A 69,728-nucleotide genomic window follows, 5' to 3' on the forward strand; every position below is an offset into this window, starting at 1 on the left:
CTCCCTCAGGTCCAAGTAAATCCCTGCTGGCCCCAGCCCCTCCGTCATTTCCCCGAACTCTGATGGCCCCCAGTTCATTTTTCGGGTCCCTTTTCACACCTGCTGCACACCAGCTCCTCCCTCAGATCCCTGTGCACCCCTGCTGACCCCAGCCCTTCCCTCAGCTCCCCGTTCACCCCTGCTGGCCCCAGACCATCCTTCAGGTCCCTGTTCATGCCTGCTGGCCCCAGCTCCTCCCTCAGGTCCCTGTTCACCCCTGCTGGACCCAGCCCCTCCCTCAGCTCTCTGTTCACCCCTGCTGGCCCCCAGCTCCTCCCTCAGGACCCTGTTCACCTGAGCTGGAACCCAGCCCTACTCAGCTCCCAGTACTCTGATGGCCCCAAGCTAATTCCTCGGGTCCCTTTTCACCCCTGCTGGCCCCAGCCACTCCCTCAGGACCCTGTTCACCCCTGCTGGCCCCAGCCCCTCCCTGAGGTCCCTGTTGAACTCTGCTGGACCCCAACCCCTCCCTCAGGTCCCCATACTCTGCTGTCCCCCAGCCCCTCCCTCAGGTCCTTGATCACCCTTACTGGCCCAGCCCCTCCCTCATGTCCCCATGTACTGCTGCCCCAGCCCCTCCCTCAGGTCCTTGTTCACTCCTGCTGTCTCCAGCCCCTCCCTAAGGTACCCGATCACCCCTGCTGGACCCAACCCCTCCGTCAGGTCCCTGTTCACCCCTGCTGGACCCAACCCCTCCGTCAGGTCCCTGTTCACCCCTGCTGGCCCCAGCCCCTCCCTCAGGTCCCCGTACACTGCTGGACCACAGCACCTCCCTCAGGACCCTGTTCACACTTGCTGGACCCCAGCCCCTCCCTCAGGTCCCTGTTCACCCCCTGCTGGCCCCAGCCCCTCCCTCAGGTCCCTGTTCACCCTTACTGGCCCAGCCCCTCCCTCAGGTCCCCGTACACTGCTGCCCCAGCCCCTCCCTCAGTTCCTTGTTCACCCCTGCTGTCCCCCAGGCCCTCCCTCATGTCCCTGCTGGCCCCAGCACCTCCCTCAGGACCCTGTTCACCCCTGCTGGCCTAGGCCATCCCTCAGGTCCCTGTTCACCTCTGCTGGACCCCAACACCTCTCTCAGGTCCCCGTACGCTGCGGGCCCCCAGTCCCTCCCTCAGGTCCAAGTAAATCCCTGCTGGCCCCAGCCCCTCCGTCATTTCCCCGAACTCTGATGGCCCCCAGTTCATTTTTCGGGTCCCTTTTCACACCTGCTGCACACCAGCTCCTCCCTCAGATCCCTGTGCACCCCTGCTGACCCCAGCCCTTCCCTCAGCTCCCCGTTCACCCCTGCTGGCCCCAGCCCCTCCCTCAGGTCCCTGTTCACCCCTGCTGGACCCAGCCCCTCCCTCAGCTCTCTGTTCACCCCTGCTGGCCCCCAGCTCCTCCCTCAGGACCCTGTTCACCTGAGCTGGAACCCAGCCCTACTCAGTTCCCAGTACTCTGATGGCCCCAAGCTAATTCCTCGGGTCCCTTTTCACCCCTGCTGGCCCCAGCCACTCCCTCAGGACCCTGTTCACCCCTGCTGGCCCCAGCCCCTCCCTGAGGTCCCTGTTGAACTCTGCTGGACCCCAACCCCTCCCTCAGGTCCCCATACTCTGCTGTCCCCCAGCCCCTCCCTCAGGTCCCTGTTCATGCCTGCTCACCCCAGCCCCTCCCTCAGGTCCCTGTTCACCCCTGCTGGATCAGCCCCTCACTCAGGTCCACATAAACTGCTGGCCCTCAGACCTTCCCTCAGGTCCCTACACCTTGCTGGCCCCCAGCTCCTCCCTCAGGTCCCTGACCCCCAGCTGGCCCCAGCCCCTCCCTTAGGATCCTTTCATCCCTGCTGGCCTCTGCCCCTCGCTCAGGTCCCAATACTCTGCTGCACCCCAGCCCCTCCTCAAGTCCCTATACCAAGCAGCCCCCGACCCTCCTCAGGTCCCTCTTCACCCCTGCTGGCCCCAGATCATCCTTCAGGTCCCTGTTCACCCCCTGCAGGCTCCAGCCCCTCCCTCAGGTCCCCATACCCTGCTGGCCCCCAGCCCCTCCCTCTGGTCCCTATACCTAGCTGGCCCCCAGCCCCTCCCTCATGTCCCTGTTCACACCTGCTGGCCCCAGCCCCTCCCTCAGGACCCTGTTCATCCCTGCTGGCCCCAGGCCCTTTCTTAGGTCCCCATACCCTCTGGCCCCAGCACTCCAACAGGTCCCTGTTCACCCCAGCTGGCCCCACCCCCTCCCTCAGGTCCCTGTTCACCCCTGCTGGCCCCAGACCCACCCTCAGGTCCCTGTTCACCATGCTGGCCCCAGCCCCTCCCTCAAGTCCTCATACACTGCTGCCCCAGCCCCTCCCTCAGGTCCTTGTTCCGTCCTGCTGTCTCCAGCCCCTCCCTAAGGTACCCGATCACCCCTGCTGGACCCAACCTCTCCATCAGGTCCCTGTTCACCCCTGCTGGCCCCAGATCCTCCCTCAGGTCCCTGTTCATCCCTGCTGGCCCCAGCCCATCCCTCAGTTCCTGGTTCATGCCTGCTGGCCCCAGCCCCTCCCTCAGGTACCTGTTCACCCCTGCTGGGCCCAGCCCATTCCTCAGGTTCCTGTTCATCCCTGCTGGCACCAGCCCCTCCCTCAGGTCCCTGTTCATCCCTGCTGGCCCCAGCCCCACCCTCAGGTCCCCATACACTGCTGCCCCAGCCTCTCCCTGAGGTCCTTGTTCACCCCTGCTTGCTCCAGCCCCTCCCTCAGGTCCCTGTTCACCCCTGCTGGATCAGCCCCTCACTCAGGTCCACATACACTGCTGGCCCTCAGATCCTCCCTCAGGTCCCTACACCTTGCTGGCCCCCAGCTCCTCCCTCAGGTCCCTGACCCCCAGCTGGCCCCAGCCCCTCCCTTAGGATCCTGTTCATCCCTGCTGGACTCAGCCCCTCGCTCAGGTCCCCATACTCTGCTGGCCCTCAGCCCCTCCCTCAGGTCCCTATAGCAAGCTGGCCCCCAACCCCTCCGTCAGGTCCCTGTTCACCCCTGCTGGACCCAACCCCTCCGTCAGGTCCCTGTTCACCCCTGCTGGCCCCAGCCCCTCCCTCAGGTCCCCGTACACTGCTGGACCACAGCACCTCCCTCAGGACCCTGTTCACACTTGCTGGACCCCAGCCCCTCCCTCAGGTCCCTGTTCACCCCCTGCTGGCCCCAGCCCCTCCCTCAGGTCCCTGTTCACCCTTACTGGCCCAGCCCCTCCCTCAGGTCCCCGTACACTGCTGCCCCAGCCCCTCCCTCAGTTCCTTGTTCACCCCCTGCTGTCCCCCAGGCCCTCCCTCATGTCCCTGCTGGCCCCAGCACCTCCCTCAGGACCCTGTTCACCCCTGCTGGCCTAGGCCATCCCTCAGGTCCCTGTTCACCTCTGCTGGACCCCAACACCTCTCTCAGGTCCCCGTACGCTGCGGGCCCCCAGTCCCTCCCTCAGGTCCAAGTAAATCCCTGCTGGCCCCAGCCCCTCCGTCATTTCCCCGAACTCTGATGGCCCCCAGTTCATTTTTCGGGTCCCTTTTCACACCTGCTGCACACCAGCTCCTCCCTCAGATCCCTGTGCACCCCTGCTGACCCCAGCCCTTCCCTCAGCTCCCCGTTCACCCCTGCTGGCCCCAGACCATCCTTCAGGTCCCTGTTCATGCCTGCTGGCCCCAGCTCCTCCCTCAGGTCCCTGTTCACCCCTGCTGGACCCAGCCCCTCCCTCAGCTCTCTGTTCACCCCTGCTGGCCCCCAGCTCCTCCCTCAGGACCCTGTTCACCTGAGCTGGAACCCAGCCCTACTCAGCTCCCAGTACTCTGATGGCCCCAAGCTAATTCCTCGGGTCCCTTTTCACCCCTGCTGGCCCCAGCCACTCCCTCAGGACCCTGTTCACCCCTGCTGGCCCCAGCCCCTCCCTGAGGTCCCCTGTTGAACTCTGCTGGACCCCAACCCCTCCCTCAGGTCCCCATACTCTGCTGTCCCCCAGCCCCTCCCTCAGGTCCTTGATCACCCTTACTGGCCCAGCCCCTCCCTCATGTCCCCATGTACTGCTGCCCCAGCCCCTCCCTCAGGTCCTTGTTCACTCCTGCTGTCTCCAGCCCCTCCCTAAGGTACCCGATCACCCCTGCTGGACCCAACCCCTCCGTCAGGTCCCTGTTCACCCCTGCTGGACCCAACCCCTCCGTCAGGTCCCTGTTCACCCCTGCTGGCCCCAGCCCCTCCCTCAGGTCCCCGTACACTGCTGGACCACAGCACCTCCCTCAGGACCCTGTTCACACTTGCTGGACCCCAGCCCCTCCCTCAGGTCCCTGTTCACCCCCTGCTGGCCCCAGCCCCTCCCTCAGGTCCCTGTTCACCCTTACTGGCCCAGCCCCTCCCTCAGGTCCCCGTACACTGCTGCCCCAGCCCCTCCCTCAGTTCCTTGTTCACCCCTGCTGTCCCCCAGGCCCTCCCTCATGTCCCTGCTGGCCCCAGCACCTCCCTCAGGACCCTGTTCACCCCTGCTGGCCTAGGCCATCCCTCAGGTCCCCTGTTCACCTCTGCTGGACCCCAACACCTCTCTCAGGTCCCCGTACGCTGCGGGCCCCCAGTCCCTCCCTCAGGTCCAAGTAAATCCCTGCTGGCCCCAGCCCCTCCGTCATTTCCCCGAACTCTGATGGCCCCCAGTTCATTTTTCGGGTCCCTTTTCACACCTGCTGCACACCAGCTCCTCCCTCAGATCCCTGTGCACCCCTGCTGACCCCAGCCCTTCCCTCAGCTCCCCGTTCACCCCTGCTGGCCCCAGACCATCCCTCAGGTCCCTGTTCATGCCTGCTGGCCCCAGCCCCTCCCTCAGGTCCCTGTTCACCCCTGCTGGACCCAGCCCCTCCCTCAGCTCTCTGTTCACCCCTGCTGGCCCCCAGCTCCTCCCTCAGGACCCTGTTCACCTGAGCTGGAACCCAGCCCTACTCAGTTCCCAGTACTCTGATGGCCCCAAGCTAATTCCTCGGGTCCCTTTTCACCCCTGCTGGCCCCAGCCACTCCCTCAGGACCCTGTTCACCCCTGCTGGCCCCAGCCCCTCCCTGAGGTCCCTGTTGAACTCTGCTGGACCCCAACCCCTCCCTCAGGTCCCCATACTCTGCTGTCCCCCAGCCCCTCCCTCAGGTCCCTGTTCATGCCTGCTCACCCCAGCCCCTCCCTCAGGTCCCTGTTCACCACTGCTGGCTCCAGCCTCTCCCTCTGGTCCCTGTTCACCCCTGCAGGCTCCAGCCTCTCCCTCTGGTCCCTGTTCACCTCTGCTGGCCCCAGCCCCTCCCTCAGGTCTCCGTACTCTGCTTGACCCCAGCCCCTCCCTTGGGTCCCCATACCCTGATGGCCCCCTGCCCCTCCCTCAGGTCCCTATTCACTCCTGATGGTCCCCGTTCCATCCTTCAGGTCCCTGTTCACCACTGCTGTCCCACAGCCCCTGCCTCAGGTCCTCGAACCCTGCTGCCTAGACCCTCCCTCAGGTCCCTGTTTATCCCTGCTGGCCCTAGCTTCTCCCTCATATCCCTGTTAATCCCTGCTGGCCCCAGCCCCTCCCTCAGGTCCCCGTACACTGCTGGCCCACAGCACCTCCCTCAGGTCCCTGTTCACCCCTGCTGGCCGCAGCCCCTCCTTCAAGTCCCTGTTCATCCCTGCTGGCCCCAGCCTATCCCTCAGGTCCGCGTTCACCACTGCTGGGCCCCAAGCCCTCCCTCAGGTCCCTGTTCAACCCTGCTGGCCCCAGCCCATCCCCCACGTCCCGGTACCCTGCTGGCCCCTAGCCCCTCCAACAGGTCACTATTCAGCCCTGATGGGCCCCAGCCACTCTCACAGGTCCCTGGTACCTACTGGCCCCAGCCCCTCCCTCAGGACCCTGTTCACCCCAGCTGGCCCCAGCACCTCCCTCAGGTCCCTGTTCACCATGCTGGCACCAGCCCCTCCCTCATGTCCCCATACACTGCTGCCCCAGCCCCTCCCTCAGTTCCTTGTTCACTCCTGCTGTCTCCAGCCCCTCCCTAAGGTACCCGATCACCCCTGCTGGACCCAACCCCTCCGTCAGGTCCCTGTTCACCCCTGCTGGACCCAACCCCTCCGTCAGTTCCCTGTTCACCCCTGCTGGCCCCAGCCCCTCCCTCAGGTCCCCGTACACTGCTGGCCCACAGCACCTCCCTCAGGTCCCTGTTCACTCCTGCTGGCCCCAGCCCCTCCCTCAGGTCGCCATACCCTGCTGCCCCCCAGCACCTCCCTCAAGTCCCTGTTCACACTTGCTGGACCCCAGCCCCTCCCTCAGGTCCCTGTTCACCCCCTGCTGGCCCCAGCCCCTCCCTCAGGTCCCTGTTCACCCTTACTGGCCCAGCCCCTCCCTCAGGTCCCCGTACACTGCTGCCCCAGCCCCTCCCTCAGTTCCTTGTTCACCCCTGCTGTCCCCCAGGCCCTCCCTCATGTCCCTGCTGGCCCCAGCACCTCCCTCAGGACCCTGTTCACCCCTGCTGGCCTAGGCCATCCCTCAGGTCCCTGTTCACCTCTGCTGGACCCCAACACCTCTCTCAGGTCCCCGTACGCTGCGGGCCCCCAGTCCCCTCCCTCAGGTCCAAGTAAATCCCTGCTGGCCCCAGCCCCTCCGTCATTTCCCCGAACTCTGATGGCCCCCAGTTCATTTTTCGGGTCCCTTTTCACACCTGCTGCACACCAGCTCCTCCCTCAGATCCCTGTGCACCCCTGCTGACCCCAGCCCTTCCCTCAGCTCCCCGTTCACCCCTGCTGGCCCCAGACCATCCTTCAGGTCCCTGTTCATGCCTGCTGGCCCCAGCCCCTCCCTCATGTCCCCATACCCTCTGGCCCCAGCCCCTCCCTCAGGTCCTTGTTCCCTCCTGTTGTCTCCAGCCCCTCCCTCAGGTACCCGATCACCCCTGCTGGACCCAACCCCTCCGTCAGGTCCCTGTTCACCCCTGCTGGCCCCCAGCTCATCCCTCAGGTCCCTGTTCACCCCTGCTGGCTCCAGCCCCTCCCTCAGTTCCCTGGTACACCTGCTGGCCCCAGCCCATCCCTCAGTTCCCGGTTCATGCCTGCTGGCCCCAGCCCCTCCCTCAGGTCCCTGTTCATCCTTGCTGGCCCCAGCCCCTCTCTCAGTTCCCAGTACCCTGCTGGCCCCAGCCCCTCCCTCAGGTACCTGTTCACCCCTGCTGGCCCCAGCCCATTCCTCAGGTTCCTGTTCATCCCTGCTGGCACAAGCCCCACACTCAGGTCCCCGTTCACCCCTGCTGGCCCCAGCCCCACCCTCAGGTCCCCATACACTGCTGCCCCAGCCTCTCCCTCAGGTCCTTGTTCACCCCTGCTTCCTCCAGCCCCTCCCTCAGGTCCCTGTTCACCCCTGCTGGATCAGCCCCTCACTCAGGTCCACATAAACTGCTGGCCCTCAGACCCTCCCTCAGGTCCCTACACCTTGCTGGCCCCCAGCTCCTCCCTCAGGTCCCTGACCCCCAGCTGGCCCCAGCCCCTCCCTTAGGATCCTTTCATCCCTGCTGGCCTCTGCCCCTCGCTCAGGTCCCAATACTCTGCTGCACCCCAGCCCCTCCTCAAGTCCCTATACCAAGCAGCCCCCGACCCTCCTCAGGTCCCTCTTCACCCCTGCTGGCCCCAGATCATCCTTCAGGTCCCTGTTCACCCCTGCAGGCTCCAGCCCCTCCCTCAGGTCCCCATACCCTGCTGGCCCCCAGCCCCTCCCTCTGGTCCCTATACCTAGCTGGCCCCCAGCCCCTCCCTCATGTCCCTGTTCACACCTGCTGGCCCCAGCCCCTCCCTCAGGACCCTGTTCATCCCTGCTGGCCCCAGGCCCTTTCTTAGGTCCCCATACCCTCTGGCCCCAGCACTCCAACAGGTCCCTGTTCACCCCAGCTGGCCCCACCCCCTCCCTCAGGTCCCTGTTCACCCCTGCTGGCCCCAGACCCACCCTCAGGTCCCTGTTCACCATGCTGGCCCCAGCCCCTCCCTCAAGTCCTCATACACTGCTGCCCCAGCCCCTCCCTCAGGTCCTTGTTCCGTCCTGCTGTCTCCAGCCCCTCCCTAAGGTACCCGATCACCCCTGCTGGACCCAACCTCTCCATCAGGTCCCTGTTCACCCCTGCTGGCCCCAGATCCTCCCTCAGGTCCCTGTTCATCCCTGCTGGCCCCAGCCCATCCCTCAGTTCCTGGTTCATGCCTGCTGGCCCCAGCCCCTCCCTCAGGTACCTGTTCACCCCTGCTGGGCCCAGCCCATTCCTCAGGTTCCTGTTCATCCCTGCTGGCACCAGCCCCTCCCTCAGGTCCCTGTTCATCCCTGCTGGCCCCAGCCCCACCCTCAGGTCCCCATACACTGCTGCCCCAGCCTCTCCCTGAGGTCCTTGTTCACCCCTGCTTGCTCCAGCCCCTCCCTCAGGTCCCTGTTCACCCCTGCTGGATCAGCCCCTCACTCAGGTCCACATACACTGCTGGCCCTCAGATCCTCCCTCAGGTCCCTACACCTTGCTGGCCCCCAGCTCCTCCCTCAGGTCCCTGACCCCCAGCTGGCCCCAGCCCCTCCCTTAGGATCCTGTTCATCCCTGCTGGACTCAGCCCCTCGCTCAGGTCCCCATACTCTGCTGGCCCTCAGCCCCTCCCTCAGGTCCCTATAGCAAGCTGGCCCCCAACCCCTCCCTCAGGTCCCTGTTCACCCCTGCTGGACCCAACCCCTCCGTCAGGTCCCTGTTCACCCCTGCTGGCCCCAGCCCCTCCCTCAGGTCCCCGTACACTGCTGGACCACAGCACCTCCCTCAGGACCCTGTTCACACTTGCTGGACCCCAGCCCCTCCCTCAGGTCCCTGTTCACCCCCTGCTGGCCCCAGCCCCTCCCTCAGGTCCCTGTTCACCCTTACTGGCCCAGCCCCTCCCTCAGGTCCCCGTACACTGCTGCCCCAGCCCCTCCCTCAGTTCCTTGTTCACCCCTGCTGTCCCCCAGGCCCTCCCTCATGTCCCTGCTGGCCCCAGCACCTCCCTCAGGACCCTGTTCACCCCTGCTGGCCTAGGCCATCCCTCAGGTCCCTGTTCACCTCTGCTGGACCCCAACACCTCTCTCAGGTCCCCGTACGCTGCGGGCCCCCAGTCCCTCCCTCAGGTCCAAGTAAATCCCTGCTGGCCCCAAGCCCCTCCGTCATTTCTCCGAACTCTGATGGCCCCCAGTTCATTTTTCGGGTCCCTTTTCACACCTGCTGCACACCAGCTCCTCCCTCAGATCCCTGTGCACCCCTGCTGACCCCAGCCCTTCCCTCAGCTCCCCGTTCACCCCTGCTGGCCCCAGACCATCCTTCAGGTCCCTGTTCATGCCTGCTGGCCCCAGCCCCTCCCTCAGGTCCCTGTTCACCCCTGCTGGACCCAGCCCCTCCCTCAGCTCTCTGTTCACCCCTGCTGGCCCCCAGCTCCTCCCTCAGGACCCTGTTCACCTGAGCTGGAACCCAGCCCTACTCAGTTCCCAGTACTCTGATGGCCCCAAGCTAATTCCTCGGGTCCCTTTTCACCCCTGCTGGCCCCAGCCACTCCCTCAGGACCCTGTTCACCCCTGCTGGCCCCAGCCCCTCCCTGAGGTCCCTGTTGAACTCTGCTGGACCCCAACCCCTCCCTCAGGTCCCCATACTCTGCTGTCCCCCAGCCCCTCCCTCAGGTCCTTGATCACCCTTACTGGCCCAGCCCCTCCCTCATGTCCCCATATACTGCTGCCCCAGCCCCTCCCTCAGGTCCTTGTTCACTCCTGCTGTCTCCAGCCCCTCCCTAAGGTACCCGATCACCCCTGCTGGACCCAACCCCTCCGTCAGGTCCCTGTTCACCCCTGCTGGACCCAACCCCTCCGTCAGGTCCCTGTTCACCCCTGCTGGCCCCAGCCCCTCCCTCAGGTCCCCGTACACTGCTGGACCACAGCACCTCCCTCAGGACCCTGTTCACACTTGCTGGACCCCAGCCCCTCCCTCAGGTCCCTGTTCACCCCCTGCTGGCCCCAGCCCCTCCCTCAGGTCCCTGTTCACCCTTACTGGCCCAGCCCCTCCCTCAGGTCCCCGTACACTGCTGCCCCAGCCCCTCCCTCAGTTCCTTGTTCACCCCTGCTGTCCCCCAGGCCCTCCCTCATGTCCCTGCTGGCCCCAGCACCTCCCTCAGGACCCTGTTCACCCCTGCTGGCCTAGGCCATCCCTCAGGTCCCTGTTCACCTCTGCTGGACCCCAACACCTCTCTCAGGTCCCCGTACGCTGCGGGCCCCCAGTCCCTCCCTCAGGTCCAAGTAAATCCCTGCTGGCCCCAGCCCCTCCGTCATTTCCCCGAACTCTGATGGCCCCCAGTTCATTTTTCGGGTCCCTTTTCACACCTGCTGCACACCAGCTCCTCCCTCAGATCCCTGTGCACCCCTGCTGACCCCAGCCCTTCCCTCAGCTCCCCGTTCACCCCTGCTGGCCCCAGACCATCCCTCAGGTCCCTGTTCATGCCTGCTGGCCCCAGCCCCTCCCTCAGGTCCCTGTTCACCCCTGCTGGACCCAGCCCCTCCCTCAGCTCTCTGTTCACCCCTGCTGGCCCCCAGCTCCTCCCTCAGGACCCTGTTCACCTGAGCTGGAACCCAGCCCTACTCAGTTCCCAGTACTCTGATGGCCCCAAGCTAATTCCTCGGGTCCCTTTTCACCCCTGCTGGCCCCAGCCACTCCCTCAGGACCCTGTTCACCCCTGCTGGCCCCAGCCCCTCCCTGAGGTCCCTGTTGAACTCTGCTGGACCCCAACCCCTCCCTCAGGTCCCCATACTCTGCTGTCCCCCAGCCCCTCCCTCAGGTCCCTGTTCATGCCTGCTCACCCCAGCCCCTCCCTCAGGTCCCTGTTCACCACTGCTGGCTCCAGCCTCTCCCTCTGGTCCCTGTTCACCCCTGCAGGCTCCAGCCTCTCCCTCTGGTCCCTGTTCACCTCTGCTGGCCCCAGCCCCTCCCTCAGGTCTCCGTACTCTGCTTGACCCCAGCCCCTCCCTTGGGTCCCCATACCCTGATGGCCCCCTGCCCCTCCCTCAGGTCCCTATTCACTCCTGATGGTCCCCGTTCCATCCTTCAGGTCCCTGTTCACCACTGCTGTCCCACAGCCCCTGCCTCAGGTCCTCGAACCCTGCTGCCTAGACCCTCCCTCAGGTCCCTGTTTATCCCTGCTGGCCCTAGCTTCTCCCTCATATCCCTGTTAATCCCTGCTGGCCCCAGCCCCTCCCTCAGGTCCCCGTACACTGCTGGCCCACAGCACCTCCCTCAGGTCCCTGTTCACCCCTGCTGGCCGCAGCCCCTCCTTCAAGTCCCTGTTCATCCCTGCTGGCCCCAGCCTATCCCTCAGGTCCGCGTTCACCACTGCTGGGCCCCAAGCCCTCCCTCAGGTCCCTGTTCAACCCTGCTGGCCCCAGCCCATCCCCCACGTCCCGGTACCCTGCTGGCCCCTAGCCCCTCCAACAGGTCACTATTCAGCCCTGATGGGCCCCAGCCACTCTCACAGGTCCCTGGTACCTACTGGCCCCAGCCCCTCCCTCAGGACCCTGTTCACCCCAGCTGGCCCCAGCACCTCCCTCAGGTCCCTGTTCACCATGCTGGCACCAGCCCCTCCCTCATGTCCCCATACACTGCTGCCCCAGCCCCTCCCTCAGTTCCTTGTTCACTCCTGCTGTCTCCAGCCCCTCCCTAAGGTACCCGATCACCCCTGCTGGACCCAACCCCTCCGTCAGGTCCCTGTTCACCCCTGCTGGACCCAACCCCTCCGTCAGTTCCCTGTTCACCCCTGCTGGCCCCAGCCCCTCCCTCAGGTCCCCGTACACTGCTGGCCCACAGCACCTCCCTCAGGTCCCTGTTCACTCCTGCTGGCCCCAGCCCCTCCCTCAGGTCGCCATACCCTGCTGCCCCCCAGCACCTCCCTCAAGTCCCTGTTCACACTTGCTGGACCCCAGCCCCTCCCTCAGGTCCCTGTTCACCCCCTGCTGGCCCCAGCCCCTCCCTCAGGTCCCTGTTCACCCTTACTGGCCCAGCCCCTCCCTCAGGTCCCCGTACACTGCTGCCCCAGCCCCTCCCTCAGTTCCTTGTTCACCCCTGCTGTCCCCCAGGCCCTCCCTCATGTCCCTGCTGGCCCCAGCACCTCCCTCAGGACCCTGTTCACCCCTGCTGGCCTAGGCCATCCCTCAGGTCCCTGTTCACCTCTGCTGGACCCCAACACCTCTCTCAGGTCCCCGTACGCTGCGGGCCCCCAGTCCCTCCCTCAGGTCCAAGTAAATCCCTGCTGGCCCCAGCCCCTCCGTCATTTCCCCGAACTCTGATGGCCCCCAGTTCATTTTTCGGGTCCCTTTTCACACCTGCTGCACACCAGCTCCTCCCTCAGATCCCTGTGCACCCCTGCTGACCCCAGCCCTTCCCTCAGCTCCCCGTTCACCCCTGCTGGCCCCAGACCATCCTTCAGGTCCCTGTTCATGCCTGCTGGCCCCAGCCCCTCCCTCATGTCCCCATACCCTCTGGCCCCAGCCCCTCCCTCAGGTCCTTGTTCCCTCCTGTTGTCTCCAGCCCCTCCCTCAGGTACCCGATCACCCCTGCTGGACCCAACCCCTCCGTCAGGTCCCTGTTCACCCCTGCTGGCCCCCAGCTCATCCCTCAGGTCCCTGTTCACCCCTGCTGGCTCCAGCCCCTCCCTCAGTTCCCTGGTACACCTGCTGGCCCCAGCCCATCCCTCAGTTCCCGGTTCATGCCTGCTGGCCCCAGCCCCTCCCTCAGGTCCCTGTTCATCCTTGCTGGCCCCAGCCCCTCTCTCAGTTCCCAGTACCCTGCTGGCCCCAGCCCCTCCCTCAGGTACCTGTTCACCCCTGCTGGCCCCAGCCCATTCCTCAGGTTCCTGTTCATCCCTGCTGGCACAAGCCCCACACTCAGGTCCCCGTTCACCCCTGCTGGCCCCAGCCCCACCCTCAGGTCCCCATACACTGCTGCCCCAGCCTCTCCCTCAGGTCCTTGTTCACCCCTGCTTCCTCCAGCCCCTCCCTCAGGTCCCTGTTCACCCCTGCTGGATCAGCCCCTCACTCAGGTCCACATAAACTGCTGGCCCTCAGACCCTCCCTCAGGTCCCTACACCTTGCTGGCCCCCAGCTCCTCCCTCAGGTCCCTGACCCCCAGCTGGCCCCAGCCCCTCCCTTAGGATCCTTTCATCCCTGCTGGCCTCTGCCCCTCGCTCAGGTCCCAATACTCTGCTGCACCCCAGCCCCTCCTCAAGTCCCTATACCAAGCAGCCCCCGACCCTCCTCAGGTCCCTCTTCACCCCTGCTGGCCCCAGATCATCCTTCAGGTCCCTGTTCACCCCTGCAGGCTCCAGCCCCTCCCTCAGGTCCCCATACCCTGCTGGCCCCCAGCCCCTCCCTCTGGTCCCTATACCTAGCTGGCCCCCAGCCCCTCCCTCATGTCCCTGTTCACACCTGCTGGCCCCAGCCCCTCCCTCAGGACCCTGTTCATCCCTGCTGGCCCCAGGCCCTTTCTTAGGTCCCCATACCCTCTGGCCCCAGCACTCCAACAGGTCCCTGTTCACCCCAGCTGGCCCCACCCCCTCCCTCAGGTCCCTGTTCACCCCTGCTGGCCCCAGACCCACCCTCAGGTCCCTGTTCACCATGCTGGCCCCAGCCCCTCCCTCAAGTCCTCATACACTGCTGCCCCAGCCCCTCCCTCAGGTCCTTGTTCCGTCCTGCTGTCTCCAGCCCCTCCCTAAGGTACCCGATCACCCCTGCTGGACCCAACCTCTCCATCAGGTCCCTGTTCACCCCTGCTGGCCCCAGATCCTCCCTCAGGTCCCTGTTCATCCCTGCTGGCCCCAGCCCATCCCTCAGTTCCTGGTTCATGCCTGCTGGCCCCAGCCCCTCCCTCAGGTACCTGTTCACCCCTGCTGGGCCCAGCCCATTCCTCAGGTTCCTGTTCATCCCTGCTGGCACCAGCCCCTCCCTCAGGTCCCTGTTCATCCCTGCTGGCCCCAGCCCCACCCTCAGGTCCCCATACACTGCTGCCCCAGCCTCTCCCTGAGGTCCTTGTTCAACCCTGCTTGCTCCAGCCCCTCCCTCAGGTCCCTGTTCACCCCTGCTGGATCAGCCCCTCACTCAGGTCCACATACACTGCTGGCCCTCAGATCCTCCCTCAGGTCCCTACACCTTGCTGGCCCCCAGCTCCTCCCTCAGGTCCCTGACCCCCAGCTGGCCCCAGCCCCTCCCTTAGGATCCTGTTCATCCCTGCTGGACTCAGCCCCTCGCTCAGGTCCCCATACTCTGCTGGCCCTCAGCCCCTCCCTCAGGTCCCTATAGCAAGCTGGCCCCCAACCCCTCCCTCAGGTCCCTGTTCACCCCTGCTGGACCCAACCCCTCCGTCAGGTCCCTGTTCACCCCTGCTGGCCCCAGCCCCTCCCTCAGGTCCCCGTACACTGCTGGACCACAGCACCTCCCTCAGGACCCTGTTCACACTTGCTGGACCCCAGCCCCTCCCTCAGGTCCCTGTTCACCCCCTGCTGGCCCCAGCCCCTCCCTCAGGTCCCTGTTCACCCTTACTGGCCCAGCCCCTCCCTCAGGTCCCCGTACACTGCTGCCCCAGCCCCTCCCTCAGTTCCTTGTTCACCCCTGCTGTCCCCCAGGCCCTCCCTCATGTCCCTGCTGGCCCCAGCACCTCCCTCAGGACCCTGTTCACCCCTGCTGGCCTAGGCCATCCCTCAGGTCCCTGTTCACCTCTGCTGGACCCCAACACCTCTCTCAGGTCCCCGTACGCTGCGGGCCCCCAGTCCCTCCCTCAGGTCCAAGTAAATCCCTGCTGGCCCCAGCCCCTCCGTCATTTCTCCGAACTCTGATGGCCCCCAGTTCATTTTTCGGGTCCCTTTTCACACCTGCTGCACACCAGCTCCTCCCTCAGATCCCTGTGCACCCCTGCTGACCCCAGCCCTTCCCTCAGCTCCCCGTTCACCCCTGCTGGCCCCAGACCATCCTTCAGGTCCCTGTTCATGCCTGCTGGCCCCAGCCCCTCCCTCAGGTCCCTGTTCACCCCTGCTGGACCCAGCCCCTCCCTCAGCTCTCTGTTCACCCCTGCTGGCCCCCAGCTCCTCCCTCAGGACCCTGTTCACCTGAGCTGGAACCCAGCCCTACTCAGTTCCCAGTACTCTGATGGCCCCAAGCTAATTCCTCGGGTCCCTTTTCACCCCTGCTGGCCCCAGCCACTCCCTCAGGACCCTGTTCACCCCTGCTGGCCCCAGCCCCTCCCTGAGGTCCCTGTTGAACTCTGCTGGACCCCAACCCCTCCCTCAGGTCCCCATACTCTGCTGTCCCCCAGCCCCTCCCTCAGGTCCTTGATCACCCTTACTGGCCCAGCCCCTCCCTCATGTCCCCATATACTGCTGCCCCAGCCCCTCCCTCAGGTCCTTGTTCACTCCTGCTGTCTCCAGCCCCTCCCTAAGGTACCCGATCACCCCTGCTGGACCCAACCCCTCCGTCAGGTCCCTGTTCACCCCTGCTGGACCCAACCCCTCCGTCAGGTCCCTGTTCACCCCTGCTGGCCCCAGCCCCTTCCTCAGGTCCCCGTACACTGCTGGACCACAGCACCTCCCTCAGGACCCTGTTCACACTTGCTGGACCCCAGCCCCTCCCTCAGGTCCCTGTTCACCCCCTGCTGGCCCCAGCCCCTCCCTCGGGTCCCTGTTCACCCTTACTGGCCCAGCCCCTCCCTCAGGTCCCCGTACACTGCTGCCCCAGCCCCTCCCTCAGTTCCTTGTTCACCCCTGCTGTCCCCCAGGCCCTCCCTCATGTCCCTGCTGGCCCCAGCACCTCCCTCAGGACCCTGTTCACCCCTGCTGGCCTAGGCCATCCCTCAGGTCCCTGTTCACCTCTGCTGGACCCCAACATCTCTCTCAGGTCCCCGTACGCTGCGGGCCCCCAGTCCCTCCCTCAGGTCCAAGTAAATCCCTGCTGGCCCCAGCCCCTCCGTCATTTCCCCGAACTCTGATGGCCCCCAGTTCATTTTTCGGGTCCCTTTTCACACCTGCTGCACACCAGCTCCTCCCTCAGATCCCTGTGCACCCCTGCTGACCCCAGCCCTTCCCTCAGCTCCCCGTTCACCCCTGCTGGCCCCAGACCATCCCTCAGGTCCCTGTTCATGCCTGCTGGCCCCAGCCCCTCCCTCAGGTCCCTGTTCACCCCTGCTGGACCCAGCCCCTCCCTCAGCTCTCTGTTCACCCCTGCTGGCCCCCAGCTCCTCCCTCAGGACCCTGTTCACCTGAGCTGGAACCCAGCCCTACTCAGTTCCCAGTACTCTGATGGCCCCAAGCTAATTCCTCGGGTCCCTTTTCACCCCTGCTGGCCCCAGCCACTCCCTCAGGACCCTGTTCACCCCTGCTGGCCCCAGCCCCTCCCTGAGGTCCCTGTTGAACTCTGCTGGACCCCAACCCCTCCCTCAGGTCCCCATACTCTGCTGTCCCCCAGCCCCTCCCTCAGGTCCCTGTTCATGCCTGCTCACCCCAGCCCCTCCCTCAGGTCCCTGTTCACCACTGCTGGCTCCAGCCTCTCCCTCTGGTCCCTGTTCACCTCTGCTGGCCCCAGCCCCTCCCTCAGGTCTCCGTACTCTGCTTGACCCCAGCCCCTCCCTTGGGTCCCCATACCCTGATGGCCCCCTGCCCCTCCCTCAGGTCCCTATTCACTCCTGATGGTCCCCGTTCCATCCTTCAGGTCCCTGTTCACCACTGCTGTCCCACAGCCCCTGCCTCAGGTCCTCGAACCCTGCTGCCTAGACCCTCCCTCAGGTCCCTGTTTATCCCTGCTGGCCCTAGCTTCTCCCTCATATCCCTGTTAATCCCTGCTGGCCCCAGCCCCTCCCTCAGGTCCCCGTACACTGCTGGCCCACAGCACCTCCCTCAGGTCCCTGTTCACCCCTGCTGGCCGCAGCCCCTCCTTCAAGTCCCTGTTCATCCCTGCTGGCCCCAGCCTATCCCTCAGGTCCGCGTTCACCACTGCTGGGCCCCAAGCCCTCCCTCAGGTCCCTGTTCAACCCTGCTGGCCCCAGCCCATCCCCCACGTCCCGGTACCCTGCTGGCCCCTAGCCCCTCCAACAGGTCACTATTCAGCCCTGATGGGCCCCAGCCACTCTCACAGGTCCCTGGTACCTACTGGCCCCAGCCCATCCCTCAGGACCCTGTTCACCCCAGCTGGCCCCAGCACCTCCCTCAGGTCCCTGTTCACCATGCTGGCACCAGCCCCTCCCTCATGTCCCCATACACTGCTGCCCCAGCCCCTCCCTCAGGTCCTTGTTCACTCCTGCTGTCTCCAGCCCCTCCCTAAGGTACCCGATCACCCCTGCTGGACCCAACCCCTCCGTCAGGTCCCTGTTCACCCCTGCTGGACCCAACCCCTCTGTCAGGTCCCTGTTCACCCCTGCTGGCCCCAGCCCCTCCCTCAGGTCCCCGTACACTGCTGGCCCACAGCACCTCCCTCAGGTCCCTGTTCACTCCTGCTGGCCCCAGCCCCTCCCTCAGGTCGCCATACCCTGCTGCCCCCCAGCACCTCCCTCAAGTCCCTGTTCACACTTGCTGGACCCCAGCCCCTCCCTCAGGTCCCTGTTCACCCCCTGCTGGCCCCAGCCCCTCCCTCAGGTCCCTGTTCACCCTTACTGGCCCAGCCCCTCCCTCAGGTCCCCGTACACTGCTGCCCCAGCCCCTCCCTCAGTTCCTTGTTCACCCCTGCTGTCCCCCAGGCCCTCCCTCATGTCCCTGCTGGCCCCAGCACCTCCCTCAGGACCCTGTTCACCCCTGCTGGCCTAGGCCATCCCTCAGGTCCCTGTTCACCTCTGCTGGACCCCAACACCTCTCTCAGGTCCCCGTACGCTGCGGGCCCCCAGTCCCTCCCTCAGGTCCAAGTAAATCCCTGCTGGCCCCAGCCCCTCCGTCATTTCCCCGAACTCTGATGGCCCCCAGTTCATTTTTCGGGTCCCTTTTCACACCTGCTGCACACCAGCTCCTCCCTCAGATCCCTGTGCACCCCTGCTGACCCCAGCCCTTCCCTCAGCTCCCCGTTCACCCCTGCTGGCCCCAGACCATCCCTCAGGTCCCTGTTCACCATGCTGGCCCCAGCCCCTCCCTCATGTCCCCATACCCTCTGGCCCCAGCCCCTCCCTCAGGTCCTTGTTCCCTCCTGTTGTCTCCAGCCCCTCCCTCAGGTACCCGATCACCCCTGCTGGACCCAACCCCTCCGTCAGGTCCCTGTTCACCCCTGCTGGCCCCCAGCTCATCCCTCAGGTCCCTGTTCACCCCTGCTGGCTCCAGCCCCTCCCTCAGTTCCCTGGTACACCTGCTGGCCCCAGCCCATCCCTCAGTTCCCGGTTCATGCCTGCTGGCCCCAGCCCCTCCCTCAGGTCCCTGTTCATCCTTGCTGGCCCCAGCCCCTCTCTCAGTTCCCAGTACCCTGCTGGCCCCAGCCCCTCCCTCAGGTACCTGTTCACCCCTGCTGGCCCCAGCCCATTCCTCAGGTTCCTGTTCATCCCTGCTGGCACAAGCCCCACACTCAGGTCCCCGTTCACCCCTGCTGGCCCCAGCCCCACCCTCAGGTCCCCATACACTGCTGCCCCAGCCTCTCCCTCAGGTCCTTGTTCACCCCTGCTTCCTCCAGCCCCTCCCTCAGGTCCCTGTTCACCCCTGCTGGATCAGCCCCTCACTCAGGTCCACATAAACTGCTGGCCCCCAGCTCCTCCCTCAGGTCCCTGACCCCCAGCTGGCCCCAGCCCCTCCCTTAGGATCCTTTCATCCCTGCTGGCCTCTGCCCCTCGCTCAGGTCCCAATACTCTGCTGCACCCCAGCCCCTCCTCAAGTCCCTATACCAAGCAGCCCCCGCCCCTCCTCAGGTCCCTCTTCACCCCTGCTGGCCCCAGATCATCCTTCAGGTCCCTCTTCACCCCTGCAGGCTCCAGCCCCTCCCTCAGGTCCCCATACCCTGCTGGCCCCCAGCCCCTCCCTCTGGTCCCTATACCTAGCTGGCCCCCAGCCCCTCCCTCATGTCCCTGTTCACACCTGCTGGCCCCAGCCCCTCCCTCAGGACCCTGTTCATCCCTGCTGGCCCCAGGCCCTTTCTTAGGTCCCCATACCCTCTGGCCCCAGCACTCCAACAGGTCCCTGTTCACCCCAGCTGGCCCCACCCCCTCCCTCAGGTCCCTGTTCACCCCTGCTGGCCCCAGACCCACCCTCAGGTCCCTGTTCACCATGCTGGCCCCAGCCCCTCCCTCAAGTCCTCATACACTGCTGCCCCAGCCCCTCCCTCAGGTCCTTGTTCCGTCCTGCTGTCTCCAGCCCCTCCCTAAGGTACCCGATCACCCCTGCTGGACCCAACCTCTCCATCAGGTCCCTGTTCACCCCTGCTGGCCCCAGATCCTCCCTCAGGTCCCTGTTCATCCCTGCTGGCCCCAGCCCATCCCTCAGTTCCTGGTTCATGCCTGCTGGCCCCAGCCCCTCCCTCAGGTACCTGTTCACCCCTGCTGGGCCCAGCCCATTCCTCAGGTTCCTGTTCATCCCTGCTGGCACCAGCCCCTCCCTCAGGTCCCTGTTCATCCCTGCTGGCCCCAGCCCCACCCTCAGGTCCCCATACACTGCTGCCCCAGCCTCTCCCTGAGGTCCTTGTTCATCCCTGCTTGCTCCAGCCCCTCCCTCAGGTCCCTGTTCACCCCTGCTGGATCAGCCCCTCACTCAGGTCCACATACACTGCTGGCCCTCAGATCCTCCCTCAGGTCCCTACACCTTGCTGGCCCCCAGCTCCTCCCTCAGGTCCCTGACCCCCAGCTGGCCCCAGCCCCTCCCTTAGGATCCTGTTCATCCCTGCTGGACTCAGCCCCTCGCTCAGGTCCCCATACTCTGCTGGCCCTCAGCCCCTCCCTCAGGTCCCTATAGCAAGCTGGCCCCCAACCCCTCCCTCAGGTCCCTGTTCACCCCTGCTGGACCCAACCCCTCCGTCAGGTCCCTGTTCACCCCTGCTGGCCCCAGCCCCTCCCTCAGGTCCCCGTACACTGCTGGACCACAGCACCTCCCTCAGGACCCTGTTCACACTTGCTGGACCCCAGCCCCTCCCTCAGGTCCCTGTTCACCCCCTGCTGGCCCCAGCCCCTCCCTCAGGTCCCTGTTCACCCTTACTGGCCCAGCCCCTCCCTCAGGTCCCCGTACACTGCTGCCCCAGCCCCTCCCTCAGTTCCTTGTTCACCCCTGCTGTCCCCCAGGCCCTCCCTCATGTCCCTGCTGGCCCCAGCACCTCCCTCAGGACCCTGTTCACCCCTGCTGGCCTAGGCCATCCCTCAGGTCCCTGTTCACCTCTGCTGGACCCCAACACCTCTCTCAGGTCCCCGTACGCTGCGGGCCCCCAGTCCCTCCCTCAGGTCCAAGTAAATCCCTGCTGGCCCCAGCCCCTCCGTCATTTCCCCGAACTCTGATGGCCCCCAGTTCATTTTTCGGGTCCCTTTTCACACCTGCTGCACACCAGCTCCTCCCTCAGATCCCTGTGCACCCCTGCTGACCCCAGCCCTTCCCTCAGCTCCCCGTTCACCCCTGCTGGCCCCAGACCATCCCTCAGGTCCCTGTTCATGCCTGCTGGCCCCAGCCCCTCCCTCAGGTCCCTGTTCACCCCTGCTGGACCCAGCCCCTCCCTCAGCTCTCTGTTCACCCCTGCTGGCCCCCAGCTCCTCCCTCAGGACCCTGTTCACCTGAGCTGGAACCCAGCCCTACTCAGTTCCCAGTACTCTGATGGCCCCAAGCTAATTCCTCGGGTCCCTTTTCACCCCTGCTGGCCCCAGCCACTCCCTCAGGACCCTGTTCACCCCTGCTGGCCCCAGCCCCTCCCTGAGGTCCCTGTTGAACTCTGCTGGACCCCAACCCCTCCCTCAGGTCCCCATACTCTGCTGTCCCCCAGCCCCTCCCTCAGGTCCCTGTTCATGCCGGCTCACCCCAGCCCCTCCCTCAGGTCCCTGTTCACCTCTGCTGGCTCCAGCCCCTCCCTCAGGTCCCTGTTCACCCCTGCTGGCCCCCAGCCCCTCCCTCAGGTCCAAGTTTACCCCTGCTGGCTCTAGCCCCTCCATCATGTCCCCGTTCACCCCTGCTGGCCTCAGCCCCTCCCTCAGGTCCCTGTTCACCACTGCTGGCTCCAGCCCCTCCCTCAGGTCCCTGTTCACCTCTGCTGGACCCCAACCCCTCCCTCTGGTCCCTGTTCACCCCTGCTGGCCCCCAGCCCCTCCCTCAGGTCCAAGTTTACCCCTGCTGGCTCTAGCCCCTCCATCATGTCCCCGTTCACCCCTGCTGGCCCCAGCCCCTCCCTCAGGTCCCCGAACTCTGATGGCCCCCAGCTCATTTTTCGGTCCATTTTCACCCCTGCTGGCCCCAGCTCTTCCCTCAGGACCCTGTTCACCCCTACTGGCCCCAGATCCTCCCTCAGGTCCCTGATCACACATGCTGGACCCCATCCCCTCCCTCAGGTCCCCATATCCTGCTGTCCCCCAGCCCCTCCTTCAAGTCCCTGTTCACCCCTGCTGGCCCCAGCCCCTCCCTCAGGTCCCTGTTCATGCCTGTTGGCCCCAGCCCCTCCCTCAGGTCCCCGTTCACTCCTGCTGGCCCTAGCCCCTCCCTCAGGTCCCTGTTCACTCCTGCTGGCCCCAGCCCCTCCATCAGGTCCCTTTTTACCCCTGCTGGACCCAGCCCCTCCCTCAGGTCTCTGTTCACCCCTGCTGGCCCCCAGCTCCTCCCTCAGGACCCTGTTCACCTGAGCTGGAACCCAGCCCTACTCAGTTCCCAGTACTCTGATGGCCCCAAGCTAATTCCTCGGGTCCCTTTTCACCCCTGCTGGCCCCAGCCACTCCCTCAGGACCCTGTTCACCCCTGCTGGCCCCAGCCCCTCCCTGAGGTCCCTGTTGAACTCTGCTGGACCCCAACCCCTCCCTCAGGTCCCCATACTCTGCTGTCCCCCAGCCCCTCCCTCAGGTCCCTGTTCATGCCTGCTCACCCCAGCCCCTCCCTCAGGTCCCTGTTCACCACTGCTGGCTCCAGCCTCTTTCTCTGGTCCCTGTTCACCCCTGCAGGCTCCAGCCTCTCCCTCTGGTCCCTGTTCACCCCTGCTGGCCCCAGCCCCTCCCTCAGGTCTCCGTACTCTGCTTGACCCCAGCCCCTCCCTTGGGTCCCCATACCCTGATGGCTCCCTGCCCCTCCCTCAGGTCCCTATTCACTCCTGATGGTCCCCGTTCCATCCTTCAGGTCCCTGTTCACCACTGCTGTCCCACAGCCCCTGCCTCAGGTCCTCGAACCCTGCTGCCTAGACCCTCCCTCAGGTCCCTGTTTATCCCTGCTGGCCCTAGCTTCTCCCTCATATCCCTGTTAATCCCTGCTGGCCCCAGCCCCTCCCTCAGGTCCCCGTACACTGCTGGCCCACAGCACCTCCCTCAGGTCCCTGTTCACCCCTGCTGGCCGCAGCCCCTCCTTCAAGTCCCTGTTCATCCCTGCTGGCCCCAGCCTATCCCTCAGGTCCGCGTTCACCACTGCTGGGCCCCAAGCCCTCCCTCAGGTCCCTGTTCAACCCTGCTGGCCCCAGCCCATCCCCCACGTCCCGGTACCCTGCTGGCCCCTAGCCCCTCCAACAGGTCACTATTCAGCCCTGATGGGCCCCAGCCACTCTCACAGGTCCCTGGTACCTACTGGCCCCAGCCCCTCCCTCAGGACCCTGTTCACCCCAGCTGGCCCCAGCACCTCCCTCAGGTCCCTGTTCACCATGCTGGCAGCAGCCCCTCCCTCATGTCCCCATGCACTGCTGCCCCAGCCCCTCCCTCAGGTCCTTGTTCACTCCTGCTGTCTCCAGCCCCTCCCTAAGGTACCCGATCACCCCTGCTGGACCCAACCCCTCCGTCAGGTCCCTGTTCACCCCTGCTGGACCCAACCCCTCCGTCAGGTCCCTGTTCACCCCTGCTGGCCCCAGCCCCTCCCTCAGGTCCCCATACACTGCTGGCCCACAGCACCTCCCTCAGGTCCCTGTTCACTCCTGCTGGCCCCAGCCCCTCCCTCAGGTCGCCATACCCTGCTGCCCCCCAGCACCTCCCTCAAGTCCCTGTTCACACTTGCTGGACCCCAGCCCCTCCCTCAGGTCCCTGTTCACCCCCTGCTGGCCCCAGCCCCTCCCTCAGGTCCCTGTTCACCCTTACTGGCCCAGCCCCTCCCTCAGGTCCCCGTACACTGCTGCCCCAGCCCCTCCCTCAGTTCCTTGTTCACCCCTGCTGTCCCCCAGGCCCTCCCTCATGTCCCTGCTGGCCCCAGCACCTCCCTCAGGACCCTGTTCACCCCTGCTGGCCTAGGCCATCCCTCAGGTCCCTGTTCACCTCTGCTGGACCCCAACACCTCTCTCAGGTCCCCGTACGCTGCGGGCCCCCAGTCCCTCCCTCAGGTCCAAGTAAATCCCTGCTGGCCCCAGCCCCTCCGTCATTTCCCCGAACTCTGATGGCCCCCAGTTCATTTTTCGGGTCCCTTTTCACACCTGCTGCACACCAGCTCCTCCCTCAGATCCCTGTGCACCCCTGCTGACCCCAGCCCTTCCCTCAGCTCCCCGTTCACCCCTGCTGGCCCCAGACCATCCCTCAGGTCCCTGTTCATGCCTGCTGGCCCCAGCCCCTCCCTCAGGTCCCTGTTCACCCCTGCTGTCCCCAGCACCTCCCTCAGGTCCTTGTTCCCTCCTGTTGTCTCCAGCCCCTCCCTCAGGTACCCGATCACCCCTGCTGGACCCAACCCCTCCGTCAGGTCCCTGTTCACCCCTGCTGGCCCCCAGCTCATCCCTCAGGTCCCTGTTCACCCCTGCTGGCTCCAGCCCCTCCCTCAGTTCCCTGGTACACCTGCTGGCCCCAGCCCATCCCTCAGTTCCCGGTTCATGCCTGCTGGCCCCAGCCCCTCCCTCAGGTCCCTGTTCATCCTTGCTGGCCCCAGCCCCTCTCTCAGTTCCCAGTACCCTGCTGGCCCCAGCCCCTCCCTCAGGTACCTGTTCACCCCTGCTGGCCCCAGCCCATTCCTCAGGTTCCTGTTCATCCCTGCTGGCACAAGCCCCACACTCAGGTCCCCGTTCACCCCTGCTGGCCCCAGCCCCACCCTCAGGTCCCCATACACTGCTGCCCCAGCCTCTCCCTCAGGTCCTTGATCACCCTTACTGGCCCAGCCCCTCCCTCATGTCCCCATATACTGCTGCCCCAGCCCCTCCCTCAGGTCCTTGTTCACTCCTGCTGTCTCCAGCCCCTCCCTAAGGTACCCGATCACCCCTGCTGGACCCAACCCCTCCGTCAGGTCCCTGTTCACCCCTGCTGGACCCAACCCCTCCGTCAGGTCGCTGTTCACCCCCTGCTGGCCCCAGCCCCTCCCTCAGGTCCCCGTACACTGCTGGACCACAGCACCTCCCTCAGGACCCTGTTCACACTTGCTGGACCCCAGCCCCTCCCTCAGGTCCCTGTTCACCCCCTGCTGGCCCCAGCCCCTCCCTCAGGTCCCTGTTCACCCTTACTGGCCCAGCCCCTCCCTCAGGTCCCCGTACACTGCTGCCCCAGCCCCTCCCTCAGTTCCTTGTTCACCCCTGCTGTCCCCCAGGCCCTCCCTCATGTCCCTGCTGGCCCCAGCACCTCCCTCAGGACCCTGTTCACCCCTGCTGGCCTAGGCCATCCCTCAGGTCCCTGTTCACCTCTGCTGGACCCCAACACCTCTCTCAGGTCCCCGTACGCTGCGGGCCCCCAGTCCCTCCCTCAGGTCCAAGTAAATCCCTGCTGGCCCCAGCCCCTCCGTCATTTCCCCGAACTCTGATGGCCCCCAGTTCATTTTTCGGGTCCCTTTTCACACCTGCTGCACACCAGCTCCTCCCTCAGATCCCTGTGCACCCCTGCTGACCCCAGCCCTTCCCTCAGCTCCCCGTTCACCCCTGCTGGCCCCAGACCATCCCTCAGGTCCCTGTTCATGCCTGCTGGCCCCAGCCCCTCCCTCAGGTCTCTGTTCACCCCTGCTGGCCCCCAGCTCCTCCCTCAGACCCTGCTCACCTGAGCTGGAACCCAGCCCTACTCAGTTCCCAGTACTCTGATGGCCCCAAGCTAATTCCTCGGGTCCCTTTTCACCCCTGCTGGCCCCAGCCACTCCCTCAGGACCCTGTTCACCCCTGCTGGCCCCAGCCCCTCCCTGAGGTCCCTGTTGAACTCTGCTGGACCCCAACCCCTCCCTCAGGTCCCCATACTCTGCTGTCCCCCAGCCCCTCCCTCAGGTCCCTGTTCATGCCTGCTCACCCCAGCCCCTCCCTCAGGTCCCTGTTCACCACTGCTGGCTCCAGCCCCTCCCTCAGGTCCCTGTTCACCTCTGCTGGACCCCAACCCCTTCCTCTGGTCCCTGTTCACCCCTGCTGGCCCCCAGCCCCTCCCTCAGGTCCAAGTTTACCCCTGCTGGCTCTAGCCCCTCCATCATGTCCCCGTTCACCCCTGCTGGCCTCAGCCCCTCCCTCAGGTCCCTGTTCACCACTGCTGGCTCCAGCCCCTCCCTCAGGTCCCTGTTCACCTCTGCTGGACCCCAACCCCTCCCTCTGGTCCCTGTTCACCCCTGCTGGCCCCCAGCCCCTCCCTCAGGTCCAAGTTTACCCCTGCTGGCTCTAGCCCCTCCATCATGTCCCCGTTCACCCCTGCTGGCCCCAGCCCCTCCCTCAGGTCCCCGAACTCTGATGGCCCCCAGCTCATTTTTCGGTCCATTTTCACCCCTGCTGGCCCCAGCTCTTCCCTCAGGACCCTGTTCACCCCTACTGGCCCCAGATCCTCCCTCAGGTCCCTGATCACACATGCTGGACCCCATCCCCTCCCTCAGGTCCCCATATCCTGCTGTCCCCCAGCCCCTCCTTCAAGTCCCTGTTCACCCCTGCTGGCCCCAGCCCCTCCCTCAGGTCCCTGTTCATGCCTGTTGGCCCCAGCCCCTCCCTCAGGTCCCCGTTCACTCCTGCTGGCCCTAGCCCCTCCCTCAGGTCCCTGTTCACTCCTGCTGGCCCCAGCCCCTCCATCAGGTCCCTTTTCACCCCTGCTGGACCCAGCCCCTCCCTCAGTTCTCTGTTCACCCCTGCTGTCCCCCAGCTCCTCCATCAGATCCCTGTTCACCCCAGCTGGCCCCAGCCCCTCCCTCAGGTCCCCGTACCCTGCTGGTCCCTAGCTCCTCCTTCAGGTCCTCGAACCCTGCTTCTCCAGCCCATCCCTCAAGTCCCTGTTTATCCCTGCTGGCCCCCAGCCCCTCCCTCAGGTCCCTGTTCACCCCAGCTGGCCCCAGCCCCTCCCTCAGGTCCCTGTTCACCCCTGCTTGCCCCCAGCCCCTGCCTCATTTCGCCATACCCTGCTGGCCCCGAGCCCATCCCTTAGGTCGCTGTTCACTCTTGCTGGCCCTCAGCCCCTCTCTCAAGTCCCTATGCTGCTCTCCCCAGCCCCTCCCTCAGGTCCCCGTTCACCCCTGCTGGTCCCCAACCCCTCTCTCTGTCCTTCTGCTGCTGGCTTGAGTCCTAGGGCCATCCCTCCAGGAGGGGTCTGTCCCACTTTATGGGCTCACTTTATCACATCTGTCCCATTTAGAGCAATCTCCCTTTTGACGAACTCAGTCAGCAGGTTGGGGACCTCTATTAAGTCTACAGGAACCATTCACCTGTGTTCTGTCATGTGGCTCGGTCATCATGTTCACACTCAGGTCGTCTCGGGGTTGTTTTGGGGTTGCTTGGGGTCTTGGGGTTGTTTCAGAGTTCTGTCTCCCCCAGTAGCTGCTTAGTTACAACTGACAAGAAGGTGGGCTGGGTGGAGAAGTCATGGTCTTGGGGACGCAGGTGACCCACATCTGGGCCTCTTGCCAATGACCCCAACCTTCTTCCTGCATTGACAGCCTGTGGGCCCTTGGGGTGCTGTGTGCCATAAGGGGCCACACCAGGTCCAGCTGTAGCTTTGTGAGGTAGCCTTGGGGTGCCAGCAGGAGCACAGCCTGCAGAGGGCGCGGGAGGCACCCTGTGTGTAGCATCAGGACAGTGGCGATACCTTGCTTTGCGTGGTTTCAGAGAAAGCAGGGCACACCAAGCTCTGAACTTCCCACCTCACAATGGGCGTGGCAGCCACCGCCTTTGTGGGAAGAAAATATTAGTGGGCTGATCTAAAACCCCATGAGAAGTTCAGAACTACCTGCTAACCCCAGGGTTCTTTTGTGTGTGTGTCTAGATTTCCAGTGGGTTCAAGGGGACGTGTGTGAAGTCCAGCTGATGGTGTACAACCCCATGCCGTTTGAGCTCCGAGTGGAGAACATGGTATGTACCACCACCAGGGGCCTCTGTGACTGAGAACTCCAGCGTGTCACTAACATGCGTCTTTGCTTAGTGTTAGAGGCACTAATTCTTGCACACATGTCTGCTTTGCCCAAGATGGTAAGTGTTTGGTGAGTGAGTCCGTGTTTTGTCATTACCGTGTCTCATGCTTGCTGCCGAGTAGACGTCTGAGGCACAGAGCAACCCTGGGCTTGTACACGCACTGAGCTTTGCCCATTGGCTGTGAGATTGGAAGTCAGCACTTTGGAGTTCACAGGAGCTTACTGGAGATTGTTGTGCTGCTGTGAGGTGACACAGGGATCGAGGTGTAGGGGGAGCTGTAGAGAGAGGTGCTGTGTTACTGCACCATGTAGGGTGTGGAAGATTCACGCCCTGGGTCCATGCTTGCTTGGTGGACTTGTGCCACCTTCAGATTACCATGGGATCCGTTCCCAAGGTTCTCTGTACTGCGACCAGTATCATAACTGGTGTTCCAGGTAAGAACCAGGTTCTTCCTGCTGGTGTCTCACTGAGGGCCATGCCCTGTGCCAGGTACAGGGTGCGTGGCACCCGGGGGATATGAGGGCCCATAGGCCTCATCCCTGGTGTGAACACAATGAGCTGTGTTGGGGATGCATGGCACGTGCCTTGGAGAGACGCCCCTTCTGGCTGGGCCAGACTGCCGGGTGGAGCCACAGTTTTCCATGAGCCAAGACTGTTGGGCAGCCCTGCTGTGTGTGGCTGCTCCCCAAGCCTGTGTTAAGCCTGCAGTCCTGAGACTGACTGAGGACTGGTGTTCCCCCAACTGTTGCACAAGGGTGCACTGGCCTCAGGACATGGCTGTGGTCAGCCTCTGCTGTGGCCATTTGGCTCTTGGAATCCAAGGGGGTAATTTACCCCAAAGTAGTTAAAGTGTCAGATGATTGCTGCTGTTTCTTATACTTTTTTTTTTCATTTTTAAAAGTAGCATGTTTACCTGGTTTAAAAGTAATAAATTATGTGTTTTAATAGATCAGGAAGGGTAGAAACTTAGACAAGAGAAGAGCGCCACTTGGATATAGCCAGCATACCATGGCGCTTTGTCGAAAGCTGACTCATGGAACACTTCAGACGTGCACACGCCACCCACATTTCAGACAGGCAGCAGTGGCCACACCGCCCTGGCTGTTCTAAGAAGACAGAGAGTCCAGTGTGTCTGTTAGAGATGAAAGGCATGTGATTAGCTTCTCTGAGTGTGTCCTGCCACTGCACCCCCTCCACACGCACACACACAGCTCACATCACACCTTTGCATCACATGTGGGTGGCAGGCGTTCTCACTGCTCCCAGAGTGTCTTTGCTGCCAGCGTTTCCTGTGCACAGAGACAGAGACAGTGTATGTACATTCCACGCACCCAGCTGTCTAGGCCACGCGCACATCTGTGCATGCAGGTTTCATACAACCTGAACTCACACTGAGGCCCGGCATCTGGCCTTCCTGTGCTCCATGTTTGCACCCTTCCTCCCAGCACCCCCACTCACATGCCTTGTCCTGCCACAGATAAGAGAGGTTTGTTTTAAAATATTATTTATTTATTTATTTATTTATTTGAAAGTTGAGTCACAGAGTCCATTTGCTGGTTCACTCCCCAGGTGTCTGCCCAAGACAGGGCTGAGCCAGGCTTGAAGACAGGAGTTCTGTCTGGATCTCCCACACGGGTGGCAGAGGCCCAAACACTTGGGCCATCTTCTGCTGTATTCTCAGGTACATTGGCAGGCAGCTGGATCGGAAGTGGAGCAGCCAGGAGGCAAACCAGCAGCAATATGGGATGTTGGTGTTGTAGGCAGCGGCTTTACCTGCTACACCCCAATACTGGCCCTGGATCTGAGAGTTTGAGGGCTTCCTTGACTCCATACTGTGGAAAGCAGACCCCCCACAAACAGGGCAGGACTCTCTGTGTCTTGAGTTCTTAATTTATCTCAGCAGGGTTCTGTAACTGTGACGAAATCTTGCATGTTATTCATTAGATTTACTCCAAGATAGTTGGAATTTTTGGTGTCTTGTTCATTTTTTTAAACATTTTATTTTCCAATAGTTGACTGGTGATTGTTGACATCTTTCAGATTGTGGGAGACCAGGAAGAAGCTTCTGGATCCTGGCTTTGGCCTGGCCCAGCCATGACCATTGCAGCCATTACTGGAGTAAAACAGTAGATGGAATATCTCTCTGTCTCTGTTTCCTTCTTGCTTTCAAATAAAAAATAAGTGTTTCAAAAAAAGATAAATACAAATTTTCCTTTGTGTTCATATTCCCATTTGGTACAAGAAGAAAACAAACCAAACATCAGAAACATGGTGGAGAGGACCAAAATCAAGGACAGTGGCTGTTGATCTGACTGCCCCGGGTGTCACGTGTGCATGGTCTCTGCAGTTCTCTGTGGGTTCCAAGAAGCCGCAGCCTTCCACTGCCTTGTTCCGGGTTGCCATGTGTGCTGTGCAGGCTGGTCCTGATCACGTTGCTCTGTGCCTTGCTGCAGGGGCTGCTGACCACTGGAGTGGAATTCGAGTTGCTCCCCACAGGGCTCTCCCTTCTGGCAGAATCTGGTCTGTACCTGGTGATGGTCGCAGGATTCCCACAGACAACTGGAACGATCACCATGAACGGTAAGGGCTTTTCTGATTGTTGCTGTTGAGCGGCTGCCACACTGTTGTTCCGTACACCAGGGTCCAGAGCCTATCACCCATCTCGTTAGTCCTTGTCCATCAAGGGATGGGGAAAGACTGCCTTTCCTTGGGATGTGGTGCGAGTTTGTGCGGTGTGATTGGCACCTGCCAGGCTCCTGCTGCAGTGGGCGGGGCCCTTCCTGTGCTCTGTCTGCCTCCTCCTCCAGACAGTCTTCCAACGGCTTGGTTCCTACCTCTGCACCCTGACCTCTCCTGTTGCCACGATGTCCCATGTGCTCTCAGGAAGCCCCTGTCATCTGCTGGATCTCTCGGGAGAGTTGGCTGTGCACACTGAGTCCCCTCTGCCACCAGTGCCATGGTCCTGCACCCCTCCGCATCCTGAGTTTAACCATTATCCCTTCACCAGAACACGGCTGTGGTGTCACTAGTGGTGTTTTTCTGCCTAAACCTGGGACCAGTTGTTTGGTTTGCTTGGAGCTTTAGTGCTCATTTGTCACCCTGCATCTGTGGCGAGCTGTGTCTTCCAGCCTCGGTGACACCACACCCTCCAGATTTTCCGCTGTCTCTTTGGCCCTTCTTCCTCAGTCTTGCTGGTCTTGTACAGGTGTCCCTGTGCAGCCCAGCCCTCTGACAGGTGCTCCTCGCTCTGTGTTTCTTGTCCTCCTCTCTGTCCTCCGTAAGACACCTGTGCTGAGGGTGTCCCCAGCCCCACAGCGTTTCTCTGCCTCACAGCCCTGCAGACTGCTGACCACCCCTGGGGTTGGGTGCCCTTCCCTGGCCTGTGCCCCAGCACTTCCCAGCTATCCCCCTGGTGTCCAGCAAGTGGGACACACGTGTTCGACATGTTCAACCCAAGTGTACTGCCTTCCCCTCCACAAAACGGTCTCCCCCCCGAGACCCCTTTCTCTCCTCTGAAGGTGTCGTGGTCAACCAGTGGGAGTCACTTTCCCTTGTCATCAGGCCGAGTTCCCCAGCCCTGTGTGGTCCATCTCTGTGCTCCTTTGTTGAGCTTTCCTGCTGGGTTACACATTGTTCCTCTACCTTTTCTGTCTTGCAAGTGCCCTATCCTTTTCCACTTCCTCTGCTACGTGTGCAGGCTTAGTGGTCCCTGAGCTGTACATCTCTGTGCAGAGTAGTTGGCATTGTTCTTTGGTATGTCTTGTGCACGAAGCTAGACGGGCTGACTCTGTACTGCTGGGCACAGTAATGTGTGGACCCCAAGTCTTTGTCATCAGACTATTATGTGATAGCAATTTTCAGCAATGGTAAGGAAAGGCCTGTTTCTAATTAGGGATTAAGAAACAGTGGTTGTTCAGCAGGCGAAACATACATCAGGTTCCTATAGAAAGAGAAATGTGAGAGACCCTGGTTCCAGGTATGGGTTTGTGGGGAGAATCGTATTTTGCCCATTGCAGGAGTGTTTTGACAAGCCCACCCTCTGAGGGAGGGTGAGCTGGAGTGGTGTTGAGAGAGCAGCTCCCAGCCAGCAGGAGCCACAGGAGGACGAGGAGGCTGCTGGGGCCCCAGGAGCCCTTGAAAGCCATGCTGGCTTCTCCACACCCCAGGCTCACACCCCAGGCTCACACGCGTGTAGGCAGGTTGTCACCTGAGCCTCGAGCCACTGGGTGTGGTTTCATTTTGTTGCACAGTAAATGCTGTTGACAATAATTAGCTAAATTTCAAAAGCCTTTCTACAGCTTTGCTTAAATAGTTTCAAGTGCTTATCTCACCAGTGGAAAATTTGCTCATCTTAAACAGCAGTGCTCACACACACACACACAGCCAGTTCGCCCCGTCACGCAGCCGCTGCAATAATAATGATTGGCTCTTGAACTTTTGTCTTTCAACAGAAGGTTCTGAAGCCTTTTTCAAATACTCATTAAATTGCATTATATCCCGGGAAGGAATATTAACCGTCATCCTCACTGTGGAGATGGATAAATCTGAAAAGCAATTGAGTCCCGGGCTGAGATGCTGACTACGGGTTGTGCAGAGATTGATGGCTTGCAGGAGCTTCTCCATTTGGGCCCAGTCAGCCTGGTGGGATGGGAGTACAGGTGCTGTTGCAACCCCCACCACAAAGGAGGAGCCCGAGGGATGTTGAGGCTGTGGGCAGGGACTGGCAGGTGATGGAGCCAGCACCGAGACCCAGGTCTTCTGCAGGGTTGCCCTTGCTGGTTGGGGACTTCAGCAGTGGACACGAAGGTGGACGCGGGGCACGGGGCTTTGCTGGGAATTGTGACGTCTCTGTTTTCCTGTGTCCCAGGTTACCACACCACCGTCTTTGGTGTTGTCAGTGACTGCCTGCTGGACCACCTCCCGGGAATAAAGACCAGTGGCTCTACCATGGAAGTCATCCCTGCTTTGCCAAGACTGCAGATCTGCACCTCCCTGCCCAGGTACCTGGTGAGCGCAGGTGTCCAGCTGCGGGCAGGAAGCAGCCCTGTGGAGCCTTCCCTTGTGAGGTGCACAGGCTCTGCATGTGTCCAGAATTTGCAGGCCCAGAATCTGCAGGAGGGGGCCTTGAGAGTCTGCCGTAGTCATGTGTTTTGTCCAGAGCAAATTAGAGCAGTCAGGATCTCCCATACTAAGGCTAGGACCGGATGTGAAATTATTCTTCCAAAAACAGTCAGGATCTTAGGGCATCTAAGAAAATCATTCTTCTCTTTGACAGAATTATTTTATTTTATTTTATTTTTTAAAGAAATATTTATTTATTTTGAAAGAGTCACAAAGAGAGGGAGAGACACAGAGAGTGAGTGAGAGCTCTTTCATCCTCTGGTTCACTCTCCAGGTGGCCGCAATGGGGAGCGTTGGGTCAGGTCGAAGCCAGGAACCACAAACTTCATTTGGGTCTCCCATGTGGGTGTGGGGATCCAAACACATGGGCTGCTTTTCACAGGCCATGAGCCAGGAGCTTGATTGGAGTAGAGCAGACAGAACCCGAACTGGCACCCATATGGGATTGTTTTATTTTGGTTTTAGATTTTCAGCATCACAGGGAAGTGTAAAGGAGAAAGGGAAGTAGGTATCGGGAGGCCTGGAGCCAGTCACCGTAAATGCTTGGAGGTGCTTCCTGCCACCTTAGAAAACACTTGTCTGAACACGGAATCATAGATGAGTTTTTGTGAAATCACATTAATAAGCCTTTCCTCACACTTTCACAGAGTCTTAAAAAACTTGTTTTTAGTTGCTTTAAAAAAGGACACCCTGAGGATATCTCAGGATTTCATAACCACTCTTTCCTTGCTGTTGGATTTGGGGAGTTCTCATTGTTGCCTTCAGGGGTGACACTTCTTGGACATCGTTTGGCTATTTTTTCAGATGTGTCTGGGATTTTCTGAAAGGTTTTAAGCTCGTTTGTGTGTCTCATGCATGTTTGTTGCCTGCTAGGCAGCGGGCCGGGTGCCAGAGCTGAAACCGTGGGCCCAGCATTCTGGGGCTTGGTGCTCAAGAAGGCTGTGTTCAGTGGGTGTGATGGAGAAGGCAGAACCAGCATGGGCACTGCCCTCAGGACCTAACTGGGGGCCATGAGGAGCTGGGAGCAGGAGTTAGCCACGCGCAGTGGGCAGCTGGGAGCATTTGTCAAGGGGGAGAAAGCATCGGGTGATTGGGGAATGCAATGAAATGCAGGAAACATGAGTTCTAAAGGAGATACCAGACCTGACTTTGAGAGCTCAGAGCACCAGCCTCTGAAAAGAAAGCTGGTGAGAGTTTTCACGACCTTGGATTAGCCAAAGAGTTCTTTGACATGTCACCAAAAGCAAGATCCACAAACGAAAACACTGACAAATTGGGCTTCATCAAAATTAAAAATGGCTGTGCTTCCAGAAACACCATTAAGAAGATGAACCGACAACTCACAGGCTGGAAGGAAATATTTGTACATTATGTCTCTGGTAAGGAGCTGCTACTTAACACCCAAACTCAGTACTAAGAAGGCAAACAACTCAATTAGAAAGGCTGACAGAAGAATGGGCTAGCTCTCTCCCCATGGAAGACTTCCCAGGAGCTAACGAGCAACCTGGAAGGGTGTGCGGCATCATCAGTCTTTCTGGAGCTGGTACCGTGTGAGGTTCCTGCTCACAGCTGCCAGGGTGGCTGTTGTCAGAAGACAGGCAGTAGCCATGTGCCGTGCTGGAGAAGCCTGTGCCCTCGCCATGTGGGTGCCATCTCCATGCCACCCTGTCCATTTCTACAAATGTTGAACGAATATTGACCATGTGACTCAGAAATTCGATGTCTAACCAAGGCTGAGGAAAGCACACAGTGACTCAGAAACTTGTATATGAATGCTCACAGCTGCATTTTTTGTAATAGTCCAGAAAGCGGGCAGAACTTGGATGCCCATTGCCTGGCAAATGGCTGAACAAAATGTGACACATTTGTACCTGGGCTGCCGCTGAGCAAGACAGGCAAGCAGGGCCCTGATATGGGAACCAACTATGGCCCATTTACACCTGGGTACAGCTGAGCAGTAGAGACGCACTGAGGCATGCTCCCGACACATGCTCCAGCAGGGGCACCGAAGGCCAGGATGGCTGCCTGTTGTCTCTTACTGAAAAAATGGTATAAGACATATTTTTCAAAAGGCCCCCTATTTCTCTGGGCTGGGAATTGTGGTGTAGTGGGTAAAGCTGCTGCCTGCAACACTGGCATCCCATATGGGTGTTGGTTTGTGTCCCAGCTGCTCTACTTCTAATCCAGCTCCCTGCTATGGCCTGGGAAAGCAGCAGCAGATGACCCAAGTGCTTGGGCCCCTGTACCTGTGTAGGAGCCCCAGAAGAAGCTCCTGGCTCCTGGCTTTGGTCTGGCCCAGCCCTGGCCTTTGCAACCATTTGGGGAGTGAGCCAGTGGATGGAAGTGCTCTCTCTCTCTCTCTCTCTCTCTCTCTCTCTCTAATTCTGCCTTTCAAATAAATAAATAAATAAATAAATGTTTTTTCAAGTGACTCTTGATTAATTAAGTGTTGATTGTAACTAACCTGCTATAAAAGTCCCTGTGACTGGTGGAATCAACTCACCAGCATCTGTGGACGCCACCTTCTGCTCCAGGACCCTGACCTAGGCCATGACCCTTTAGAAGAGCTCCCTGTCGGGGGGATGGGGTGCTTAGGGGGTTGGTGTGATCATCAGGATTTGATGACTGCTCCTGTAATGTGAGAACCAGAGGAGGGGATGCCGACCCTGTCTTTTGGGGTCAGGAAGGCTCATAGAAAGTGTGGGGTTTACAAAGCATGGTCAAACACAGACCATAAGGAAGGGAGTGAAATGTGACTTAGAACAACAGGACGGGGCAGATGCAGAGCCCTGGAGAGGCAGCTCCCCAGAGACAGAAAGGAGCTCAGCACGTGGCACAGTGGGCACAGGCCTCCCTATGGGTTGGGCATGCAAAGGAGCAGAACCCTGTGGGCATTGGGGGGCCACAGAGCCTGGCAGGAGGACTGAGGCTGGGCCCGTGGCCTGATGGCTCATGTGTGGGCACAATGGGGCTGTGCCTGCCTTCCAGTCTCTTTTTTTAAAGATTGATTTATTTTTATTTGAAAGGCAGAGTTACAAAGAGACACACACACACATACACCCAGAGAGAGAGAGAGAGAGATAGAGATAGAGAGAGAGAGAGAGAGAGAGAGAGAGAGAGAATCTCATCTGCAGGTTCACTCCCCAAATGGCCACAAAGGCCAGGTTGAAACTAGGAACCAGGAGCTTCATTTTGGTCTCCTATGTGGGTGGCAGGAGTTCAGATACTTGGACCATCTTCCAATGTTTTTCCAGGTGTATTAGCAGGGAGCTGGATTGGAAGTGGAGTAGCTGGGACTTGAACCGGCACCCATTAAGGGATACTAGTGTTGCATGCAGCGACTTAACCTGCTATGCCACAACACCAGCCCCTGCATTCCACACCTTGAGAGATGCTGCACCAGGCCAGGCACCAAGCAAGCAGCCGCTGAACACGCAGCGGTCACTCTGTCCTGGGCTCAGGCAGTCACTGCAGAGATGCTTTTGTGTGCCACACAGGAGGTTCAGAGTTGAGGTGCTTATCAGTCTGTTCAGTGCGTTCTTAATAAGTACCTATTAGACACTAGGTGTCTGGCTAGGAGCTGATAGCAAACAGACAGAAACATCGTTCCTGCCTTGGGAAGGCTCTGGGGCCAGCGCAGGGCCGAGGACAGTGCTGCCGGTGGGAGCTGGGTCCCAGTGCCACGTACCAAGTGTGCCTTTGCAGCAGTGCCAGCTGCAGGCTCACTCTGACACTGTTCCTCACAGCTCCAGGGCTCCTGCACTGGGGGTGCCTCCTTCTGCCCCTCTCCCCTGCAGCACAGAGGGCCTGGGCACCCTGCTGTGTGAGACGCCTAGTGATTAGTCCTGGCCGAGTTTTGTTACCTCCTGACACCTTCCCCCAGGAGCCACTGATGTGTGAGCTGCACAGGGGTCATGCAGGGAGGTTGTGGGTTGGCTTTCCTTCCCTGAGACAGAGAGAGAAAGAGAGGAGAGAAGTCTTCCATCTGCTGGTCCACTACCCAATTGGTTGCCATGGGTGGAGCTGAGAGTGTCTCAAGCCAGAAGCCAGGAGCCTTGCCAGGATCTCCTCGTGGGTGCAGAGGCACAAGGACTTGGGGCATCTTCTGCTACCTTCGCAGACCACAGCAGAGAGCTGCATTGGAAGTGAGTGGAGCAGCAGGACTTGAACCAGCGCCCTTATGGGATGACAGCACTGTGGGCGGTGGCTTTAAATGCTACCTTACAGTGCCGACCCTCCCCCCGGAAGCCATTTGCCGTGGGTTCCAGCTGTCTGCTAACGTGTCTGAGAAAGCCGTGGGAGATGGCCCAAGGACTTAGGTCCCTGCACCCAGAATGGAGTGCCGGGTAAAGTCCCTGGCTTCTGCTTCAGCCTATGGCTTCTGTCCTAGTGCAGGCCTATAAGCCACCTCGGAGATGAACCCCCAGAAGGATGATTACTCAGAGACACACACACACAGAGAGAGAGAGAGAGAGAGAGAGAGAGAGAGAGAGATGGTGATGACCCCTGCACTGCTTCTCTCCCCCAGTGGCTGCAACGAAAGGCCAGAACTGGGCCAGGCAGAAGCGAGGAGGCAGGAGGCAGGAGCTCCATTGAGGACTCCCACGAGGCAGGAAGGTGGGGCCCAAAGAACCTGGGCCATCAGCGTCTGCGTCCCTGGTCGCAGCCTGGAGGGGCGGACTGGAAGCGGCCCTGGGGCTTCGGACGCTGGATGCAACAGTGTGCAGGTGCGTCCTGGGGTGCCATGGTGACGGCCCGTGGGGAGTGCGCCTGTGCCTGGCACTGTGACCCGGAAGTGCACCTGCACGCTGGTTCCTACTGCCAGGTGGTGCTCTGCTGGGAGTCAGCACCGCATCCGCTGCTGCCTGAGAGCCTGCGCAAGCGGTGAGGAGAGGAGCCGTCCTCGACGCTGCTGGCCGAGCCTGAGGGAGAGCCAGCGTCCCCAGGGTCAGGCCGGGATCAAGGGAGGCTTCGTGTCCGAGGCTGCCGCGCCGTTTCCAGGTGCGTTTCTCCTCTTCGGCCCCTTCCGGAGGCAACGGCCTTCACGGACCTCTGTCCCGCCAGCAGCCCGGGCCCCCGTAGGAGGTGAGTGACGCGCGCGGCTGTTGCGGTTTCCCGCTGGGGGTCTTGGCTGCCCACGTGCCTGTTGCTCTTGGGTCCCGAAGGCGCGGGTGGAGTCACGGTGGTGGTTGTGCGGACGGTCTGGAAGGGTCCCCAGGGTGCGAGCAGCTGTGCGAGAGCAGAGGTGGCTTGGTCTCCTCCCGGAACGGCCCCGCATCCCCATCGGTTTGCTTTTTGAGGGCCCAGCTGCCCTGCTCTAGACCTCCGAGACTGTTGCTGGGAGGATGGAGAGCGAAAGTGCGTGTCTGTTTCCTGGTCTCGGAGGCCAGGTTCGGGTTCCTCGCGTTGGGTGTGATGTCAGCGCTCTGTGGGCTGTTCATGAAAGAGCCTTGTCAGGCCGAGGTGTACGATCCGTTCCTGATCTGATGGTTTGTGTTTTAGTATCACAAAAGTCATGGAGGTTTTTATCAACTAGGTTTTCTGTGTCTGTCGGGATAGTTTGTGGGCTTTGCCCATGTGTGTTCTGTTCTGGGATCGATTGATTGTGTAGGGTAGCCACGCTTGCATTGCAGAGTAACAATCGGTTGCGCACAGTGTGCTGAGCTTTGGTTGTGCTTCTGGATGGCATCTGGTAATATTTTGTTGTGGCATGTGACACAGTCGTGACGGATCTGTGTGTGATATTTTCCTTATGATGTGCTTGTGTTGGATGTTGGGATAAGGCTGCTCTGATGGAATGAAACGGAAGACTTTTCCTTTTCATCTGCTTGTTGGAAGGGTTTGCGAACCACGGATTTTAATTGTCTTTTCCATGGGCGTTTTCACCGGTGGAGCCATCGAGTCCTGGACTTTTCTTCATGTCTGTCTGGTTTGTTTGGTTCGGTTTCCTTGCTACGACAGTGTTTTGCAAATTATAGGTGTATTCAGAGATTCTTGTTTCACTGTATCCAGTTTTAGTGGTTGGGTCTTTCTGCGAGTCCATCCACCCTATCTAGGTTGACCTAATCCTGGTGGCTTGTTGTTTCCATAGTGTTTTTGGATGATTATTTTGGCAAGGTTGGTAGTGATGTCCTCTCTGTCATTTCAGTTGTCAAGTCACTTGATTCTGTTCTTCCCCCCCCCGCCCCCCTGCTTCCTGTGGATAAACGTTTTGTCAGGTTGACTGAGTTTTCAAGCCCTGTAGTTTGGTCTCACTGAATGTCTGTTGTGATATTTTCTGTGCCGTTGGGTTGATTTCTGTGAATCTTTTTCCTCCGTTCAGTTTCTTAAGGTGTACTTTGCTGTTCTAGTGTGTGAAGGCAAAATGTCTGTATTCTGTAATATATGCCTGTATAGCAATACAGTTTCTCATGTGAAATTAGTCCTGTCAACATGGAAAACTGTATGGATGTACCCACTACTGGGAACATATTGAAGGAAACGAAGTCATTGTGTAGACAGAGAGGTTTTCACAGGCCTCTGATTATTACTGCAGTACGATGCATAGTAGCCAGGCTATGCAGTCTGTATGTGCATGTCGTGGTGTCCATAGCCCATAATGTCTTTATCCAATCTTCAAAGAATGGGCATGTTGGCTGATTGCATATCTTTGTTCTTGTGAAGTGAGCTGTAGGAAATATGTGGGCAGAGATCACTCTTTTTTTTCCTTTCCCTTGGTTGTATTCCCAGGGGTGGAATGGCTGGCTCATATGGTACGCCTGTATTCAGATTTCTGACTTATCTCCATACTGCCTTCCACAGGGGCGATACCAGTTTACATTCCCACCAGCAGTGGATGAGGGTGCCTTTCCCCCCACATCCTCAAGGCCGCTGTCGTATCGACTTGCATTTCCCTGATGGCTAGTGATCCTGAGCATTTCTGCATGTGTTTGCTGGCCATTTAGATTTGCTTTCTTGAAATATTTAGCCTGTTGAAGTCCCTTGCCCATTTCTTGAGTGGGTGGTTTGTTTTGCTGGTGTTGAGTTTCTTGAAAGGCTCCGGCAGATGATTCTTTATCAGTTGCATGCTTTGCAAGTGTTAGTTTGCCTCTTCCCTTTGCTGAGTGTGTCTTTGGCAGTGCAGAAGCGGCTCAATTTGTTGTTGTTGTGTTTTATTTATTATATTTTTTCTGGTTTCCTCTTCTATTTCATTCTTTAATCTTTTGTGATTCTCAGCTATTGCACATCCTTGGTTAAACTGATTCCAAGCTATTGTCTTTTCTTTGTAGCTATGTGAACAGGATTGGTCTTTGAAGTCCTTTCTCAGCCATGCCATTGTCTGTGTATACAATAGGCTGCTGATGTTCTCTCCTGCCACTTTAGCACACCCTACTCTGAGTTCTGATAGTCTCTTAGTGGAATCTTTTGGATCTCCTATTTATATATATAGGAGATATATATATATATATAGAGAGAGAGAGATCATGTCAAGTGCAAATACGGATAGTTGGACTTCCCCTCTCCCAATATATAACTAACATTTAGCAATGAGAGGATAAAGTACCAACATGATAATGTGCACGCCGAAAATGCCGACAGTGACCTCAGATGCTTCCTTTCTGTATTCTCTCTTGCTTTGTGGAAGACACGATTTGGTCTATTTCCAACAGCATCCATAGTTTAAAGGCAGGGCTAGAGTGTGAATGGCGGGGACTGGGAAGCAGACCTGTGTTCTGTGGAGAACTCTGTAGATCACAGGTGTTTCAAGTCCTTGTGCCAGTGGGTACGTAAGTGTCTGAATACGTAAATTCCAAACATTTTCTCATGCGCAAGTGAGAGATAATGCCCCACAGAATGTTTGTAAGGAAGAAGAGAATGACTGGGTGCCACAATCTTTCTAAGACCGAGTTAAACTCTTTCTCAAATTCTGGGTTAATAGGGTAGGTAATGCATATACTACCAAATTCTAAAAAAACCCTAGGAGCTGGCCTTGATGTGGTATTTTATTTGTAGCTAGGTCTTCCTTTTTTAATTTGTTTACTTTCCTTGAAGATCTCTTTTATTTATTTGACATTGAGAGTTACACACAGAGGAGATGAGAGGGAGGCAGGGAGGCAGGGAGACAGGGAGACGGAGACAGGGAGGGAGGGAGGGATGAGAGAAGTCTTCCATCTGCTGGTCCATTAACCAATTGGCTTCAATGGGTGTAGCTGAGAGTATCTGAAGCCAGGAGCCTCGCTGAGATCTCCTCATGGGTGCAGAGGCACAAGGACTTGGCGTGTCTTCTGCTGCCTTCCCAGGCCGCAGCAGAGAGCTGCGTCGGAAGTGGAGCAGCCGTACTCGAACCGGCGCCCATATGGGAAGCCGGCACTGCGGGCGGTGGCTTTATCCGCTACCTCACAGCGCCGCCCCTCCCGGAAGATATTCGCCGTGGGACCAAGCTGTCTGCTAAGCTGCCTGGAAAAGCAGAGGGAGACGGCCCAAGGACTTAGGCCCCTGGGCCCAGAATGGAGTGCCGGGTAAAGGCCCTGGCTTCTGCTTCAGCCCCTGGCTTCTGTCCCAGTCCCGGCCATTGTAGCCACCACGGAGGTGAACCCCCAGATGGGCGATCACTCAGAGACACAGAAAGAGAGAGAGAGATTGAGAGAGAGAGAGAGAGAGAGAGAGAGAGAGAGAGAGCTGCCGATTTCCCCTGCACTGCCTGTCTCCCCAAGCGGCTGTAACGAAAGGCCAGCGCTGGGCCAGGCAGAAGCAAGGAGGCAGGAGGCAGGAGCTCCATTGAGGATTCCCATGAGGCAGGAAGGTGGGGTCCCGAGAACCTGGGCCATCAGCGTCTGCGTCCCTGGTCACAGCCTGGAGAGGCGGACTGGAAGTGGCCCTGGGGCTTCGGACGCTGGATGCAGCAGTGTGCAGGTGCGTCCTGGGGTGCCATGGTGACGGCTCGTGGGGAGTGCGCCTGCGCCTGGTGCTGTGACCCGGAAGTGCACCCGCACACCCGGGGTCGACTGCCCCGCGGTGCTCTGCTGGCAGTCAGCGCTGCGGGTCCTCTGCTGCTCGAGAGCCTCAGGGAGAGCCAGAGGCCCAGAGTCAGGCCTGGATCAGAGAGGCTGCGTGTCCGAAGCGGCCGCGCCATTTCCCAGGCGCGTGGCTCTTCTTTCGTCCCTTCCGGAAGCACCGGCCTTCGCGGACCTGTGACCCGGCAGCAGCCCAGGCCCCCGTCGGAGGTGAGTGACGCGCGCGGCTGTTGCGGTTTCCCGCTGGGCGTCTTGGCTGCCCGCGTGCCTGTTGCTCTTGGGTCCCGAAGGCGCGGGTGGAGTCGCGGTGGTGCTGTGCGGACGGTCTGGAAGGGTCCCCAGGGTGCGAGCAGCTGTGCGAGAGCAGAGGTGGCTCGGTCTCCTCCCGGAAGGGCCCCGCGTTCCCGTCGGTTTGCTTTTTGAGGGCCCAGCCGCCCTGCTCTAGACCTCTGAGACTGTTGCTGGGAGGATGGAGAGCGAAAGTGCGTGTCTGTTTCCTGGTCTCGGAGGCCAGGTTCTGGTTCCTCGCGTTGGGTGTGATGTCAGCGCTCTGTGGGCTGTTCATGAAAGAGCCTTGTCAGGCCGAGGTGTACGTTCCGTTCCTGATCTGAGGATTTGTGTTTTAGTATGGCAAGAGTCAGGGACGTTTTAGTGAACAAGGTTTTCTGTGTCTATCGGGATACTTTGTGGGCTTTCCCCATGTGTATTCTATTGTGGGATCGATTGATTTTGTAGGGTAGCCACCCTTGCATTTCCGGAGTAATTCTCGGTTGTGCACAGTGTGCTAAGCTTTGGTTGTGCTTCTGGTTGGCGTCTGGTAATATTTTGTTGTGGCATGTGACACATTCGTGACGGATCTGTGTGTGCCATTTTCTTTATGATGTGCTTGTGTTGGATGTTGGGACAAGGCTGCTCTGATGGGATGCAATGGAAGACTTTTCCTCTTCATCTCCTTGTTGGAAGGGTTTGTGCATCACGGATTTTAATTATCCTTTCCATGGGAGTTCTCACCGGTGGAGGCATCTGGTCCTGTGAACCTCACTTTGGAGTTCACTCCGGCTCTATTCAGGGCCTCAGATAGGTGGGTGGAGGACATTGCCCGGCAGGCCCTGACTCCTGGTTCCACAACTTACCAGCTACTTGGCTTTGGGGAATTTGCTGGAACTCTCTGTGTTGTAATCCGCTCTTTCATGACTTGGGATTGAGCGTCTCTGTTGGGAAGTTGCTCACTAGGCAGTTGCTCTAATTCCTGCCCTGCTTGCCTGGGGCTGTTCCTGCTGGGTGGTCCCTCTGGATGGTCCCTGCCTTGCCAAGTGAGCACAGTAGTGAGGTGGAGAGGCAGAGCTCACCTAATTAGTGTGGGCTAGTTTTTCCTTAGCCTGGCCAAACTCTTTGTAGGCATCTGATTGCCTGCCAATCGGCATGGCTGCCACAGAGTTAATCTGCTGCCCCAGGGAAGTTTATTCAGCTGGCTTAGATGAGCCCGGGACTTGGGGATACACAGTCCCTGTGGTTTGCTGCCCCTGTCATCAAGAAACATTACTGTGTTGCCACAGCGTGGGGCACCATGAGGCCATCTGCATTGGCTCAGAACCCACCTCTCTTTGTTGTGTGGGCCACAGGCCTTGATGTGGTTGGTCTTGCAAGTGGATGTGCAGGCTGGACCAACTGGCTTCTCCCTGCATGAAACCAGTCAGAGAGCTGTTAGTGCAGGTTTATACAAATATGTGTGTGTGTGTGTGTGTGCAGGCTCAAGTGGATTTCCCAAAGCCTATGGAAGAACAGAACTAAAAGTAATTTATTTTGGTGCCAGACGCTTTTGAAATCCATGCATGCTTTATTCGTAATGTACATTTCTCATGAATGGTTTGAAGGTTCCTCATATGCAAGCATTTCAATTTTTTGGCATCAAAGTAAACTTACCCTTTAAATCTATTTTCTGTGAACTTCTTGAAGTATCTTTGTGTGTATTTCTTTATAAAAGCATGATAAAAGCTCATTGCAGAAAATTAAAAAAAGCAAAACCATTTGAAATTACCCATGATCCCCTGACTCAAAGCAAACTAATATTAGTGTACAGATATATTTCTTTTTTTCTACTTGAGTACTTTGTTGCATTTGAAATTACATTGTACATTCAGTGTGGCATCCTGTTTTTTTTTTTTCTTTTGACCTTTTTTCCAACTGTTCTAATTATAAACCGAACGCCATGACTTGGCCCACGCTATTGTCACTATTGTCTGCTCCCCCGTGCCAGGTCCTTTTCATGGCTGGAGGGGCAGAACTCTGGTGGCAGCTAGTGCTAGAGTGCACCTGTTGACTGCTGGGCCAGGGTCCCACACTCTGCAGGGCTAGTTCATGCTCATGTGGCCCTGGGGAGGGACTACTCATTTAGGACAAGTTGATAAGGGTTTTTGAGGCATGGGTTGGAATCACTAACACTGGCCAAGTGCTGTTCTAGTCCGAGTTGTGTTCTAAGCACTTGGCTTCCATTACCTTGTTGACCTGGCACGACAGCCCATCTTTTTTTTTTTTTTTTTTTTTTTGTATTTTTTGACAGGCAGAGTGCACAGTGAGAGAGAGAGAGACGGAGAGAAAGGTCTTCCTTTGCCATCGGTTCGCCCTCTAATGGCCGCCGTGGCTGGCACGCTGTGACAGGCGCACTGCGCTGATCCAAAGCCAGGAGCCAGGTGCTTCTCCTGGACTCCCAAGGGGTGCAGGGGCCAAGGACTTGGGCCATCCTCCACTGCACTCCCGGGCCACAGCAGAGAGCTGGCCTGGAAGAGGGGAAACCAGGACAGGATCCGGCACCCCGACTGGGGCTAGAACCCGGTGTGCTGGCGACCCAAGCAGGAGGATTAGCCTATTGAGCTGTGGCACCGGCTGACAGCCCATCTTACAGATGGCTAAACTGACAGACACAGAAGTTTGTTGGCTCACCTAGGACACGCAGCAGGGCTGGTAGGTGAGCCCAGGTACCCTGTCCTGAAGCAGGTGCTCCTAACCCTCACAGTACGTGCCTCTCCAAGAAGGTGCTGGATCTCAGTGGTGGGGGCTGATGCCTTCCATTGATTGAATGGAGGGAGAATAAGTCCCTTGGATATAGTGTCCTACTTGTCAGGGCATGCAAGGGTTGTGTGTATGTGTGTGTGTGTGGGGAGGCAAGGCCCACAGGAATGTCCCTGCTTAACGTGGGTCTGTTTCCCTCACAGCAGTACAATACAGAAAATGTTCACGTTGGGTAAACTTAGCTTCACTTGCCAGAGCCACAAGCCTTCACTTCGTCCGCAGGTCCCATGGCTCCCCAGGAGGGATGGTGGCCTGGCCTGGGTCTTGTGCCTGGGCGTGATGCATTCTCCCCCCTCTTTGTGCCTCACGGCCTCTTCTGATTCAGGACTTTTCCTGGGACTTTTTGTTCTCTGACATCTTGAATGCTTCTCGTCTTTGTTTTGAGCGTGTGCCAGAATTTCCCACCCAGGTTGGCGTCAGTCTCATTGTGCCTCTGCTCTGCCATCACCATCAACATCACTATTGTTGTTATCATTGCAGAGAAACTGTATGGCGACTTCCTGAGCTGGAGCTGGAAAAACCATCACCCAGTTTCCCCTGCATCCTGGGCAGGCGGCCACCTTCACTGTCACCATGAAAGCGAGCCTGGACTTCTCCTGCCAGAAGGGTCTCCTGCAGGACCTGAGTGACGGTAAGCAGCTCCCTTGTTTCCAGGAGCTCACCTGCTCCCAGGTGTGCATTGTAGTCAGCTCTCCGCGGCGCCTGCCACTGGCCATGTGACTCGCACATCCAAGACCTCGCCCTGGCACTTTGTTAGCAGCGTGTATAATGTGCAGGCACATTATAGAGACAATTTCTCAATTCCCACTCTTGACCATCTTGTCCTGATGTGCTAGGTGGTTGTCCTAAGGGAGTGGAATGCTGTGATTCCCCCCCCCCCCAAGTGTACCTGCTGTGTTGGTGGGACACACTGGTGATGATGGAGTTCTCCCATCTGGTGATGCCAGTAAGGAGACGGAGCTGGGGGCAATGGGAATTTTATCTGCTGCAACACCAGACCTGGCCGTGTGGGGACATGAGTTCACGGGTTAGCTGTGTCAGGTTGTCACATGCTGTTCTGGAGGCCTTGGGGGTGTGTTAGTCAGCTCAGGCTGCTGTAACAAACCCCACAGCTGGCCTGTCCCAACCACAGGCATTGATTTTCTGATGGTTCACTGCATTGCAAGTCCGACCCAGGTGCTAGCATGGTTAGGTTCCTGGTGAGGGCGGCTTAATGCTTGCTGTGTTCTCATACGGTGGTAACAGATCAGCTCTCTGGTATTTCTTCCCCTTCCCTTTTTTTGTTGCTTAAGATTTATTTATTTACTTGAAGGGCAGTTTATGGGTGTGGGGTGAGGGAGACCCAAACAGGGATGCGTGAGCACGCACACCCACACACAAACACAGAGAGAGGGAGAGAAGAAAGATCTTCCATCTGCTGGTTCACTCTCCAAATAGACACAATGGCTGGGACTGTGCCTGACAGAAGTCAGGAACCTAGAACACGGTCTAGGTTTCCAGTGTGTGTGTCAGGGGTCCAAGCTTGGGCCATCTCCTGCTCCTTTTCATGGCACGTTAGTGGAGAACTGGATCAGACGTGGAGTACCCAAGACTTGAATTGGTGTTCACATGGGATGCTGGGGACACAGGCGGTGATTTAACCCCCTGTGCTGTAACACCAGCCCCAGTAAGAATATTTCAATACTGTGTTTTAAGTACTTTGGCGTCCTCATATACAGTGCGTGACTTTTGTCTCCATGAACATGCTGTAAATGACAGACCCTCCTGTGTGTGTTTTGGGTCCGGGTATTCCTGGCTGTGTTGCAGCTGCCATTCCTTGTCCGTTCACCTGCCAAGGGTGCATTCATGTGTTTCCATTGTCTTGACTGTGATGAGCAGTGCTGCAGTGGACATGTGAGTGCAGACATGGCTCTGCCATATACATATATGTATTCGTGTATATACCACATGCACACATTATATTCACATGTACATATCACATGTATGTACACAAAGATATCATACATATACATTCACCTACAGATACCACACACAATACTTGCATGTAAATATACACCTTACATGCACATGTACATAAATCTGGATGTGGGCTGGTGGGGTCCTGGGAGAGTTTGAGTTGTTTTTAGCTTTTAGGGACCCTCCATGCTTGTTTTCAACATGCTGTACTGACTGACGTTCCCTTGAGAAGTGGGCTAGACCCCTCTTTCTGCACCTGTGGCCTGGGTCTTTTGATAATAGCTAGTCTGGTGGAGTGACATGCCATCTTATATGGTTTTATTTTTATTTATCTATTTTAGAGATTTATATGTTTAATTGAAAGTTAGAGTTGGAAGAGAGAGGGAGGGACAGAGAGAGGGCTCTTTCATCTGCTGGTTTGCTCCCCAGATGGCTGCAGTGGCCAGAGCTGTGCCAGGCCAAAGCCGGGAGGTAGGAGCCCATGGATGCAGGGGCCCATACACGTGGGCCGTCCTCCACTGCTTTTCCCAGATCATTAGCAGAGAGCTGGATTGGAAGTGAAGCGAGTGGGACAAAAACTAGTGCCCGTGTGGGATGTCAGCGTCTCAGGTGGCAGCTTACCCGCCGTGTCACAACACTGGCCTCTCTGTTCTGATAAAAATTTGCATTTTTCTGATAATTGGAGATAGTTACTTGTATGTCTTCTTTCGAGAAATGTCCATTCAGGAGCTGTTTGTTCTCTTGTTACTGATTCATTTGAGTTCTTTGTATTAAGATAGTAGCCCCTCACCTGATAAACGATTTCAAGTATCCTCTCTCAGTGTATGGGTCGGTTCTCTATTGAGAGAACTTTGCTTGTTTCCTTTACTTGGAGAAGGATTTTCTTGTATGCAATCTCATATATTTATGTTTGCTTTTGTCACCCATGCCTTTGGGGTCACATCCAAGAAATTACTGGGCAGACCAATGCCATGGACCTTTCCCTCTGCTTTTTTCTAGTCATTTTGATGTTTTGGGTCTTATGATTAAGAATTTATTTATTTACTTATTGGGATATGTGTGCATGTGTGTGTGAATGTGTACCTATATGGATATCAAATCTCTAGCAGAAACCACATTCACAGGCATTTAATTTTAATTTATTTTCATCTTATTTGAAAGGCAAAGGAGGCTGAGAGAGAGAGAAATGGGGAGAGGGATCTCCCATTTTCCAGTTCACTCCCAGAATGCCCAAAATGGCCCCAGGGCTGAAACTAGGAATCAGGAACTCCATCCAGGTCTCTGACATTGGTGGCAAGAACCCACTTATTTGAGCCATCACCACTGCTTCCCAGGGTCTGCCCTGGTAGGAACCTGGAGTCAGGAGCCCGAGCCCTGATGTGTGGCATGGGTGTCCTAAGCACTAGGCCAGATGCCATCGTTTAGAAGGTGCGTGGCACAAGGACCCTGTCTCGTTCTGTCCTGTGTTCCCAGTGTTTTGGCAGTGACAGGCAAAGGGCTTTGTGTCTTGTGATGTGGATCATGAACGGGGCCTCTTTCTCCTGCTCCTCCCCTGAGTGTGTGGGTTTTGAGTTGTGTTCCTGTTCTTTCCTTTTTTTTGTGACAAGCAGAGTTAGACAGTGAGAGAGAGAGACAGAGAAAGATCCTCCCTCCATTTGTTAACCACCAAATGGCCACCACGGCCGGTGCGCTGCGCCAATCCGAAGCCAGGAGCCAGGCACCACTCCCTGGTCTCCCATGCGGGTGCATGGCCCAAGCACTTGGGCCATCCTCCACTGCCCTACTGGGCCACCACAGAGAGCTGGCCTGGAAGAGGAGGAACCGGCACAGAATCCGGTGCCCCAACCGGGACCAGAACCCAGGGTACCAGCACAGAAAGTAGAGGATCAGCCTAGTGAGCCACGGCTTGGCCCCTGTTATTTCTGTGAGCATGTCCCCCTCAGAATTCCCCAAGGCTTCTCTGGGCAGTTGCTGAAGTTCTCAGAGTTCTGCTCCACGCGTTTGGCTCAGCTCCCTGCACGGCCGTTTCATCTGCTTTCCTCTAACAGGGAGCTTGTTGGGGTCTCTCCTGCTACTCTGTGTTGGGCAGCTGCGACTGCTGGAACATAGCACCACAGGATGAGTTGTTCAGGCAGCAGGAATTGCTTTGTCACATCTGGAGACTGGGAAGGCCGAGAGCACGGTGCTGGCAGAGTTTTTTTCCCGCTCGCTAAGTCCTCACTTGGAGGAGGCCAAGGGGAACTCTGGTGTTTCTACCTCTTCTTATCATGGGGAGACCCCACCCTCCTGAGCTTAGCCACCCCAGCCACCTCCTAAATGCCTTGCCTCCTCATGCCCTCGCCTTGGGGTCCAGGGCCTCAGCACATGGATTTTAGAGGGACAGGCAGTTCAGTCCATAGCAGCCTGCATAGAATTTGCTGTCTCTGCAGTGTTTGACGAACCATCAGGAAATTCCTTTGCGTCCTGGGGTGCCATGGTGAGGGCGCGTGGGGAGTGCGTCTGCGCCTGGTGCTGTGACCCGGAAGCGCACCCGCACGCCCGGCGCCAACTGCCCAGCGGTGCTCCGCTAGCAGTCAGCGCTGCGGGTCCACTCCTGCTGGAGAGCCTGCGCAAGCCATGAGGAGAGGAGCCGTCCTCGACGCTGCTGGCCGAGCCTGAGGCAGAGCCAGCGTCCCCAGGGTCAGGCCGGGATCAAGGGAGGCTTCGTGTCCAAGGCTGCCGCGCCTTTTCCAGGTGCATTTCTCCTCTTCGTCCCCTTCCGGAAACAATGGCCTTCGCGGACCTCTGTCCCGCCAGCAGCCCGGACACCCCTGTAGGTGAGTGCTGAGCGCAGCTGTTGCGGTTTCCCGCAAGGGGTCTTGGCAGGTTCCTGTTCATCCCTGCTGGCACCAGCCCCACACTCAGGTCCCCATTCACCCCTGCTGGCACCACCCCACCCTCAGGTCCCCTTACACTGCTGCCCCAGCCTCTCCCTCAGGTCCTTGATCACCCCTGCTTGCTCCAGCCCCTCCTCAGGTCCCTGTTCACCTCTACTGGCCTCAGCCCCTCCTTCAGTTCCCCATACCCTGCTGGCCCCCAGCTCCTCCCTCAGGTCCCTGTTCCCCCTAGCTGGCCCCAGCACCTCCCTCAGGTACCTGTTCACCTCTGCTGGCCTCAGTCCCTTGCTCAGGTCCCAATACTCTGCTGCACCCCAGCCCCTCCTCAAGTCCCTATACCAAGCTGGCCCCAAGCCCCTCCTCAAATCCCTTTTCACCCCTACTGGCTCCAGCCCTTCCCTAAGGTCCCTGTTCACCCCTGCTGGCCACAGCCCCTCCCTCGGGTCCCCGTACCCTGCTGGCCCCAGGCCTTCATTCAGGTCCCTGTTCGCCCCCACTGACCCCCAGCCCCTACCTCCTGTCCCCATACCCTGCTGGCCCCCAGCCCCTCCCTCAGGTCCCTGTTCACCCCAGCTGGCCGCAGCCCCTCCTTCAAGACCCTGTTCATCCCTGCTGGACCCAGCCCATCACTCAGGTCCGCGTTCACCACTGCTTGGCCCCCAAGCCCTCCCTCAGGTCCCCGTTCACCCCTGCTGGACCCAGCCCATCCCTCACGTCCCGGTACCCTGCTGGCCCCTAGCCCCTCCAACAGGTTACTATTCAGCCCTGATGGGACCCAAGCCCCTCTCTCAGGTCCCTGGTACCTGCTGGCCCCACCTCCTCCCTCAGGTCCTTGTTCATCCCTGCAGGCCCCAGCCCATCCCTCAGAACCCTGTTTACCACAGCTTGCCCCAGCCCCTCCCTCAGGTCCCTGTTCACACCTGCTGGCCCCAGACCCACCCTCAGGTCCCTGTTCACCATGCTGGCCCCAGCCCCTCCCTCAGGTCTCCATCCTCTGCTTGACCCCAGCCCCTCCCTCAGGTCCTTGTTCACTCCTGCTGTCTCCAGCCCCTCCCTCAGGTACCCGATCACCCCTGCTGGACCCAACCCCTCCGTCAGGTCCCTGTTCACCCCTGCTGGCCCCCAGCTCCTCCCTCAGGTCCCTGTTCACCCCTGCTGATTCCAGCCCCTCCCTCAAGTCCCTTGTACCCCTGCTGGCCGCAGCCCATCCCTCAGGTCCCCATACCCTGCTGGCCCCCAGCCCCTCTCTCAGTTCCCAGTACCCTGCTGGCCCCAGCCCCTCCCTCAGGTACCTGTTCACCCCTGCTGGCCCAGCCCATTCCTCAGGTTCCTGTTCATCCCTGCTGGCACCAGCCCCACACTCAAGTCCTGTTCATTCCTGCTGGCCCCAGCCCCACCCTCAGGTCCCCATACACTGCTGCCCCAGCCTCTCCCTCAGGTCCTTGTTCACCCCTGCTTCCTCCAGCCCCTCCCTCGGGTCCCTGTTCACCCAGCTGGCCTCAGCCCCTCACTCAGGTCCACATACACTGCTGGCCCTCAGACCCTCCCTCAGGTCCCTACACCTTGCTGGCCCCCAGCTCCTCCCTCAGGTCCCTGTTCCCGCCAGCTGGCCCCAGCCCCTCCCTTAGGATCCTTTCATCCCTGCTGGCCTCTGCCCCTCGCTGAGGTCCCAATACTCTGCTGCACCGCAGCCCCTCCTCAAGTCCCTATACCAAGCAGCCCCCGCCCCTCCTCAGGTCCCTCTTCACCCCTACTGGCTCCATCCCATCCCTCAGGTCCCTGTTCACCCCTGCAGGCTCCAGCCCCTCCCTCAGGTCCCTATACCCTGCTGGCCCCCAGCCCCTCCCCCAGGTCCCTATACCTAGCTGGCCCCCAGCCCCTCCCTCATGTCCCTGTTCACACCTGCTGGCCCCAGACCCACCCTCAGGTCCCTGTTCACCATGCTGGCCCCAGCCCCTCCCTCATGTCCCCATACCCTCTGGCCCCAGCCCCTCCCTCAGGTCCTTGTTCCCTCCTGTTGTCTCCAGCCCCTCCCTCAGGTACCCGATCACCCCTGCTGGACCCAACCCCTCCGTCAGGTCCCTGTTCACCCCTGCTGGCCCCCAGCTCCTCCCTCAGGTCCCTGTTCACCCCTGCTGGCTCCAGCCCCTCCCTCAGTTCCCTGGTACACCTGCTGGCCCCAGCCCATCCCTCAGTTCCCGGTTCATGCCTGCTGGCCCCAGCCCCTCCTTCAGGTCCCTGTTCATCCTTGCTGGCCCCAGCCCCTCTCTCAGTTCCCAGTACCCTGCTGGCCCCAGCCCCTCCCTCAGGTCCCTGTTCACCCCTGCTGGCCCCAGCCCATTCCTCAGGTTCCTGTTCATCCCTGCTGGCACAAGCCCCACACTCAGGTCCCCGTTCACCCCTGCTGGCCCCAGCCCCACCCTCAGGTCCCCATACACTGCTGCCCCAGCCTCTCCCTGAGGTCCTTGTTCACCCCTGCTTGCTCCAGCCCCTCCCTCAGGTCCCTGTTCACCCCTGCTGGATCAGCCCCTCACTCAGGTCCACATAAACTGCTGGCCCTCAGACCCTCCCTCAGGTCCCTACACCTTGCTGGCCCCCAGCTCCTCCCTCAGGTCCCTGACCCCCAGCTGGCCCCAGCCCCTCCCTTAGGATCCTTTCATCCCCGCTGGCCTCTGCCCCTCGCTCAGGTCCCAATACTCTGCTGCACCCCAGCCCCTCCTCAAGTCCCTATACCAAGCAGCCCCCGCCCCTCCTCAGGTCCCTCTTCACCCCTGCTGGCCCCAGATCATCCTTCAGGTCCCTGTTCACCCCTGCAGGCTCCAGCCCCTCCCTCAGGTCCCCATACCCTGCTGGCCCCCAGCCCCTCCCTCTGGTCCCTATACCTAGCTGGCCCCCAGCCCCTCCCTCATGTCCCTGTTCACACCTGCTGGCCCCAGCCCCTCCCTCAGGACCCTGTTCATCCCTGCTGGCCCCAGGCCCTTTCTTAGGTCCCCATACCCTCTGGCCCCAGCACTCCAACAGGTCCCTGTTCACCCCAGCTGGCCCCACCCCCTCCCTCAGGTCCCTGTTCACCCCTGCTGGCCCCAGACCCACCCTCAGGTCCCTGTTCACCATGCTGGCCCCAGCCCCTCCCTCAAGTCCTCATACACTGCTGCCCCAGCCCCTCCCTCAGGTCCTTGTTCCGTCCTGCTGTCTCCAGCCCCTCCCTAAGGTACCCGATCACCCCTGCTGGACCCAACCTCTCCATCAGGTCCCTGTTCACCCCTGCTGGCCCCAGATCCTCCCTCAGGTCCCTGTTCATCCCTGCTGGCCCCAGCCCATCCCTCAGTTCCTGGTTCATGCCTGCTGGCCCCAGCCCCTCCCTCAGGTACCTGTTCACCCCTGCTGGGCCCAGCCCATTCCTCAGGTTCCTGTTCATCCCTGCTGGCACCAGCCCCTCCCTCAGGTCCCTGTTCATCCCTGCTGGCCCCAGCCCCACCCTCAGGTCCCCATACACTGCTGCCCCAGCCTCTCCCTGAGGTCCTTGTTCACCCCTGCTTGCTCCAGCCCCTCCCTCAGGTCCCTGTTCACCCCTGCTGGATCAGCCCCTCACTCAGGTCCACATACACTGCTGGCCCTCAGATCCTCCCTCAGGTCCCTACACCTTGCTGGCCCCCAGCTCCTCCCTCAGGTCCCTGACCCCCAGCTGGCCCCAGCCCCTCCCTTAGGATCCTGTTCATCCCTGCTGGACTCAGCCCCTCGCTCAGGTCCCCATACTCTGCTGGCCCTCAGCCCCTCCCTCAGGTCCCTATAGCAAGCTGGCCCGCAACCCCTCACTCAGGTCACCCCGTTCACCCCTGCTGGCCCCAGATCATCCTTCAGGTCCCTGTTCATGCCTGCTGGCCCCAGCCCCTCCCTCAGGTCCCTGTTCACCCCTGCTGGACCCAGCCCCTCCCTCAGGTCTCTGTTCACCCCTGCTGGCCCCCAGCTCCTCCCTCAGGACCCTGTTCACCTGAGCTGGAACCCAGCCCTACTCAGTTCCCAGTACTCTGATGGCCCCAAGCTAATTCCTCGGGTCCCTTTTCACCCCTGCTGGCCCCAGCCACTCCCTCAGGACCCTGTTCACCCCTGCTGGCCCCAGCCCCTCCCTGAGGTCCCTGTTGAACTCTGCTGGACCCCAACCCCTCCCTCAGGTCCCCATACTCTGCTGTCCCCCAGCCCCTCCCTCAGGTCCTTGATCACCCTTACTGGCCCAGCCCCTCCCTCATGTCCCCATATACTGCTGCCCCAGCCCCTCCCTCAGGTCCTTGTTCACTCCTGCTGTCTCCAGCCCCTCCCTAAGGTACCCGATCACCCCTGCTGGACCCAACCCCTCCGTCAGGTCCCTGTTCACCCCTGCTGGACCCAACCCCTCCGTCAGGTCCCTGTTCACCCCTGCTGGCCCCAGCCCCTCCCTCAGGTCCCCGTACACTGCTGGACCACAGCACCTCCCTCAGGACCCTGTTCACACTTGCTGGACCCCAGCCCCTCCCTCAGGTCCCTGTTCACCCCTGCTGGCCCCAGCCCCTCCCTCAGGTCCCTGTTCACCCTTACTGGCCCAGCCCCTCCCTCAGGTCCCCGTACACTGCTGCCCCAGCCCCTCCCTCAGTTCCTTGTTCACCCCTGCTGTCCCCCAGGCCCTCCCTCATGTCCCTGCTGGCCCCAGCACCTCCCTCAGGACCCTGTTCACCCCTGCTGGCCTAGGCCATCCCTCAGGTCCCTGTTCACCTCTGCTGGACCCCAACACCTCTCTCAGGTCCCCGTACGCTGCGGGCCCCCAGTCCTTCCCTCAGGTCCAAGTAAATCCCTGCTGGCCCCAGCCCCTCCGTCATTTCCCCGAACTCTGATGGCCCCCAGTTCATTTTTCGGGTCCCTTTTCACACCTGCTGCACACCAGCTCCTCCCTCAGATCCCTGTGCACCCCTGCTGACCCCAGCCCTTCCCTCAGCTCCCCGTTCACCCCTGCTGGCCCCAGACCATCCCTCAGGTCCCTGTTCATGCCTGCTGGCCCCAGCCCCTCCCTCAGGTCCCTGTTCACCCCTGCTGGCCCCAGCCCCTCCCTCAGGTCCTTGTTCCCTCCTGTTGTCTCCAGCCCCTCCCTCAGGTACCCGATCACCCCTGCTGGACCCAACCCCTCCGTCAGGTCCCTGTTCACCCCTGCTGGCCCCCAGCTCATCCCTCAGGTCCCTGTTCACCCCTGCTGGCTCCAGCCCCTCCCTCAGTTCCCTGGTACACCTGCTGGCCCCAGCCCATCCCTCAGTTCCCGGTTCATGCCTGCTGGCCCCAGCCCCTCCCTCAGGTCCCTGTTCATCCTTGCTGGCCCCAGCCCCTCTCTCAGTTCCCAGTACCCTGCTGGCCCCAGCCCCTCCCTCAGGTACCTGTTCACCCCTGCTGGCCCCAGCCCATTCCTCAGGTTCCTGTTCATCCCTGCTGGCACAAGCCCCACACTCAGGTCCCCGTTCACCCCTGCTGGCCCCAGCCCCACCCTCAGGTCCCCATACACTGCTGCCCCAGCCTCTCCCTGAGGTCCTTGTTCACCCCTGCTTGCTCCAGCCCCTCCCTCAGGTCCCTGTTCACCCCTGCTGGATCAGCCCCTCACTCAGGTCCACATAAACTGCTGGCCCTCAGACCCTCCCTCAGGTCCCTACACCTTGCTGGCCCCCAGCTCCTCCCTCAGGTCCCTGACCCCCAGCTGGCCCCAGCCCCTCCCTTAGGATCCTTTCATCCCCGCTGGCCTCTGCCCCTCGCTCAGGTCCCAATACTCTGCTGCACCCCAGCCCCTCCTCAAGTCCCTATACCAAGCAGCCCCCGCCCCTCCTCAGGTCCCTCTTCACCCCTGCTGGCCCCAGATCATCCTTCAGGTCCCTGTTCACCCCTGCAGGCTCCAGCCCCTCCCTCAGGTCCCCATACCCTGCTGGCCCCCAGCCCCTCCCTCTGGTCCCTATACCTAGCTGGCCCCCAGCCCCTCCCTCATGTCCCTGTTCACACCTGCTGGCCCCAGCCCCTCCCTCAGGACCCTGTTCATCCCTGCTGGCCCCAGCCCCTCCCTCAAGTCCTCATACACTGCTGCCCCAGCCCCTCCCTCAGGTCCTTGTTCCGTCCTGCTGTCTCCAGCCCCTCCCTAAGGTACCCGATCACCCCTGCTGGACCCAGCCCCTCCCTCAGCTCTCTGTTCACCCCTGCTGGCCCCCAGCTCCTCCCTCAGGACCCTGTTCACCTGAGCTGGAACCCAGCCCTACTCAGTTCCCAGTACTCTGATGGCCCCAAGCTAATTCCTCGGGTCCCTTTTCACCCCTGCTGGCCCCAGCCACTCCCTCAGGACCCTGTTCACCCCTGCTGGCCCCAGCCCCTCCCTGAGGTCCCTGTTGAACTCTGCTGGACCCCAACCCCTCCCTCAGGTCCCCATACTCTGCTGTCCCCCAGCCCCTCCCTCAGGTCCCTGTTCATGCCTGCTCACCCCAGCCCCTCCCTCAGGTCCCTGTTCACCCCTGCTGGATCAGCCCCTCACTCAGGTCCACATAAACTGCTGGCCCTCAGACCTTCCCTCAGGTCCCTACACCTTGCTGGCCCCCAGCTCCTCCCTCAGGTCCCTGACCCCCAGCTGGCCCCAGCCCCTCCCTTAGGATCCTTTCATCCCTGCTGGCCTCTGCCCCTCGCTCAGGTCCCAATACTCTGCTGCACCCCAGCCCCTCCTCAAGTCCCTATACCAAGCAGCCCCCGACCCTCCTCAGGTCCCTCTTCACCCCTGCTGGCCCCAGATCATCCTTCAGGTCCCTGTTCACCCCTGCAGGCTCCAGCCCCTCCCTCAGGTCCCCATACCCTGCTGGCCCCCAGCCCCTCCCTCTGGTCCCTATACCTAGCTGGCCCCCAGCCCCTCCCTCATGTCCCTGTTCACACCTGCTGGCCCCAGCCCCTCCCTCAGGACCCTGTTCATCCCTGCTGGCCCCAGGCCCTTTCTTAGGTCCCCATACCCTCTGGCCCCAGCACTCCAACAGGTCCCTGTTCACCCCAGCTGGCCCCACCCCCTCCCTCAGGTCCCTGTTCACCCCTGCTGGCCCCAGACCCACCCTCAGGTCCCTGTTCACCATGCTGGCCCCAGCCCCTCCCTCAAGTCCTCATACACTGCTGCCCCAGCCCCTCCCTCAGGTCCTTGTTCCGTCCTGCTGTCTCCAGCCCCTCCCTAAGGTACCCGATCACCCCTGCTGGACCCAACCTCTCCATCAGGTCCCTGTTCACCCCTGCTGGCCCCAGATCCTCCCTCAGGTCCCTGTTCATCCCTGCTGGCCCCAGCCCATCCCTCAGTTCCTGGTTCATGCCTGCTGGCCCCAGCCCCTCCCTCAGGTACCTGTTCACCCCTGCTGGGCCCAGCCCATTCCTCAGGTTCCTGTTCATCCCTGCTGGCACCAGCCCCTCCCTCAGGTCCCTGTTCATCCCTGCTGGCCCCAGCCCCACCCTCAGGTCCCCATACACTGCTGCCCCAGCCTCTCCCTGAGGTCCTTGTTCACCCCTGCTTGCTCCAGCCCCTCCCTCAGGTCCCTGTTCACCCCTGCTGGATCAGCCCCTCACTCAGGTCCACATACACTGCTGGCCCTCAGATCCTCCCTCAGGTCCCTACACCTTGCTGGCCCCCAGCTCCTCCCTCAGGTCCCTGACCCCCAGCTGGCCCCAGCCCCTCCCTTAGGATCCTGTTCATCCCTGCTGGACTCAGCCCCTCGCTCAGGTCCCCATACTCTGCTGGCCCTCAGCCCCTCCCTCAGGTCCCTATAGCAAGCTGGCCTGCAACCCCTCACTCAGGTCACCCCGTTCACCCCTGCTGGCCCCAGATCATCCTTCAGGTCCCTGTTCATGCCTGCTGGCCCCAGCCCCTCCCTCAGGTCCCTGTTCACCCCTGCTGGACCCAGCCCCTCCCTCAGCTCTCTGTTCACCCCTGCTGGCCCCCAGCTCCTCCCTCAGGACCCTGTTCACCTGAGCTGGAACCCAGCCCTACTCAGTTCCCAGTACTCTGATGGCCCCAAGCTAATTCCTCGGGTCCCTTTTCACCCCTGCTGGCCCCAGCCACTCCCTCAGGACCCTGTTCACCCCTGCTGGCCCCAGCCCCTCCCTGAGGTCCCTGTTGAACTCTGCTGGACACCAACCCCTCCCTCAGGTCCCCATACTCTGCTGTCCCCCAGCCCCTCCCTCAGGTCCTTGATCACCCTTACTGGCCCAGCCCCTCCCTCATGTCCCCATATACTGCTGCCCCAGCCCCTCCCTCAGGTCCTTGTTCACTCCTGCTGTCTCCAGCCCCTCCCTAAGGTACCCGATCACCCCTGCTGGACCCAACCCCTCCGTCAGGTCCCTGTTCACCCCTGCTGGACCCAACCCCTCTGTCAGGTCCCTGTTCACCCCTGCTGGCCCCAGCCCCTCCCTCAGGTCCCCATACACTGCTGGACCACAGCACCTCCCTCAGGACCCTGTTCACACTTGCTGGACCCCAGCCCCTCCCTCAGGTCCCTGTTCACCCCCTGCTGGCCCCAGCCCCTCCCTCAGGTCCCTGTTCACCCTTACTGGCCCAGCCCCTCCCTCAGGTCCCCGTACACTGCTGCCCCAGCCCCTCCCTCAGTTCCTTGTTCACCCCTGCTGTCCCCCAGGCCCTCCCTCATGTCCCTGCTGGCCCCAGCACCTCCCTCAGGACCCTGTTCACCCCTGCTGGCCTAGGCCATCCCTCAGGTCCCTGTTCACCTCTGCTGGACCCCAACACCTCTCTCAGGTCCCCGTACGCTGCGGGCCCCCAGTCCCTCCCTCAGGTCCAAGTAAATCCCTGCTGGCCCCAGCCCCTCCGTCATTTCCCCGAACTCTGATGGCCCCCAGTTCATTTTTCGGGTCCCTTTTCACACCTGCTGCACACCAGCTCCTCCCTCAGATCCCTGTGCACCCCTGCTGACCCCAGCCCTTCCCTCAGCTCCCCGTTCACCCCTGCTGGCCCCAGACCATCCCTCAGGTCCCTGTTCATGCCTGCTGGCCCCAGCCCCTCCCTCAGGTCCCTGTTCACCCCTGCTGGACCCAGCCCCTCCCTCAGCTCTCTGTTCACCCCTGCTGGCCCCCAGCTCCTCCCTCAGGACCCTGTTCACCTGAGCTGGAACCCAGCCCTACTCAGTTCCCAGTACTCTGATGGCCCCAAGCTAATTCCTCGGGTCCCTTTTCACCCCTGCTGGCCCCAGCCACTCCCTCAGGACCCTGTTCACCCCTGCTGGCCCCAGCCCCTCCCTGAGGTCCCTGTTGAACTCTGCTGGACCCCAACCCCTCCCTCAGGTCCCCATACTCTGCTGTCCCCCAGCCCCTCCCTCAGGTCCCTGTTCATGCCTGCTCACCCCAGCCCCTCCCTCAGGTCCCTGTTCACCACTGCTGGCTCCAGCCTCTCCCTCTGGTCCCTGTTCACCCCTGCAGGCTCCAGCCTCTCCCTCTGGTCCCTGTTCACCTCTGCTGGCCCCAGCCCCTCCCTCAGGTCTCCGTACTCTGCTTGACCCCAGCCCCTCCCTTGGGTCCCCATACCCTGATGGCCCCCTGCCCCTCCCTCAGGTCCCTATTCACTCCTGATGGTCCCCGTTCCATCCTTCAGGTCCCTGTTCACCACTGCTGTCCCACAGCCCCTGCCTCAGGTCCTCGAACCCTGCTGCCTAGACCCTCCCTCAGGTCCCTGTTTATCCCTGCTGGCCCTAGCTTCTCCCTCATATCCCTGTTAATCCCTGCTGGCCCCAGCCCCTCCCTCAGGTCCCCGTACACTGCTGGCCCACAGCACCTCCCTCAGGTCCCTGTTCACCCCTGCTGGCCGCAGCCCCTCCTTCAAGTCCCTGTTCATCCCTGCTGGCCCCAGCCTATCCCTCAGGTCCGCGTTCACCACTGCTGGGCCCCAAGCCCTCCCTCAGGTCCCTGTTCAACCCTGCTGGCCCCAGCCCATCCCCCACGTCCCGGTACCCTGCTGGCCCCTAGCCCCTCCAACAGGTCACTATTCAGCCCTGATGGGCCCCAGCCACTCTCACAGGTCCCTGGTACCTACTGGCCCCAGCCCATCCCTCAGGACCCTGTTCACCCCAGCTGGCCCCAGCACCTCCCTCAGGTCCCTGTTCACCATGCTGGCACCAGCCCCTCCCTCATGTCCCCATGCACTACTGCCCCAGCCCCTCCCTCAGGTCCTTGTTCACTCCTGCTGTCTCCAGCCCCTCCCTAAGGTACCCGATCACCCCTGCTGGACCCAACCCCTCCGTCAGGTCCCTGTTCACCCCTGCTGGACCCAACCCCTCTGTCAGGTCCCTGTTCACCCCTGCTGGCCCCAGCCCCTCCCTCAGGTCCCCATACACTGCTGGCCCACAGCACCTCCCTCAGGTCCCTGTTCACACCTGCTGGCCCCAGCCCCTCCCTCAGGTCGCCATACCCTGCTGCCCCCCAGCACCTCCCTCAAGTCCCTGTTCACACTTGCTGGACCCCAGCCCCTCCCTCAGGTCCCTGTTCACCCCCTGCTGGCCCCAGCCCCTCCCTCAGGTCCCTGTTCACCCTTACTGGCCCAGCCCCTCCCTCAGGTCCCCGTACACTGCTGCCCCAGCCCCTCCCTCAGTTCCTTGTTCACCCCTGCTGTCCCCCAGGCCCTCCCTCATGTCCCTGCTGGCCCCAGCACCTCCCTCAGGACCCTGTTCACCCCTGCTGGCCTAGGCCATCCCTCAGGTCCCTGTTCACCTCTGCTGGACCCCAACACCTCTCTCAGGTCCCCGTACGCTGCGGGTCCCCAGTCCCTCCCTCAGGTCCAAGTAAATCCCTGCTGGCCCCAGCCCCTCCGTCATTTCCCCGAACTCTGATGGCCCCCAGTTCATTTTTCGGGTCCCTTTTCACACCTGCTGCACACCAGCTCCTCCCTCAGATCCCTGTGCACCCCTGCTGACCCCAGCCCTTCCCTCAGCTCCCCGTTCACCCCTGCTGGCCCCAGACCATCCCTCAGGTCCCTGTTCATGCCTGCTGGCCCCAGCCCCTCCCTCAGGTCCCTGTTCACCCCTGCTGGACCCAGCCCCTCCCTCAGGTCTCTGTTCACCCCTGCTGGCCCCCAGCTCCTCCCTCAGGACCCTGTTCACCTGAGCTGGAACCCAGCCCTACTCAGTTCCCAGTACTCTGATGGCCCCAAGCTAATTCCTCGGGTCCCTTTTCACCCCTGCTGGCCCCAGCCACTCCCTCAGGACCCTGTTCACCCCTGCTGGCCCCAGCCCCTCCCTGAGGTCCCTGTTGAACTCTGCTGGACCCCAACCCCTCCCTCAGGTCCCCATACTCTGCTGTCCCCCAGCCCCTCCCTCAGGTCCCTGTTCATGCCTGCTCACCCCAGCCCCTCCCTCAGGTCCCTGTTCACCACTGCTGGCTCCAGCCTCTCCCTCTGGTCCCTGTTCACCCCTGCAGGCTCCAGCCTCTCCCTCTGGTCCCTGTTCACCTCTGCTGGCCCCAGCCCCTCCCTCAGGTCTCCGTACTCTGCTTGACCCCAGCCCCTCCCTTGGGTCCCCATACCCTGATGGCCCCCTGCCCCTCCCTCAGGTCCCTATTCACTCCTGATGGTCCCCGTTCCATCCTTCAGGTCCCTGTTCACCACTGCTGTCCCACAGCCCCTGCCTCAGGTCCTCGAACCCTGCTGCCTAGACCCTCCCTCAGGTCCCTGTTTATCCCTGCTGGCCCTAGCTTCTCCCTCATATCCCTGTTAATCCCTGCTGGCCCCAGCCCCTCCCTCAGGTCCCCGTACACTGCTGGCCCACAGCACCTCCCTCAGGTCCCTGTTCACCCCTGCTGGCCGCAGCCCCTCCTTCAAGTCCCTGTTCATCCCTGCTGGCCCCAGCCTATCCCTCAGGTCCGCGTTCACCACTGCTGGGCCCCAAGCCCTCCCTCAGGTCCCTGTTCAACCCTGCTGGCCCCAGCCCATCCCCCACGTCCCGGTACCCTGCTGGCCCCTAGCCCCTCCAACAGGTCACTATTCAGCCCTGATGGGCCCCAGCCACTCTCACAGGTCCCTGGTACCTACTGGCCCCAGCCCCTCCCTCAGGACCCTGTTCACCCCAGCTGGCCCCAGCACCTCCCTCAGGTCCCTGTTCACCATGCTGGCACCAGCCCCTCCCTCATGTCCCCATGCACTGCTGCCCAGCCCCTCCCTCAGTTCCTTGTTCACTCCTGCTGTCTCCAGCCCCTCCCTAAGGTATCCGATCACCCCTGCTGGACCCAACCCCTCCGTCAGGTCCCTGTTCACCCCTGCTGGACCCAACCCCTCTGTCAGGTCCCTGTTCACCCCTGCTGGCCCCAGCCCCTCCCTCAGGTCCCCGTACACTGCTGGCCCACAGCACCTCCCTCAGGTCCCTGTTCACCCCTGCTGGCCCCAGCCCCTCCCTCAGGTCGCCATACCCTGCTGCCCCCCAGCACCTCCCTCAAGTCCCTATTCACACTTGCTGGACCCCAGCCCCTCCCTCAGGTCCCTGTTCACCCCCTGCTGGCCCCAGCCCCTCCCTCAGGTCCCTGTTCACCCTTACTGGCCCAGCCCCTCCCTCAGGTCCCCGTACACTGCTGCCCCAGCCCCTCCCTCAGTTCCTTGTTCACCCCTGCTGTCCCCCAGGCCCTCCCTCATGTCCCTGCTGGCCCCAGCACCTCCCTCAGGACCCTGTTCACCCCTGCTGGCCTAGGCCATCCCTCAGGTCCCTGTTCACCTCTGCTGGACCCCAACACCTCTCTCAGGTCCCCGTACGCTGCGGGCCCCCAGTCCCTCCCTCAGGTCCAAGTAAATCCCTGCTGGCCCCAGCCCCTCCGTCATTTCCCCGAACTCTGATGGCCCCCAGTTCATTTTTCGGGTCCCTTTTCACACCTGCTGCACACCAGCTCCTCCCTCAGATCCCTGTGCACCCCTGCTGACCCCAGCCCTTCCCTCAGCTCCCCGTTCACCCCTGCTGGCCCCAGACCATCCCTCAGGTCCCTGTTCATGCCTGCTGGCCCCAGCCCCTCCCTCAGGTCCCTGTTCACCCCTGCTGGACCCAGCCCCTCCCTCAGCTCTCTGTTCACCCCTGCTGGCCCCCAGCTCCTCCCTCAGGACCCTGTTCACCTGAGCTGGAACCCAGCCCTACTCAGTTCCCAGTACTCTGATGGCCCCAAGCTAATTCCTCGGGTCCCTTTTCACCCCTGCTGGCCCCAGCCACTCCCTCAGGACCCTGTTCACCCCTGCTGGCCCCAGCCCCTCCCTGAGGTCCCTGTTGAACTCTGCTGGACCCCAACCCCTCCCTCAGGTCCCCATACTCTGCTGTCCCCCAGCCCCTCCCTCAGGTCCCTGTTCATGCCTGCTCACCCCAGCCCCTCCCTCAGGTCCCTGTTCACCACTGCTGGCTCCAGCCCCTCCCTCAGGTCCCTGTTCACCTCTGCTGGACCCCAACCCCTCCCTCTGGTCCCTGTTCACCCCTGCTGGCCCCCAGCCCCTCCCTCAGGTCCAAGTTTACCCCTGCTGGCTCTAGCCCCTCCATCATGTCCCCGTTCACCCCTGCTGGCCTCAGCCCCTCCCTCAGGTCCCTGTTCACCACTGCTGGCTCCAGCCCCTCCCTCAGGTCCCTGTTCACCTCTGCTGGACCCCAACCCCTCCCTCTGGTCCCTGTTCACCCCTGCTGGCCCCCAGCCCCTCCCTCAGGTCCAAGTTTACCCCTGCTGGCTCTAGCCCCTCCATCATGTCCCCGTTCACCCCTGCTGGCCCCAGCCCCTCCCTCAGGTCCCCGAACTCTGATGGCCCCCAGCTCATTTTTCGGTCCATTTTCACCCCTGCTGGCCCCAGCTCTTCCCTCAGGACCCTGTTCACCCCTACTGGCCCCAGATCCTCCCTCAGGTCCCTGATCACACATGCTGGACCCCATCCCCTCCCTCAGGTCCCCATATCCTGCTGTCCCCCAGCCCCTCCTTCAAGTCCCTGTTCACCCCTGCTGGCCCCAGCCCCTCCCTCAGGTCCCTGTTCATGCCTGTTGGCCCCAGCCCCTCCCTCAGGTCCCCGTTCACTCCTGCTGGCCCTAGCCCCTCCCTCAGGTCCCTGTTCACTCCTGCTGGCCCCAGCCCCTCCATCAGGTCCCTTTTCACCCCTGCTGGACCCAGCCCCTCCCTCAGTTCTCTGTTCACCCCTGCTGTCCCCCAGCTCCTCCATCAGATCCCTGTTCACCCCAGCTGGCCCCAGCCCCTCCCTCAGGTCCCCGTACCCTGCTGGTCCCTAGCTCCTCCTTCAGGTCCTCGAACCCTGCTTCTCCAGCCCATCCCTCAAGTCCCTGTTTATCCCTGCTGGCCCCCAGCCCCTCCCTCAGGTCCCTGTTCACCCCAGCTGGCCCCAGCCCCTACCTCAGGTCCCTGTTCACCCCTGCTTGCCCCCAGCCCCTGCCTCATTTCGCCATACCCTGCTGGCCCCGAGCCCATCCCTTAGGTCGCTGTTCACTCTTGCTGGCCCTCAGCCCCTCTCTCAAGTCCCTATGCTGCTCTCCCCAGCCCCTCCCTCAGGTCCCCGTTCACCCCTGCTGGTCCCCAACCCCTCTCTCTGTCCTTCTGCTGCTGGCTTGAGTCCTAGGGCCATCCCTCCAGGAGGGGTCTGTCCCACTTTATGGGCTCACTTTATCACATCTGTCCCATTTAGAGCAATCTCCCTTTTGACGAACTCAGTCAGCAGGTTGGGGACCTCTATTAAGTCTACAGGAACCATTCACCTGTGTTCTGTCATGTGGCTCGGTCATCATGTTCACACTCAGGTCGTCTCGGGGTTGTTTTGGGGTTGCTTGGGGTCTTGGGGTTGTTTCAGAGTTCTGTCTCCCCCAGTAGCTGCTTAGTTACAACTGACAAGAAGGTGGGCTGGGTGGAGAAGTCATGGTCTTGGGGACGCAGGTGACCCACATCTGGGCCTCTTGCCAATGACCCCAACCTTCTTCCTGCATTGACAGCCTGTGGGCCCTTGGGGTGCTGTGTGCCATAAGGGGCCACACCAGGTCCAGCTGTAGCTTTGTGAGGTAGCCTTGGGGTGCCAGCAGGAGCGCAGCCTGCAGAGGGCGCGGGAGGCACCCTGTGTGTAGCATCAGGACAGTGGCGATACCTTGCTTTGCGTGGTTTCAGAGAAAGCAGGGCACACCAAGCTCTGAACTTCCCACCTCACAATGGGCATGGCAGCCACCGCCTTTGTGGGAAGAAAATATTAGTGGGCTGATCTGAAACCCCATGAGAAGTTCAGAACTACCTGCTAACCCCAGGGTTCTTTTGTGTGTGTGTCTAGATTTCCAGTGGGTTCAAGGGGACGTGTGTGAAGTCCAGCTGATGGTGTACAACCCCATGCCGTTTGAGCTCCGAGTGGAGAACATGGTATGTACCACCACCAGGGGCCTCTGTGACTGAGAACTCCAGCGTGTCACTAACATGCGTCTTTGCTTAGTGTTAGAGGCACTAATTCTTGCACACATGTCTGCTTTGCCCAAGATGGTAAGTGTTTGGTGAGTGAGTCCGTGTTTTGTCATTACCGTGTCTCATGCTTGCTGCCGAGTAGACGTCTGAGGCACAGAGCAACCCTGGGCTTGTACACGCACTGAGCTTTGCCCATTGGCTGTGAGATTGGAAGTCAGCACTTTGGAGTTCACAGGAGCTTACTGGAGATTGTTGTGCTGCTGTGAGGTGACACAGGGATCGAGGTGTAGGGGGAGCTGTAGAGAGAGGTGCTGTGTTACTGCACCATGTAGGGTGTGGAAGATTCACGCCCTGGGTCCATGCTTGCTTGGTGGACTTGTGCCACCTTCAGATTACCATGGGATCCGTTCCCAAGGTTCTCTGTACTGCGACCAGTATCATAACTGGTGTTCCAGGTAAGAACCAGGTTCTTCCTGCTGGTGTCTCACTGAGGGCCATGCCCTGTGCCAGGTACAGGGTGCGTGGCACCCGGGGGATATGAGGGCCCATAGGCCTCATCCCTGGTGTGAACACAATGAGCTGTGTTGGGGATGCATGGCACGTGCCTTGGAGAGACGCCCCTTCTGGCTGGGCCAGACTGCCGGGTGGAGCCACAGTTTTCCATGAGCCAAGACTGTTGGGCAGCCCTGCTGTGTGTGGCTGCTCCCCAAGCCTGTGTTAAGCCTGCAGTCCTGAGACTGACTGAGGACTGGTGTTCCCCCAACTGTTGCACAAGGGTGCACTGGCCTCAGGACATGGCTGTGGTCAGCCTCTGCTGTGGCCATTTGGCTCTTGGAATCCAAGGGGGTAATTTACCCCAAAGTAGTTAAAGTGTCAGATGATTGCTGCTGTTTCTTATACTTTTTTTTTTCATTTTTAAAAGTAGCATGTTTACCTGGTTTAAAAGTAATAAATTATGTGTTTTAATAGATCAGGAAGGGTAGAAACTTAGACAAGAGAAGAGCGCCACTTGGATATAGCCAGCATACCATGGCGCTTTGTCGAAAGCTGACTCATGGAACACTTCAGACGTGCACACGCCACCCACATTTCAGACAGGCAGCAGTGGCCACACCGCCCTGGCTGTTCTAAGAAGACAGAGAGTCCAGTGTGTCTGTTAGAGATGAAAGGCATGTGATTAGCTTCTCTGAGTGTGCCCTGCCACTGCACCCCCTCCACACGCACACACACAGCTCACATCACACCTTTGCATCACATGTGGGTGGCAGGCGTTCTCACTGCTCCCAGAGTGTCTTTGCTGCCAGCGTTTCCTGTGCACAGAGACAGAGACAGTGTATGTACATTCCACGCACCCAGCTGTCTAGGCCACGCGCACATCTGTGCATGCAGGTTTCATACAACCTGAACTCACACTGAGGCCCGGCATCTGGCCTTCCTGTGCTCCATGTTTGCACCCTTCCTCCCAGCACCCCCACTCACATGCCTTGTCCTGCCACAGATAAGAGAGGTTTGTTTTAAAATATTATTTATTTATTTATTTATTTATTTGAAAGTTGAGTCACAGAGTCCATTTGCTGGTTCACTCCCCAGGTGTCTGCCCAAGACAGGGCTGAGCCAGGCTTGAAGACAGGAGTTCTGTCTGGATCTCCCACACGGGTGGCAGAGGCCCAAACACTTGGGCCATCTTCTGCTGTATTCTCAGGTACATTGGCAGGCAGCTGGATCGGAAGTGGAGCAGCCAGGAGGCAAACCAGCAGCAATATGGGATGTTGGTGTTGTAGGCAGCGGCTTTACCTGCTACACCCCAATACTGGCCCTGGATCTGAGAGTTTGAGGGCTTCCTTGACTCCATACTGTGGAAAGCAGACCCCCCACAAACAGGGCAGGACTCTCTGTGTCTTGAGTTCTTAATTTATCTCAGCAGGGTTCTGTAACTGTGACGAAATCTTGCATGTTATTCATTAGATTTACTCCAAGATAGTTGGAATTTTTGGTGTCTTGTTCATTTTTTTAAACATTTTATTTTCCAATAGTTGACTGGTGATTGTTGACATCTTTCAGATTGTGGGAGACCAGGAAGAAGCTTCTGGATCCTGGCTTTGGCCTGGCCCAGCCATGACCATTGCAGCCATTACTGGAGTAAAACAGTAGATGGAATATCTCTCTGTCTCTGTTTCCTTCTTGCTTTCAAATAAAAAATAAGTGTTTCAAAAAAAGATAAATACAAATTTTCCTTTGTGTTCATATTCCCATTTGGTACAAGAAGAAAACAAACCAAACATCAGAAACATGGTGGAGAGGACCAAAATCAAGGACAGTGGCTGTTGATCTGACTGCCCCGGGTGTCACGTGTGCATGGTCTCTGCAGTTCTCTGTGGGTTCCAAGAAGCCGCAGCCTTCCACTGCCTTGTTCCGGGTTGCCATGTGTGCTGTGCAGGCTGGTCCTGATCACGTTGCTCTGTGCCTTGCTGCAGGGGCTGCTGACCACTGGAGTGGAATTCGAGTTGCTCCCCACAGGGCTCTCCCTTCTGGCAGAATCTGGTCTGTACCTGGTGATGGTCGCAGGATTCCCACAGACAACTGGAACGATCACCATGAACGGTAAGGGCTTTTCTGATTGTTGCTGTTGAGCGGCTGCCACACTGTTGTTCCGTACACCAGGGTCCAGAGCCTATCACCCATCTCGTTAGTCCTTGTCCATCAAGGGATGGGGAAAGACTGCCTTTCCTTGGGATGTGGTGCGAGTTTGTGCGGTGTGATTGGCACCTGCCAGGCTCCTGCTGCAGTGGGCGGGGCCCTTCCTGTGCTCTGTCTGCCTCCTCCTCCAGACAGTCTTCCAACGGCTTGGTTCCTACCTCTGCACCCTGACCTCTCCTGTTGCCACGATGTCCCATGTGCTCTCAGGAAGCCCCTGTCATCTGCTGGATCTCTCGGGAGAGTTGGCTGTGCACACTGAGTCCCCTCTGCCACCAGTGCCATGGTCCTGCACCCCTCCGCATCCTGAGTTTAACCATTATCCCTTCACCAGAACACGGCTGTGGTGTCACTAGTGGTGTTTTTCTGCCTAAACCTGGGACCAGTTGTTTGGTTTGCTTGGAGCTTTAGTGCTCATTTGTCACCCTGCATCTGTGGCGAGCTGTGTCTTCCAGCCTCGGTGACACCACACCCTCCAGATTTTCCGCTGTCTCTTTGGCCCTTCTTCCTCAGTCTTGCTGGTCTTGTACAGGTGTCCCTGTGCAGCCCAGCCCTCTGACAGGTGCTCCTCGCTCTGTGTTTCTTGTCCTCCTCTCTGTCCTCCGTAAGACACCTGTGCTGAGGGTGTCCCCAGCCCCACAGCGTTTCTCTGCCTCACAGCCCTGCAGACTGCTGACCACCCCTGGGGTTGGGTGCCCTTCCCTGGCCTGTGCCCCAGCACTTCCCAGCTATCCCCCTGGTGTCCAGCAAGTGGGACACACGTGTTCGACATGTTCAACCCAAGTGTACTGCCTTCCCCTCCACAAAACGGTCTCCCCCCCGAGACCCCTTTCTCTCCTCTGAAGGTGTCGTGGTCAACCAGTGGGAGTCACTTTCCCTTGTCATCAGGCCGAGTTCCCCAGCCCTGTGTGGTCCATCTCTGTGCTCCTTTGTTGAGCTTTCCTGCTGGGTTACACATTGTTCCTCTACCTTTTCTGTCTTGCAAGTGCCCTATCCTTTTCCACTTCCTCTGCTACGTGTGCAGGCTTAGTGGTCCCTGAGCTGTACATCTCTGTGCAGAGTAGTTGGCATTGTTCTTTGGTATGTCTTGTGCACGAAGCTAGACGGGCTGACTCTGTACTGCTGGGCACAGTAATGTGTGGACCCCAAGTCTTTGTCATCAGACTATTATGTGATAGCAATTTTCAGCAATGGTAAGGAAAGGCCTGTTTCTAATTAGGGATTAAGAAATAGTGGTTGTTCAGCAGGCGAAACATACATCAGGTTCCTATAGAAAGAGAAATGTGAGAGACCCTGGTTCCAGGTATGGGTTTGTGGGGAGAATCGTATTTTGCCCATTGCAGGAGTGTTTTGACAAGCCCACCCTCTGAGGGAGGGTGAGCTGGAGTGGTGTTGAGAGAGCAGCTCCCAGCCAGCAGGAGCCACAGGAGGACGAGGAGGCTGCTGGGGCTCCAGGAGCCCTTGAAAGCCATGCTGGCTTCTCCACACCCCAGGCTCACACCCCAGGCTCACACGCGTGTAGGCAGGTTGTCACCTGAGCCTCGAGCCACTGGGTGTGGTTTCATTTTGTTGCACAGTAAATGCTGTTGACAATAATTAGCTAAATTTCAAAAGCCTTTCTACAGCTTTGCTTAAATAGTTTCAAGTGCTTATCTCACCAGTGGAAAATTTGCTCATCTTAAACAGCAGTGCTCACACACACACACACAGCCAGTTCGCCCCGTCACGCAGCCGCTGCAATAATAATGATTGGCTCTTGAACTTTTGTCTTTCAACAGAAGGTTCTGAAGCCTTTTTCAAATACTCATTAAATTGCATTATATCCCGGGAAGGAATATTAACCGTCATCCTCACTGTGGAGATGGATAAATCTGAAAAGCAATTGAGTCCCGGGCTGAGATGCTGACTACGGGTTGTGCAGAGATTGATGGCTTGCAGGAGCTTCTCCATTTGGGCCCAGTCAGCCTGGTGGGATGGGAGTACAGGTGCTGTTGCAACCCCCACCACAAAGGAGGAGCCCGAGGGATGTTGAGGCTGTGGGCAGGGACTGGCAGGTGATGGAGCCAGCACCGAGACCCAGGTCTTCTGCAGGGTTGCCCTTGCTGGTTGGGGACTTCAGCAGTGGACACGAAGGTGGACGCGGGGCACGGGGCTTTGCTGGGAATTGTGACGTCTCTGTTTTCCTGTGTCCCAGGTTACCACACCACCG

The sequence above is a fragment of the Lepus europaeus genome, assembly GCF_033115175.1.
Source record: "Lepus europaeus isolate LE1 chromosome 21 unlocalized genomic scaffold, mLepTim1.pri SUPER_21_unloc_2, whole genome shotgun sequence".
NCBI lineage: Eukaryota > Metazoa > Chordata > Mammalia > Lagomorpha > Leporidae > Lepus > Lepus europaeus.